General features: G+C 38.9%; 1 protein-coding gene across 3 annotated transcripts; it reads right to left on the bottom strand.

The window, feature by feature from the left end:
• Positions 1–17,529: 17,529 nt before the first annotated feature.
• Positions 17,530–69,147, bottom strand: TRUB1 (TruB pseudouridine synthase family member 1). 3 transcript variants are annotated; one of them, XM_033420971.2, is made up of 9 exons: positions 68,825–69,147; positions 65,496–65,594; positions 60,193–60,248; positions 53,708–53,789; positions 46,608–46,680; positions 45,154–45,293; positions 43,187–43,243; positions 42,185–42,385; positions 17,530–17,613 (listed from the first exon to the last, which is right to left on the bottom strand). In XM_033420971.2, coding segments are annotated over exons 1-9 (990 nt in total). In that variant the 5' UTR covers positions 69,105–69,147; the 3' UTR covers positions 17,530–17,611. The 3 variants fall into 3 exon arrangements, with proteins under 3 accessions (XP_033276862.1, XP_033276860.1, XP_004265856.1); XM_033420969.2 differs by lacking the exon at positions 17,530–17,613 and adding an exon at positions 18,437–20,912; XM_004265808.3 differs by lacking the exon at positions 17,530–17,613 and having other exon boundaries at positions 39,789–42,385; positions 68,825–69,146.
• Between the last annotated feature and the right edge of the window lie 2,942 nt (positions 69,148–72,089).

The following is a 72,089-nucleotide window of genomic DNA, read 5'->3' as shown; positions in this document are numbered from 1 at the left end:
CTAGGACAGGAGCCTCAGAATGTCACTCACAACATTTTAGGCTTTGCTCTCTCAGCTGTGGAAGTGAAGTCCCCTCCAGATGTGTGTATAGGATGTGCAGGCCCTTTGGAGAACACCAGTTAGAACCAGCATGTTAGGGATACTCCTTTCATTGGACAAATTTATTACTGAGTCAAGATTTCAGTGCTTAATAAAAGAACCAGAGCACTAATTAGTCATTTAATCCACAGTTTACCATTGTGGGCCTGCTTCCTCATTAGAGAAGCAAAGATTTGATGGTGGAGTGAACATTCGACATGGTTCCATTTCTGGCTTCCTCCAGAAGAGGGGTTGGTGAACTAGAGTTAATCCCAGCGCTTTCACAGTAAATGTCTTTATAATTAAGCTTGTTGCTGACTTTAAAATAGTTTTTTTTTTTAATTTCTAAATTCCAATTAAAATAATCAACTTTGTCTTTCTGATGTATAAGAAAGTGGGAGGTTATGAGAATTCTATTTTCTAACCCTCTTGACTTGTTCTTTATAAATCTTGGCTTGGGTTGGTTAAGGCTCTGTGATTGCTTGTCTTCCTGATCTGTTACCTCCAGTCTCGACAGTTTGCAGCAAAAATCCTGCACAGAGATTAACGAAGACCTGTGTCACACCGCCTTCAAAGCATCTGCCTGCTCTCAAAAGTCATGCACTAGCTCTCATACTAATTAGAGCAGAACAAAATGGGTGCCTTTCCTTTTCGGTAGAAAATTAAAAACCAAGAAACTGTTCCCCCCTGTTTTGATGTAACCTGACACCACTGTGCATGTGAAGCATCTCTGCTACTGAAATGAAGGATAAAGAAAACACCAAGGTGCTAATTGAATTCATATCTCCTCCTCTCCCAGAAGCCAGAAAAACAGAACTAACAAAGCAGTTTCAGTTCTCAGAATCTAAATAACCCAAGTGGACCCCTGCTCAAATTAAAAATCCTTTGAAAACATCTGAAACTGTTGCCAATCAGATTTGATGCTTAATATTGCTGTGTCCAAACTGTTTCAATGGAGGAAATTCCCCAAAAGGAAGCAAGAATATTATTTTATTAAATAATGTGTTTATCACATAACCAATGATATAAAATCTGTGAGAGCTTAAGAGCTGCCAGAAGCACTCATATCAAGTCAGAATAAATGAACAAAGATGAATTTCTTAAATGAAAACACATTTAGATCAGAGCAGAGCTTTTGAATCATTAAGAATATTTACGAGTTTTAGTTTTTAAATTTTTTTTTTTTTTTGGCGGTATGCGGGCCTCTCACTGTTGTGACCTCTCCCGTTGCGGAGCACAGGCTCCGGACGCGCAGGCTCAGCGGCCATGGCTCACGGGCCCAGCCGCTCCGCGGCATGTGGGATCTTCCCGGACCGGGGCACGAACCCGTGTCCCCTGCATGGGCAGGCGGACTCTCAACCACTGTGCCACCAGGGAAGCCCTTAAATTTTTATTTAATAATTTGTAGTACAAAACTATAACGCAAATAAATCTTCAGTAGCAGCTACTACTTAAGTACCTATTTCATATTAGACACTATTCTTGACACTTCATAAGTTTATTCCTTAATGCAAGCCATTATTATTGTCTTATATGTGGAGAAACAGAGGCTGAGAGATGCAAAGTCATTTGAGGTCATCCAATAAGTGACATTACTGGGATTTGCATCCAGGTCTAACTAAGCCTAACACCTACGCTTTACATTATAAAAGCATTTAAGATTATGAATTTGACAATAAGCACAGCTTTGACCACACCCCATAAGTTTAAAAATTCACTGTTCTCGTTATTTTCTAAATTGTTTATGACAGTTTTTGTTTCTTCCTTTTCAGACACATCTCTTGATGTCGTAAAATGTTTTTAAACGTATGGCTAGAAGTTGTTATACTATAAAATTATTAGCTTTTTGTTGTTGTTCATCAAATCTGTCTTAACTATTTCCTTCTACTTCTGAATACTGCCTATCAAAAATCTACTGTCGGGACTTCCCTAGTGGTCCAGTGGGTAAGACTCCACACTCCCAACGCAGGGGGCTCGGGTTCGATCCCTGGTCAGGGAACTAGAACCCGCATGCATGCTGCAACTAAGACCCAGCACAACCAAAATAAATAAATTAATTTAAATAAATTTTAAAAAAACTACTCTCCCTAATTAGACATTCTACCATTTTTGTCTCATTCTGGTCAGGAGAATTAATGGATGGGAATGAATAATTAAGAGATGATGAAAGGATGTGAGGTTTAAAAAGACTAAGCAGTAAGACAACAGTGGTGTTTGTATAGGTAAAGAAATGTGCAAAATAAAATAAAAGGTCTTAGAGGAAGTAGCGTGGCAAGATTTTGAGTTCCCAGGTTTCTAGTAGCTCTTAACAGCTATTTATAAAAATACCAATGCATTTAATTTATTTATTCGTGTGTTTAACTATGAAAACCAATAAATATCATACTTCTCCAATAAAATACTCAACAAGTCCCATATCAAACCCTCGAGTGAGCATCTGATTAAAAAAAGTTAATAATGTTTACCTCCATGGGCATATATATTTTTCTGTATATTTTTTTGCACTTGCCTGCTCACTTTTCTGTCTCTTTACTTCCCCTGTTAGCAACTTTGGGACAGTTACTGTGTTTACTTATCCTAGCATCCCCTGTGCCTAGCACAATGCCTAATACAGAATAGACACATGGTAAATTCTCATTGAATGAATAGAGGTATTGCCTGGAAATTCCTACTGAACACTGACTGGATTGGACCCTAAGAACTAGTACTGGTCCAGGTCTAGCACAAGTTTTCTAAGCCCTTTTGAATACCAAGTGTTACGCTGCCAGGTCCCCCCACCTGGAGATGGGTCAATTTCCCTAGCTTTGGTTTGACCTACTTCCAGCTTCCTCCTCTTCTCCATCAATGTCTTAGCAAGCCCGTGTACAAGAATACACACACTACGATACTAACTGTGCAACTGATCTGAAGACATCCTAGATGAGGGGATGCTCAAGCACTGAGGAGAGTGCAAAGTGAGAAGCATGAAGTAAAAACTGGAAATGTAGACAGGGGACACTCAATTAAAAAGAAAACTTGAACTCAAAATGGATTAACGACCTAAATGTAAGGCCAAACACTATAAAACTCTTAGAGGAAAACATAGGCAGAACACTCTATGACATAAATCACAGCAAGATCCTTTTTGACCTACCTCCTAGAGAAATGGAAGTAAAAACAAAAATAAACAAATGGGACCTAATGAAACTTCAAAGCTTTTGCAAAGGAAACCATAAACAAGACGAAAAGACAACCCTCAGAATGGGAGAAAGTATTTGCAAACGAAGCAGCTGACAAAGGATTAATCTCCAATATTTACAAGCAGCTCATGCAGCTCAATATCAAAAAAACAAACAACCCAATCCAAAAATGGGCAGAAGACCTAAACAGACATTTCTCCAAAGAAGATATACAGATTGCCAACAAACACATGAAAGGATGCCCAACATCACTAATCATTAGAGAAATGCAAATCAAAACTACAATGAGGTATCATCTCACACCAGTCAGAACGGCCATCATCAAAAAATCTACAAACGATAAATGCTGGAGAGGGTGTGGAGAAAAGGGAACCTTCTTGCACTGTTGGGGTGAATGTAAATTGATACAGCCACTATGGAGAACAGTATGGAGGTTCCTTAAAAAATAGAAGTACCATACAACCCAGCAATCCACTACTGGGCATATACACTGAGAAAACCATAATTCAAAAAGAGTCATGTACCACAATGTTCATGGCAACTCTATTTGCAATAGCCAGGACATGGACACAACCTAAGTGTCCATCGACAGATAATGGATAAAGAAGGTGTGGTGCATATATGCAATGGAATATTACTCAGCCATGAAAAGAAACGAAATTGAGTTATTTGTAGTGAGGTGGATGGACCTAGAGTCTGTCATACAGAGTGAAGTAAGTCAGAAGGAGAAAAACAAATACTGTACACTAACACATATATATGGAATCTAAAAAAAAAAAAAAGGTTCTGAAGAACCTAGGGGCAGGATAGGAATAAAGATGCAGATGGGAGAATGGACTTGAGGACATGGGAAGGGGGAAGGGTAAGCTGGGATGAAGTGAGAGAGTGGCATGGACATATATACACTACCAAAAGTAAAACTGATAGCCAGTGGGAAGCAGCCGCATAGCACAGGGAGATCATCTGGGTGCTTTGTGACCACCTAGAGGGTTGGGAAAGGGAGGGTAGGAGGGAGACGCAAGAGGGAGGGGATATGGGGATATGTATATATATATATATATATATATATATATATATGCATATAGCTGATTCACTTTGTTATACAGCAGAAACTAACACACCATTGTAAAGCAATTATACTCAATAAAGATGTTAAAAAAAGAAAGAAAACTTGAAAAATTCTTTTAAATTTGCCAATGAGATTGGAGGTCATCGGCAAATCTTTGCCATATAATTTAGGAGATGAGAAAATGGAGACAGACTTGCTAAAAACCTTTAGTGCCAAGGAAAAGAGAAATAGGATGGTTAGATAGTGGGAAAATCGGGACGGAGGAAGATTTTGTTTGTTTTTGGCTTTTGTTTTAACTACTTGGAAACAGTGCAATAGACAAAATCTGGAGCAAAGGGAAGATAGAACTCCTCACCCTCAGAACTCACACTGAAAGGAGGTCATAATAATTTAGAAAGTGATCTGAAGTCAGCCATGACATAACCTTCAAAGATTACAGGAAATCAGGAGGAGAAGAAAAGGCCTTAGAGAATGTGACTGTACAGCTAAATGTCATTTTGACAGCTTTTTTCTTGGAGGTACATTTAAGATTATTTGAGTTGTCATTTCTCTAAGAAGACTTAACTTTAATTATAAAAATATTGAATATTTTTCAAGACAAAAATGGTAAAGAATTTGCTTTCAAGTCTTTAGCCTTCAAACACTATTATGTGAAATCCTTGTTGGAGAAACAGTGAGGAATATGGAAATAAGTGCAATTCGGCCTCATAAATGAGGAACTGTGAATGTTAATGGTGCAGTTTTACCACAAACCTTTTAAAGGGCCAATGGAGAGCCTTTATTATCTCAAATATCACAGATCTGAGGGCTCCCTAAGGGAAATAGTGATAGATATTGGTAAAATGCCTATAAAGACAGCAAGGCAAAAAATAAGCCAAAAGTTTGAGTTGGCTATTTAAAAAGCCTCCTAACCTTTCATTTAATTGCCTTTTTGCAGCAAACCAGACATAAGAGTTGAACGCAAAATGTGCTGGTTACCCCGAACACGCTCCAAAATATCTGCTATAAGGGGATTTAAAGTGCAATTGCTTTGCTCTCAGCTTGAGAGCACCCAACTGGGGACAAACTGAATTTCAGTGGTGGACTGTGGCCGTGTGTCTCCTGCAGGGGTGGGGGTAGAGGGTGGAGGGGAGTCCAAAGAGATGCCATTATGTGATGGGCAGCCTGGAACAGTTGAAAGAGCAAGACATCATTTAAATGCCAGCTCTTCCCTTTTGTAGCTGAGTGAACCTGTAGAAGTTACTGAACCTGCCTGACCTTCATTTCCCTCATCTGTAAAATGGTTGCATTAACATCTAATTTAGACACCTACTGTTAGGATTGGTAGACATAATTCATTCATTCGATAAGCACTTATTGAGTACTGTGTGCCAGGCTCTGTTCTTGGCTCTGGGGCTAGAGCTGTGAACAAAACAGGCTGGCATTTTAGTGTAGGAAGACAGGCAACATAGAAGACAAGTGAATTAAATAGCTGTTAGGTGAGAAAAAGAAAGTAAAAGAGGTGTGGCTGGTTGAATTGTTCACAGGTGGCGTCAACAATATCTCCCATCCTACAGGCTCTAATTACAATGTGACTTTGACCCCTCTCCAATTAAGAGATGGGTTCTTTGTTTCCTCCCCTTGAAACTGGATGGGGTTTTGTGCCTTTTCAACCAATAGAATATGTGGCAGTGATGCCATGTGAATTCCAAGGCTACAGGCTAGATCATGAGACAATGTAGCTCCCACCTTACTTGCTGGAATGCTCACCTACAAAGCCTCCACCCCCATATAAACAGCTCACTGCCCTGAGGTCACCATGTTGCAAGGTCGTTCAAACTAGCCTAAGTGGAGAGACTGAATGGAGGGACCCTGAGTCTGTATGAAGAGACAGAGACAGAGACAGACATATGCAGATGGCCCCAGCTACTTGAACCCTGCTTTGTTCCAGTTCTAGCCACCATTTGACTACAACTATATAAGAGATCCAAAAACCAGAACCTCCCAGCTGAGCCCTTCCAGAATTCCTAACCCTCAGAAACCATGAGAATAAAATGTGTGTTGACATTTTAACCTACTAAATTTTGGGGGAGACTTGTTACATGGCAAAAGATAACTGGAGTGGTGGAGAAAGGAATAGAGTACATTTTCACTTAGGGGTGAGAGAGAAGACTTCACTGAGACATTTGATCCATGAATTGGGAGTTAGGGAATGAACTAAGATATCTGAGGGGAAGTATCCCAGGCAAAGAAAGCACGTGGTGTCTTCAAGGAACACAAAGGAGACCCAAATGTGACTGGAACAAGTAAGGGAGGGAACTAGAAAGAGCAGGTGAGGTCAAAGACCAGATAGACTAGGATCTTGCAGGCCATGGTAAAGACCAGTTTTTACTCTGAGTTGAGAAGCTACTGGATGGTTTTGAGCAGAGCAATGACAGGATGTGATTTATATTTTAATAGAAGCACTACAGGTGCTCTGCTAAAACTGGTACCTTGATTATTACTTTCATTACAGCATCTCTATAGAAAGCTAAGGTCAGTTCGGTTAGTTTAAGTAATTTATCCTGTCACTAAGCTACTAATAGCAGAGACGGGATGCAAACCCATGTTATCCTTTCAAGTCCTAAGGAATAAGTTTTACAGACACTTAACACCCTATCATAATTTTAGGGCTGGTCATTGCCATCACCTCAGTTCTTCTTGTGCTGACCCCTTTTGTAGAGGATGTAAAGCACAGTAGTCACAAGCTTGGACTCTGGAGTCAAATAGAGTTCAAATCCTGGCTTTATCCCTTACGAGCTCTGTAATTTTGGGTGAGTTATTTAACCTCTCTGTGCCTCAATTTCCTCATCTGAAAAATGAGGATAACTGTACCTGCCTCAGAGGGATCTGGCAAGGGGTAATAGACAAGCATCTCAGGCACTTAGCCCAGTAACTGGCTAATAACTGACATAAAACGGTGTCACACTGATCATAAGCACAGGCATCCAGTGACTCCTCGAATTCTGCCTTCTTCAACTCTGCTTTCAAAAAAGTACCATCCTACCTTCAACCCCCTCTCCCCGCCCCCTCCAGCTACATTCTCCTTCCTTTGGGGCTCAACAGCACCTTTCCTCGTGCTCTCCTAGTTAGAGCTTCTAATCTTATACTCTATGTCCTGAGATTTTCCCTCTCTATGTTTCTAACTCCTCTCTATGACCACTTTGTCAGTATCTCCTTAGGAGACCTCAGGGGACCTAGCTTCCCACCACCCCTTCCAGGCTGTCCTCCCACCTCTGTTTTGCAATAATGGCTGCTCTTAGGTAGCCCTCATTGTTTGCACACTCCACCCATTCTCCATTCTATTCTACGTCTGGAACACTTTCTCAGCTTCCTGGATGATTCTAGAACACGGCTCATGGTCTTTTTCTCTGCTGTTATTCTGGAAGACTTTCCAACATCCCTGCTAATCGTGTTCCCCACACGCTGGGCTCACAGCTCGTCAAACTCTTATTTTTCAGCACCTTTGTCTTGGCCTCCTCTCAGTCACATCACAGGCATGACTGGGGCATTGCTCTCGTGATTTCTCACAGTTGCTTCACCTCTGTGATTTTGTTAGTCCGCTTGGGCTGCTATAACAGGATACCATAGGCTTATAAACAACAGAAATTTATTTCTCACAGTTCTGGAAGCTCAGAAGTCTAAGATCAAAGCACCTGCAGATTTGGTGTCTGATGAGAGCCCATCCCCTGGTTCATAGACGACTAAGACCTCACAGTCCTCATGTGGCAGAAGGGGTGAAGGAACACTCTGGGGTCTCTCTTACAAAGGCCCAGATCCATTCATGATGGCTGTGCCCTCATGACCTAATCATCTCCCAAAGGCCCAGCCTCCAAATGCCATCACCCTGAGGATTAGGTTTACTGGGGGGATGCACTCAGTCTATAGCACTGAGCTATGGGGTGGAGGAAAGAGCACCGGGCTAAGAACCCAAAAGTGCTGCTAATGGACTGGGTGACTGGAGCAAGTCATTCTCTTTTTCTGAGTCTTAGTTTTCTTCACTGGGGAGACAGGAGCTCGGACATTAATCTGGGAGCTTTAGTCCTAGCTTATCTGTGTGACCTTGAGGAAACCATCTAAGCTTTCTGGGCTTTATTTAACTGTAAATTGAGGTGGCTGGAGGAGAACAGCCTTTGATGGTTCCTATAAGCATGAAAACTTTATGTTCTCTAAGACTGAAATTCTATTATTTATTTATTTATTTATTTTTGTGTGGTACGCGGGCCTCTCACTGTTGTGGCCTCTCCCATTGCGGAGCACAGGCTCCGGACGCGCAGGCCCAGCGGCCATGGCTCACGGGTTCAGCCGCTCCGCGGCATGTGGGATCTTCCTGGACCGGGGCACGAACCTGTGTCCCCTGCATCAGCAGGCAGACTCTCAACCGCTGCGCCACCAGGGAAGCCCTGAAATTCTATTTTTGATGATCCCCTCTCTTCCTTCCTGGTCTTCCACTTCCTCACTTGGTCTGGAGCCATTTCTGTTCTCACTGTGGTCCAGTCTTCACCTTGGCCTTTGTACCCTCCCAATCCCCTCACTGGCCCACCTGCAGTTTCCCAGGTATCCGTCCCCTCTGCGTCTCTGCTTTTGCTCTGGCTATGACCTCAGTGTAGAAAACCCTCACTCACTCCTCCTCCAACACAGCTCTGAGTCCTCCTTTACAACCTGGCTCAGGGTCACCTCCCTGGAAGCCTCTATGGACACCCTTGTCCCACACCTTCTATCCATCTCCGTAGCCCCCACTGTTCATCTCTAGCAGAGCCCTTATGCCATGAGATCATCTATTCAACTTTGAGACCTAGAATGGTATCAGTCATTTTCATATCCCCAGCTCCTATAACAGGGCATAGCACATGATAGTTGGTGAACTGCTACTCGGTGAGTGAAGACATCCCAGCACAACAACAAGGGTGTATGTGCCTTTGGACATGGGCTGTGGGATGTGCCTACTAAAGAAAGACCAAAATTAGAATCTCTATCCCCTCATTTTAAAAGGCATATACTTTCAGTGGGACATCTCTTTAGAGCACATAATCAGGACGTCATGCCCTGTATCCCCAGTGTTGAATTCACCTTCCCTCCCAGGTCAGCCACTTTTGTGTTCCCTATTTTTTTTTTTTTTTTTTTTGCAGTACGTGGGCCTGTCACTGTTGTGGCCTCTCCCACCGCAGAGCACAGGCTCCGGACGCGCAGGCTCAGCGGCCATGGCTCACAGGCCCAGCCGCTCCGCGGCACGTGGGATCTTCCCGGACCGGGGCAAGAACCCGCGTCCCCTGCATCGGCAGGCGGCCTCTCAACCACTGTGCCACCAGGGAAGCCCTGTGTTCCCTATTTTTAAAGAAGCTCTGTCTCCGAAAGGCTCAAACCTTGGAACCATCTTTGACTTCTGCCAATGCCCTTATCTCATTGTGTACTTACTCTTTCCTGAACTTTCTTACTGGTTTTCTAATGCGCCCCCTTGATTCTCCTCTATCATACTTGAATATACCCTACAGATTAATCTTCCAAAACTTCAATCCCAATCATGTCATTCTTCTCTTTAAAAAAGTCCTCACTTCCTGCTAAATAAGATCTAAACTCCTCTGGCTCTCATTCAAGCCTTTTATGATCTCATGCTAACCTCACTTTCCTAGATCAATGATCCATCAATGGAAGCAAAAAATACTGTCTTCAAAGTTGAGGGTCTTCAGCTGGGTTTTGGAAAAGATGGACGGAATTTAGCATGGTCTGGTGTTCAGAGCTATGAAGATGTGAAGATTCTTAATCACAGTTCTGTCACTTACCATTTGAGTGACCTGGACAGCCACTTCCCTTCTCTGAATCTTAATTTTCTTAATTAAAACAAGAGTTCTGACAATTTCCCTAGATTCTATTGGGGCAGAAAAGCAGAGGAAAGCTTCCATTTGGTATAGGAGTCCTTGCATTCATGTAGCTAATTTCTTTGACCAACCAAGTCTAATATGATACACAGCAGGGTAAAATTTACTTTGATTTTTTTCTCCCAAGAGAAATTCACTGGACAGGCAGTAAAAGAAAGTCTCCTTGGAGAGGATCTTCTTTGTCTTAATACTGAGTTTCCTGGGTGGTTCTGAGGCTTATGAAAGTGCAGGCAAGCAGGGACCTATTATCCTAGGTGAAGCTTACATAACATGGTATTTTGTTTCTTGGTATAAGAGTTGCTTTCAGCTGTGAAGAACTTTGGGAAGGGGAGGTGTATGTATTTGCAAAATAGCACAGGGGCTGTTATGGGTTGAATTGTGTCTCCCCAAAAGATATGCTGAAGTCCTAACTCCAGTACCTCAGAATGTGACCTTATTTGGAAATAGGGTCATTGCAGATGGAATTAGTTAAAATGAAGTCAAACGGGGGTAAGGCGGGGCCCTTAATCCAAAATAACTGTTGTTCTTATAAGAAGTTTAGGAGAGACACAGAGACACAGGAGGGGAGAACACCAAGAAATTCCAAGGATTGCCAGCAAACTGCCAGGCGCCAGGAAGGATCCTCCTCTACGTGTCTCAGAGGGAGCACGGCCCTGCCGACACCTTGACTTTAGACTTCTAGCCTCCACAACCGTGAGAGAATAAATGTCAGTTGTTTTAAGCCACCTAGTGGTACTTTGTTATGGCAGCCCTAGGACACTAATACGGGGGCATTCTGGAAGTAAAGGCACTCTACTCCTGCACCCCAAGAGTCTAAATAATCCCTGTGGCTGTTAAAAGTAAAAATATCCCCGAAATAAAATACCTTGAAGAAAGGGTGTCAAGAATGGTGATCCTGGGGCTTCCTTGGTGGCGCAGTGGTTGGGAGTCCACCTGCCGATGCAGGGGACATGGGTTCGTGACCCGGTCCGGGAGGATCCCACATGCCGTGGAGCGGCTGGGCCCGTGAGCCATGGCCGCTGAGCCTGCGCGTCCGGAGCCTGTGCTCCGCAACGGGAGAGGCCGCAACAGTGACAGGCCCGCGTACTGCAAAAAAAAAAAAAAAATAGAATGGTGATCTAGCTCTTCCACAGCTCTGGAGGTAGGCTGGTTCTAGTACAGCATGTGGTCCAGGCTGGAGGCGCCCCCAGATTCAGCCACTTCGGCATGGTGGGAGTTCTTGGGTGGAAAAGGGCTGACCATCTGCAGAGGAACTGAAAAGGACTGTTACCAGGACTAACAACCAGCTGGTAGTCTCTACTGCTCTACCAGCTGTGTATAGTTGATTACTCAGTACCTGCTGTAACTTACAAGTTAAACATGGAACACGATTGCAGCCTGAACAGGAAGCTGGCCTGGCCAGTGTACCATTACCAAGTGGACAAGGGTCTAAAGATCTACATAGGACCAGTCTTCCAAAGTGATACTTTGCAGATGACAATAGCTATAGTTCTTTTTTTCTCTCATATTAAGAAAGAAGACTGACCCCTTACAGACCAAGTAAGTTCCTGGACTGAGAAAAGGAAATTTTCAAGAAGATATTGGGCTTCCTGCTGATGAAGGAAAGTGGGAATTCAAGTAATTAATCAGAAAAATAAAAGAAATTTTATTCTTTATCCCAAGTTGAAAATGTAGGTCATAACGGCAAACAGAACACAGTGAACAACAAAGCTATCCACATGCTTGGCTGTGAAGGATAAAGTGTTCCAGGAATAATAGATGAAAAAGTCTATTATTGGAAGGTTCAAAAGAGATTTTCTGAAACCTATTGTCCAGTTTGTTGAACCAAATCTCTGAATGGACTTCAAATAAAATCTCTTTGCTACACAAGTGAAGCTATTACTCAAACTCAACCAAGAGCAAAAGAGCTACATCGCAGCAATGAAAATTGGTCAGCTGTTTCCATGCAGAACTGAATTCAGAAAAATTTTCTTTTTCTCAGCAACAGCTTGTCATCAGCTATAAGTTCTGCTTGGAAAAAGCGAAGTGATGCTCACCGTCCAACATTACATGGATATAACATGGATGCAATAGCCACTCCCCCATGGGCAAAATAAATAAGCCAGCAAAAAGTGATGAAAGACATCATTTGCATCCCCTGAGTACTCAAGGTCAGCATGGCGGCGCTTAGCTATTTATGCCACCTGCTTCAGCAGGGTCTTGGTGGGACCTGCTGAGAGTACAGCGCTGCGGACTTTCTGTGTTAAAGTGGGAACCGTGTGTGTACATAATGATATACAGTCAGTGTCTCAAAGAACACTGACTGGTGATGTTATTGAATGTATAAAGGAGGCTTTAAAGGGGCTGTTGTAATCCTAAGGATGGTGAGAAAAAACATGATGTTCCTATGCACAAGAAAAGATCAGAACTCTGGGGAGAGAGACGAAAGGTGAAGAGTCACAAGCTGGGAATCCAAATTCTATAACCCGCACCTGGAGGTTTATGCTTCATTTCTATGCCATGTGTCCTTGTTTAAGTCACTGATAATTTGAGCTTCCCTATCTATCTAATGAACATAGCAGCCCTTCTTATCTCCAGGGATACTGAAAACTTTAATAATTTAATGTCTCCTATGTGAATTCATCAAAACTAAGGTGAAAAAAAAGTGAACTAAATACAAAGTGAAGAAAGATTATTGCTTACCCAATTTACCTTCATGGGTGCTCCTGAATAAGAAAATATGGTTTTTCTACATATTATTCTTACTTGCCCCTCGTTTTCATGGTTCCTCATTTTCATTTCTCTTGCTCTCCTTTACACGAATACACACAAAAGACTGACTGCACAAATTTTTTTTTTTCTTTTTGACAGGATCTTTCATGGCAAGACCATAGGGAAACAGATTTGTTCATTCAACAAATGTCTATCCCTTGCTTTTGACAGATGAGGTACTATGTTAGCTACTATGGAAGACAGAAAGTTATTTAGAACATCACTTTTGCCTTCAAGGAGCCTAAAACGCTTTGAGATCATCTAAGGGCATATAAGGAATGAACTTACAAATAACAAAATCAAGTATTGTAATAAGTGCCAAAAAGATTTGTGAAACCAAGTTCAGAGACTTTCAGAAAAAGGAACACTCTTCTTGGAATTTGAGCTAGCATTTAAAAGTTAGGGTATGGGGCTTCCCTGGTGGCGCAGTGGTAGAGAGTCCGCCTGCTGATGCAGGGGACACGGGTTCGTGCCCTGGTCCGGAAAGATCCCACATGCCGCCGAGCGGCTGGGCCCGTGAGCCATGGCCGCTGAGCCTGCGCGTCTGGAGCCTGTGCTCCGCAACGGGAGAGGCCACAACAGTGAGAGGCCCGCGTACCACACACACAAAAAATTAATTAATTAATTTAAAAAATAAAATAAAAGTTAGGGTATGGAATTCAACACGGTTAGATGAGCACAGGACATTCCAGGAAAAGGTGATGGTGGAGCGAAGGCTTGAAGGGGTGGTGGATTACTTGATTTCCATAGGTGACAACCAGTAGTCTCATTTGGTTAAAAAGTGGATTGTCTGTCTGGAAAGTCATTTAGAGTTTGATTGAAGACGGCATTAAGTATTAGGCTAAGGCTAAAACAGTAGTGTTGAAAACGTTTTTTTAGCTTTTAAAGACAATTATTAAATGGGAGCAGACAGAGCTGCTGTAGCTGAAGTGCTTCCTCCCATTAATCTCACATACTTTGGTACCTTTAAGGAGCTCCACGGAACCCTTAGGACTCTGCAGAGTGCTTCTGTATTTTGCAGTAGGCAAAGGGCAGCCGTTGCATGTTTCTAAGCATGGAGATGACATAATCAGAATAGAATATTCTGAATATACACCTGGCAGTACTTTTGAATTGATTGGCAGGGGACCAAGTAGAGACAGGAAAACAAAACAAAAATGTTTGGTGTATAGTAAGCACTCAATAAATATTTGCTGAATGAATGAATGAATGAATGAATTATAATAGCAGAAAAGTATAGAAAGATTTTATCAAGGAAAAATTGATAGCAGTTGCTCATTAATTATGGGAGACAAGAGGGAAGCTGTGAAAAAATTCAAGGTTTCAATTCTGGGCTCCTGGGAGAAGTGTGGTATCACCAAGAGGAAACAGGAAAAGCTGAAGCAGAACTGATTTGGTGGGAAAGACTATCTGTTAGATATTCAGCAGGTTAAATATATTAGAGAGATATTCAATTGGAAATGTCTATGGACTTTTGTAAATGGGAAACTGGGGCTTTAGAGAAAGACGGGAGTTATTGACATAGATATAACAATGTCATAAACACGTGTGTGGACAGGATGGCCTGGGGAAGACAAAGAGGTGAGGCCAATCCTGGGAAACAATGACATCGAGGACATGAGAGGGGAAGGGAAGCTGAAAAGATAACGGCATGGTTGGAAAGGGAAAAGAAAACCTCATCACTTCATGTTCTGAAAACCAAATGAGAGACGCTCTAAAGGAGGAAATAAACAACACAGTCAGATGCTCTAAGAGCATAAGAAGGAAGAGAAGCAAGAAAAGGTGACTAGATTTGGAGCTTATGAGTCACCCTCAGGGAGAAGTTTCAAGCAGTGAAGGAGGCCTGACTATCCTGGATTAAGAAATTAAAAGATGGAAACGAAACAGAAATAATGATACAGGCCAGACTTTCAAGAATTCCAGCAATGAATGGAACAAGGGAATCAGACAGTAACTGGATACTAAGAAACTTTTTCTTTGCTTTTTAAAGCTTGGGGAATCCTGAGTGTGTTTATAAGCAAATTGGCAAAAGGGAAAGAGTTGATGGAGGGGAAGCTGATGGCGAAAATATAATTACAGTCATGTTAAATTTTCTGAGTGATTAAAACCATACTTTTCAGAGTTGAAGATATAGTCAGTGAAAATAGAATGGATGAAATGTGAACGTAAGTCTTGTAATTGGACAATTATTGCATATAAGCCTGCATTTTAAGAAATCCCAGGAAAGATACTTTACCTGGAAAAATGCTCTTGCATACCCAATCAGTCATCTAGCAGGAGACTAAGCAGCAGATTTTTCGGTTGGCACAGAAAACAGAGATGTTCACCACCTTGAAACACTGTTATGAGCCATCATAACATTAGGCTGTTTGTACAGCGCTTGAAAATATGGAGCTGTGATGCTTCAGAGGAACGGAGCTAACATCCTCATTTTCTGCCTAAGGCAGATGAAAACTCAGTCCTAGCCAAGAGGAGCCTAAGGGGCCATGGAAATCAAACGTCATGTGGATTCCTGGAAGAAAATAAGGACATTAGGTAAAAAGTAAGGAAATCTGAATGAAGGATGGACCTGAGTTAATAATAATGTATTAGTATTGGTTCATCAATCGTAACAAATGTACCATACTAACGTAAAATGGTAATAATCATGGACTCTGGGTGTGGGGTATACGGGAACTCTGTACTGTTTTCTCAATTTTTCTGTAACCCAAAGCTGTTCTAAAAAATAAAGTCTACAAGGAGAAATAAAAACAAAAGCTCAGTCTGAACCTCAGGGCCTAGAAACCACACCTGAACTCTGGCCATTTTTATTCTGTAAGACATTAGAGCATAAATGCGTGGGCCACCTGGAAAGTATCAGTGAGGTTGGTATATACACAAACACACACAGCAGGGTGTGTTCATCAAGACACTATTTCTCTGCCTTGAGATTTTTTTTTTTTTATTAAAGTGAGATCTGATCACACTTTCTGTTTTGGCTACTGGAAAACACAGAGGCAGATGTGGGGCCCACTTCTGCCAACGTTGATATTCACTTCGTGCAGCGACTGAGAACATGGATCAGAGTCAATTTCAGGTTCAAATTCTACCTCCCCCACGTGTCAGCTATGAACCTGGGCCAGTTGCTCAGTCTCTTTGGTGTGTTCCTCATCTGTAAAATGGGGATGATAATGTCTGCCTCAGAGGGCTGCTGTGTGGATGAAATGAGTTAATGGATGTCAAGTGATTAGAACAGTTACATCATAAGAGCTCAGCTATCAATTTGTGGTACTTCTGCGTGTTAGTCTTACCTTTTGCTTTCATTCAAAAGCAAGTTCATTTCCCAGCCCTCATGGTGCCTGTGCCCTAATGTCCTCATTTATTACTCTTCATTCCTTTTTTCCGTCCTTTTGGGTATATTTCATTATGCCATTTTGAGTCTTTAACCACGTTAATTTTCCCTCAGGTAATTGAGGGTTGATTGTGGAACTATTGATATTTTGCTTACTAGAAAATTTTAAAAATAATTTTAAAAATTGTAAAATACACATAACGTAAAATATACTATCTTGATGGGTTTTAAGTGTCCAGTTCAATGGTATTAAGTACATTCGTATGTTGTGCAATCATTACCACCATCCATCTTCAGAACTTTTTTCATCTTGTAAAACTGAAACTCTGTACCCATTAAACAATAATTTCCCCTTTTCCCCTCCCTGCAGCCCCGGGTGACCACCATTCACTTTCTGTCTCTTATGATTTCAACTACTCCAAGTCCCTCAAGTAAGTGGAATCATACGGTACTTGTATTTTGTGACTGGCTTATTTCACTTAGCATAATGTCCTCAAGGCTCATCCATGTGGTAGCATATATCAGAATTTCCTTACTTTTTATTTCCTGAAAAATGTTCCCTTGTACGTATAGCCACATTTTCCTTATCTATTCATCTGTCGACACTTGGATTGCTTCCACGTTTTAGCTATGATTGTGAATCATGCTGTTATGAACATGGGTATACAGATATCTCTTCAAGACTCTGTTTTCAATTCTTTTGAGTATATACCTAGATGTGGCATTGCTGGATCATATAGTAGCTCTAGTTTCAATTTTCTGAGGAATCACCACACTTTTCCACAGCAGCTGTACTATTTTACATTTTACATTCCCATCCAACAGTGCACAAGGGATGCAATTTCTCCATATCCTGGCCAACACTTGCTGTTTTCTGTCTTGTTTTGTTTTGTTTTAATTGTGTCTATCCTAATGTGCATGAGATGGCATTCCATTGTAGTTCTGATTTGCATTTCCCTTATGATTAGTGATGCTGAGCATCTTTTTCATGCACTTATTGGTCATTTGTGTGTCTTCTTTGGAGAAATGTCTATTCAAGTCCTTTGCCCATTTTTGAATTGGGTCATTTCTTTTTGTTGTTGTTGAGTTTTAGGAGTTCTTTATATATTCTGGATATTAGTTCCCTATCAAGTGTATGATTTTCAAATATTCTTTCCCATTCTGTGGGATGACTTTTTATTCTGTTGAAAGTGTATTGTTGCACAAAATTTAAAAATTTTATGAAGTCCTACTTGCCTTCTTATTTCTCCTGTTGCCTGTGCCTTTGGTATCATATCCACGAAATCATTATCAAATTCCTATGAGTAATTTCTGAAACACAAAAATACAAATTTTATATGCATCTCTGTTGTTAGGATGTAGTTCTGCGCCCTGACATTTAGGACTGAATTTTGATATGATATAATTTCTAAATGTATGTGTTTGTGTGTATGTCTTTTCTTCAAGCAGCTAAAATCAGCCTGTTGAGGAAAATAGTTAACATAAACAAAATATATTATTTTGCTAGGCTAAGCCAAGATCATGTTGATATGTTAAAAATTCCCAATATAAACTGCATCTGTTGGTTCAATAAACAAATTTAACCATAAAAGCGTCCAAGCAGGTATACTCTACTAATTTTGCTTCGTGTTAATAGATGTCAGAATTAGCTCAACTTTAACTCTGACCCTCTATGCAAAGAACTACCAATCTCCTGGTCCTTCAGGTATAACGTTTAGCTCTCACCGGGCCTAAAAAAAACTGGTCCAGTTATTTTTTAAATATTAGAGGTTCCTACATTGAATGGGAAGATTGAGTTCATCATTTGAAAAGGCAACTTCCATATTAATGCTCATTCAGCGAGTCAGTGCAGAATGTTAAAAATAAAATGCTTTTTAGGGAGAGGGAAGGAAGGAAAGGCAAGATAGGGGTAGGGGATTAAGAGATACAATTTACTATGTATAAAATAAATAAGCTACAAGGATATATTGTACAGCACAGAAAATATAGCTAATATTTTATAATAACTATAAATGGAGTATAAGCTTTAAAAATTGTGAATTACTATGTTGTATACCTGAAACCTATATAATATTGTAAATCAACTATACCTCAATAAATTTTTTAAAAAGTAAACAAACTTTTTAAATAAAATGCTTTGATAAACTGGGTCTGTTTTACAGTTCTGCATCTTTATTTGATCAGTGGCATGGTTGGTTCCAGCAGATACTCTAAAAACTATATTTTCAATGTATTTAGCACACACAGATGTCTTTTATCCATCTCCAATTCATTTAGTGTAGGGAATAAGCTTACTTCTCTCCCAGTGACAAGCCAATTACCTCAATATCAATTATTGCGTGATCAATTTTCTTCCACTGGTTCACCATGTTACCTTTATTTTATATTAAATTACTTTATGCATTTGAGTCTATTCCTGGACTTGATTTCTGCCTCACTGATCTGTTGATTGATCTGCCTCATTGATCTGCTGATTTATTCCTGCACCAATTCAGATTTAGTAACTGTTGCTTCACAGTACTTTTTGTATTTTATGTTACAGAAATTCAATTTAACACTTCCTAGGATTGGGATCCTTTGCTGTGCAACACTGGGGAGGATTTCAATGGTGGAGTTGGGTCAGGAGTACATTTTAAACCTTACAGCACCAAGATTTTCTTTCATGGAGTTGCTTTTTTCCTCTTTTGTCTGAGACACTTGTGATTTTGGAGACTGAGAAGTAAGAAATCCTGAGTGTTCTCCTGCCTCGTTCTCTCATTCTCTCTTTATAGTCTCCTTTTCTTCCGTTTTATGGAGATATAATCGACATTTAACATTGTATTCATTTAAGGTGTACAACATAATGATTCGATATTTGTATATTTTGCAAGATAATTACAACAGTAAGTTAACACCCATCACCTCACACAGTTACAAATGTTTCTTCTTGTGATGAGAACTTTTAAGATTTACTCACTTAGTGACATTCAAATATACAGTACAGTATTGTTAACTACAGTCACCATGCTGCATATTACACCCCCAGAACTTATCTTCTAACTAGAATTTTGTACCTTTTGATTACCTTCACCCATCTCTTCTGCCTTTCACACCTGCTTCTGGCAACCACTAATCCTTTCTGTTTGTATATTTCGGTTTTTTAGGTTCCACATATAAGTGAGCTCACACAGTATTTGTCTTTCTCTGTCTGACTTATTTCACTTAGCCTAATGTTCTCAGAGTCCATCCATGTTGTTGCAAAAGGCAGGATTTTCTTCTTCTTATGGCTGAATAATACTTCATTGTATACATACCACATCTTCTTTGTCCATTCACCCATCGATGGATACTTGGGTTGTTTCCATGGCTTGAATATTATAAATAATGTTGCAGTAAACATGGGGGTGCAGGTATCTCTTTGAGATAGAGATTTAATTTCCTTTGGGTACACACACCAAAGTGGGATTGCTGGATCATATGGCAGTTCTATTTTTAATTTTTTGAGGAACCTCCCTACTGTTTTCCATAGAGGCTGTACCAATTTACATTTTACAATGTACATAGTGTACAAACTTACATGTAAATACAGTTTATGTATCTTAATTACATTAAAGCTGAGTCTTAAACACTTCATAGTTTAGAGCAGATGAGTAACCATTCCAGGTAGACATAGCATGTGCTAGGGTTTTACATTTCTTTGAATCTCTTCTTAATTCTACCTGCAGCTCTCTTTACTCAGAAAGGATCAGATATGATATCTATAAATTTTACTCTATAGAAATATACATGAGTATAAACAATATCTACTTTCTCTGATGTTATTTTTCTAACAAATAGGTCATTCAGGTTATTATTTTGGTCCTCTCTTCCCTCTTTTCTTTTTTCCTTCCTGTCAGTTTTTAATTGAGTCAACTATCTTCTCATTCCTGTTAGTATACTGCCTCATTTATATTTTCATTTTTCCTATCAATTTTTACTTCTTTAACTAATTCTTCATTCAGTAAAAGGCAAGTGGCTTCCATGTCTTTCCATTTCTAACAGAGAAGAGGGAGAGGCAGACATCATAGGATAATCAGAATAGGCTCTGAAGGCATAGAGCTCAGAATAAGGAAGAAGGGACTTCCCTGGTGATGCAGTGGTTAAGAATCCGCCTGCCAATGCAGGGGACACGGGTTCAAGCCCTGGTCCAGGAAGATGCCACATGCTGCGAAGCAACAAAGCCCGCAAGCCACAACTACTGAGCCTATACGCCACAACTACTGAAGCATGTGCACCTAGAGCCCGTGCTCTGCAACAAGAGAAGCCACCACAACGAGAAGCCCCGCGCCGCAACGAAGACCCAACACAAAGACCCAAATTTTTTTTCAATTTTTGAATTTTATTTTATTTATTTTTTATACAGCAGGTTCTTATTAATTATCCATTTTATACATATTAGTGTATACATGTCAATCCCAATCTCCCAATTCATCCCACCACCACCCCGCCCCACCACTTTGGGCTGCCTGCCAGGTTGGTGTCAAATTTTTCCAGGCTGGGAATTCCCTGGCGGTCCAATGGTTAGGACACGGTGATTTCACTGCCACAGCCCAGGTTCACTCCCTGGTCGGGGAACTAAGGTCCCGAAAGCCCTGGGGTGTGGCAAAAAAAAAAAACCCAAGTAATTAAAATTTTCTGGGCTGTCAGAGAGCCTATCCACCACAGGAAGAAGAGGAAACTTGCATCCACTCTTATTCCTGCTGGGAAAGGCCCTTAGGTCTTACCCTGCAAGGAAGGGATGACTTTCTGGCACACTGTGTTCTCTAAATTCTGATTCTAAGGAAGAGAAGGAGAAAAGGAGACCCAGCAATGGAAATGTCCATGGGCTTCTGCAATCAGAAAGTGAGTGGCCCATAGGTCCTTCCAGTGAACTAGTTTCTGAGTAGGATATGGTGACAGCCCTTTCCTAGGGCCTGGTTCCATGTTAGTGTTACTACTCTGCAGAGAAGAGGACCCAGCAGACTTGTGGGTCCCTGAAGGTGGTCACACTCCAATGCCAATGAGTGGATGTGAAAAAGCAGCTCTGGGAAGTCAGAAGAACTGATCTAGAGTTTCCCCATCACCTGGCAGCTCCGAGGCTGCTCCCTATGGGAGGCCCTCCCTGACCCCTGGGCTGCACAGGGCAGCTCTGAGTTCCTCCCTGGTGTGTATCAAGCTTCATCAGGCATGACTCTTCCATCCCTCCTCTGTACTTCATGGGCACAGACTATGTCTGTTTCACCTGGGGGCCTTTCAGAGCCTAGATTCAGTGAGCCTATCATCTATGGCTCAAGCCCAGAGAGGTTCCTTTCCTTCCAATTTTTGCTATGTCCATGCTGGGTTCACATTATCTTATTGCATCATACTTTGGCATTACTCTCAGAAGAGGGAAGTAGTCAGTGTGCTCTGGGAAATATTGCAAAGAATCCTAACAGTTAAGTTTGTTACTGGCATTCAGTCAAAAGATAAGACATACTGGAAAAAAGAATCTGTTAGAAGCTCTTTATTAGATTAGCCAGTTGGATTTACAGGGTAATAAGAGAACAGAAGCTTGATGACCAGAAGTGAAAACTAGTCGATACAAATTAGACATATGCTTTAAATCCTTAGAGAAATAAACAATTTGAAAGAAATGTAATATCAGCATTATTTTTTACAGAAATATGAAAGGAACCAGAGAATTTTCCAAAGATACTCGATCATTGAAAGTTTTACTTAAATGCATTACTTCCAAAATGAATAAGATAGAAATGAAGGCTTGAGAAACAAAATACAAGATCTGAGAGAACATAATTAAATACTTCTCTGAAGAATTTCAACACTGAAGTAAGCTCTCTTTTGTCACACATGGTTAAAAATCTCCCTATACTGGGTTTTGAAGCATTTTCGTGGAGTTTGATTTGGGAGTTACACTGGATACAGTGCAATTGTTGACAAAAAGTTTTTAAGGGGTATATGTTATTCTACCAGATTCAGGTGGGAATCAAGACATAAAGGACAACCCTTTAACTATATCCATACAAGAGTTCATATTCTGCATAAAGAGTCTATTAATTTTTACATACTCATGATCTGCAGTCACAGTTTCCAGCCTCTTGCATGAGACTGTTAGGCAACACTCAACTGACACATCCCACCATCTCTCCATTCCACCGGAGAAAAGGAGGCAACTGAGATCACAGGCAATTGTCTCTTTACCCAACTGGTTGTGCCACTGAAGATGTAGATCCTGCTATGAAGCTCAAAATTTCTGTAATTTCCTATTGGAACCACTAGGCTTGAGTCTGGGCTGAGCACACTATGTTCAAGGGGCACTAAGGCCACCTCAGCTTCTATAAAATTATTCTTCCGAGAGAATTTACATGGATCCCAAGGCTTGCTGCAGCTCCTTTGTCTTTGGGTATTAGGTGATTCCCAAGAATCATTTGCTGAACTCATGAGTTGAAATCAGCAGTGTTTAGAGTCCAAGAGAAGAAATGAAGCAGGAAGGGGCTGCTAGAGCAGCCCCTGAGTTATGCTGAGCAAATAGTACCTGGCTCCTGGCACACTGGTTTCACTCTGTTGAATCCCCTATCATGATTCTGATTTGTTTCACTCGGTTTGGGAATCCGGCCAAAATTACAGTACCCTGCTCCTGGGTTGTCAGTAAGATCAAGTGAGATGACGCATCTAAAGCACTTTAATATAGAACCTAGCATATACTAAGCACCCAATGAAGAGAGAAGAATTGTGGAATATTCTGCGGCACTTAGAATCAATAGACTTGATATGCACATAGCAACAAGGATAAATCTTAAAAACCTAGTTGAGTGAAAAAAGAAAGAGAAAGATACGTAACACAGTAAGCAGCATTATGTAGGTTGATAGTACACAATTTGTAAGAATGCACACAAATAAACAAATACACAGTAAACACATTAGAGCAAATCACCTATGGGGGTAAGGGGGCGTGGTCAGTGAGAGAACAGGAATGGGGAATAAATACATGAAAGAAGAGCAGGCATTGTAAGGCATGGCAATAAAAGTGTGCCGTGAACTGAGCAGTATAACTGACTCCACTCCCTGCCTCTGAGGTTAAAAATAAAAAGATAGGGGCTTCCCTGGTGGCGCAGTGGTTAAGAATCCGCCTGCCAATGCAGGGGACACAGGTTCGAGCCCTGGTCCGGGAGGATCCCACATGCCGCGGAGCAACTAAGCCCGCGAGCCACAACTACTGAAGCCCACGTGCCTAGAGCCCACGCTCCGCAACTAGAGAAGCCACCGCAATGAGAAGCCCGCTCACCAAAATGAAGAGTAGCCCTCGCTCGCTGCAGTTAGAGAAAGCCCGCACGCAGCAACGAAGACCCAATGTAGCCAAAAATAAATAAATTTATTTAAAAAAATAAAAAGTAATAGTTATTATTAATACTCCCAGACCTTCCACACCCTTTCAACTGTAAAATGTCAGAATATCCTTCAGATAGCACCCTTCTTGCACCTGCTCAAGCAGGAAAGCATCTTCCTCCAGCTTTCTGGGTGATTTAACACATAAGGGAATAAGTATCTGAAAAGGCACGGCACTCCCATGTAGCCATTCTGGACTTCAGAGCTAAATTGCAAAGTTGGTTCTACACATGTGATTTCATCTATGAAAAGAGGGAAAGGTAGGAAACTGACACAGAAAAAAAAAATGATTTCTTAGAGTGTTGCTATCCCTTACAGTGGAGGGTCAGCTGCCTCTTTTCGTCCATTAGTTCAAGGCAAGATTGACTGAACGTGGCTGTTACCATATCCCTTCAAAAGCATGGCCTGTGAATAATGCTTCAGTAAATATGGGAGTGCACATTCACATGAGCCAAAACATGGAAACAACTCAAATGCCCATCAACAGATGAATGGAAAAACAACCACGTGGTACATATACATAACAGAATATTATTTAGTCACGAGAAGGGAGGATATCCTGCCATTTGTGACAACACGGATGGACTTTGAGTATATTATGCTAAGATAAGTCAGACAAAGACAAGTACTGTATGTCACTTATACATGGAATCTAAAAAAGTCAACCTGTAAAAAGTAGAGAGTAAAAATGCTGGTGACCAGGGAGATGGGGTGTGGATAAGATTTATGGTGTTTAAGGGTACAAATGTGTAACAAGTAGTAAATAAGCCACAGAGATCTAATGCACAGTATAATGAATACAGACAATAATATTGTACTATAATTATGTAATGTGATAAATATCGCTAAAACATATTACAATATTACAATGCATAAATGTATCAAAGTAACATACTGTATACCTTAATCTTACACAACGTTACATGTTGAATTAATTCAATAAAACAATTTTTTTAATGAAAGAAAAGACAGCCTATGGAATGGGAGAAAATAATTGCAAACCATATATTTGACAAGGGGTTAACAATGTAAATATGTAAAGAACTTCTACCAAAAAAAAAAAAAAAAGCACAGCCTGATCCGGCAGCTGCAGGAGGTGGGCCGTCCGCATCTGCATGTCCAGTGACATAGTGAGTAATCTTGGTATCTTGATGTTGCAAATGCTCGCACTTAGCTTGATCAGTGCTGGCACAGCAGAAAAGAACGGATGGAAAAATGTTTGGATTTTAAAGGTAACAGAGAGAAGTTGGAAAACAACTACTGGCTGGCCAAGACTGAGAGCTTTGCTGGAGGCTGGTACGGGATTGTATTTTTCCGCTGACAGCTGAAAATGAGCCCAGCTCCAGTGGAGCTTTTTTTCTTCCTTTCTCAAGGTTACCCGCAATTCTAGTGATCAGTACTCTCAGGAAAGCAAGAAAATGGATTGGAGGGTTTCAGCTTGTTGTTCTATTATCCATTATAGGTCTGAAAATATGTTTTCGCACCACGTTGTCTGCTTGTAAACACAATATCCATTTCCTTACACTACTGCATATGCACCAGTGTTATTACCAAGGTGAACAGATCTCAGCAGCCCCCGAAGGCACCCTGCCCTCCGCATCCAGCGGCGCTGCCATTCTCTTCTTAGATGAGAGGTCTCATCCCCTGGGCTCCACTACGAAACCCTGTCCCGGTCTCCTCTCTTGGCCTCTGACTGACCCTCTCTCAAATGGCTCATTCTGTTCAACTTTCTCCTCCCACCTGCCAAGCCAGGGCTGCTCCTGTGTGTGTGTATGTGTGTGTGTTGTCAGCCCCCGTATAGACACATATCAGAATCTGGGAGTAAGGGTTGAGTTCAAAAACAAAGTGGCGTTTTGTCCATTGCTTTGATTTCCTTCACAGTATTTAATGTGACTTGCATTATAAATAACATTACAGGAGGATATGAAGTTCTTGCGCTCATCAAAGGCGATGTGAGTTCTTCAGAGTCTAAGAAACCTGGGTCTATCCGTAGATATTTTCAAGGGTCTAATCCTCAGCTAGTGATCAGCTCACTGTCCCTGTGATTACTGGGTCTCTCTCTTCCACACACTTAAGTTCACTCTCCTCACTGATCTCATGCACAACTACAGCTTTCATTTTTACTTCTGTGTAAACAACTCCTAATTCTCTAGTCCAGAGGTGCCTCTCCCCGCCTCTCCCCGCCTCTCCCCTCTCCTCCCCTTCTCCCCCTACCCCCCACACAATCTTCTATGAGCATCAGCCTAGTAATTAAGAGCATGGGCTCTGGGGTCACAGTGCCTGGGTTCAAATCTTCGCTCTGCACTAATCAGCTGGTATAACCTTAGGCAAACTACTTAATTTCTCTGTGCCTCAGTGTTGTCATCTGTAAGATGGGGATATGGTACTTATCTTAGAGGGCTGCTGGGAGACCTCAGTGGGAATAATACAGAGCGGGGCATGCAGTAACTGCTCAGTAAGTATTGGTTGTTTTTCTGGTCATTTGGCCCAGAATAATCCAATTACAAATAATTTCAAATGGTCTCTGAACCTACTCTTTTCAAGATGACCAACAAACTCAAGTTCTCCAGGTTCGGTCAGAACTGGCTCTGACCTGACCAGTTCCCTCATTAGCACGGGCCAGTACCCCGTTCATTCTCCCCAGGCTTCCTCCTACCACATCGGCCTGATTTGGGATGACTAAGGACTCAGAAGTCATTCAGCTTCTCCATCTACACTCTGCCTAGAAGGATGACCTGATCCTAGCCCACGAACATCCGTCACACATTGAAGAATCTCAGCTCTTCAGCCTCCATCTCTCCTTTGAGACCAGCCCAACCGCAACTCCTGAATATAACACTTCTCAAGCCAGCACAGGCACTTCTCAACATCCTCTGGATTTCCACACCTGCTTCTCCCCCAGTCTCACCTTCTTCAGGTGCTCAGAGAACAAGACCTGTGCGGGGAGAGAAAGGAACCCACTGCAGAGTCCTGTCAAGAGCTGTGTGTGGCTTGGATTGGAGTTGTGCTCTGGGGAAGGTGAGTAGTGGGCATATACCAGATTGCCTTGGCAAGGGATGGGGTGAGGAGAGAGGCAGTCTTGGGGGCAGGTGCCAACACGCAGTGTATGTGAGATGGGCAAGGTTAAGAGAGAAAGACAGAGTGAACCTCACATCAAAGACTCTTAGCGGCAAACCATGGGGGATGTTCTGGGCACCCGAAAGAATGTGTGTTGTGCTGCCTACCACTGAATAGGTGTGGGAGAAAGAAGACTCTTTTCATGAGAGAGTTTTTAGGGAAGCTAAGTGACAATTAAAGGAAATGGAATGTTGCAGAAAAGGGTAGATAAACCCAACACAGATCCTCATAACCGGATGTAACTGCCCAGTTCCCTGAATTCTCCTGGTACTATATAGATATAGCGATATACAGCTTTAAAATTTTTTTAAGTGATATTTCAAACATGCAGAAAATTATAGACTTGTGTTATAAATATCCTTATACCCACCACCCCGCTGTAACGTATGTATCTTTTTAATGGCAACTGCCTCTGTAGTATTGTATTGCTATGCATTCACTTTATTTTCTTGTATTATAGAAAATGCCTTGAGGGCAGAGACTCACCCTCCTCTTTGTATCTCAGAGGCATCTAACACACGGAGTAGGTCCCCTAATATTTGCTAAGTTAAACTGCATTCTTGAAAGACCTTGAAGAGATCTTCAGGAGAAAAGAAATTGTGGCAAGCAACATATACTATTCTTACAGATTTGAGAATCCGCAGCTATTTTTAAGGTATATTAATTCAGAAGGAAGACTGTAAGTGAAAATAGGGCAGTAGCTGCATCTCATGACATGTAACAAAGAAAACGTATTTCATTTGTTGACATCCTTGGCTAATATTTCTGATTCTGGAATCAAAGCCACAGGCAACCCAAATCACAACTTTCCCCTGTAGGCTATCAATTTCTGTGCCCTCCTACAAGTGCTAAATATATTTGATTTACTAAGAAAGATGTTTAGCCAATAACAATTAACCATTAGCTATAGCAGGTTTTTCATTAGGCAGCGTTAAAGCCTTTGTCAAGTCCCAGTTGCTCTGTCTTCTGCCCTAACACGCCTTTTACCTACTAGAAATCCAGGAAAGTGTTATACTGCCTGATATATTAGAATGCCTACCATATCACTCCTTGACACAGCTACATCAATGACGTACGAGAATTCCCAGAAGAACTTGCTATATACCACGGTAAATGAGACTTTAAATAGTAGTTGCAAGTAGTTAGGGTGACAATGGCATCTGGTTGTCCTGGATAACCCCAGTTTAGACCTGCTGTGAATCAATAATGTCTCAATTATTTTAGGACTCCCATTTCACTCTCACAAGCATCGGGGTTGAGATACTAAATTATATGGTCACCCTATCAATCCCCTTACCTAACTTTTTACATCACATGACTGCCTTATGTGAATGAGACTTCCATTTTTTTATTTGTATAGTGTCCTGACAAATGAATTAAGTAAGACTCTTTGCTTTGTTTTAGGAAGCCACACTAGACATCACAAACAAGTCTCTATTTTTGGCAAGCTTTCTGAACAGAACACAAACTGAAATAAATCCATTCACCCAGATGTTACCATCACAAATTGTGCTGACACGGCACAACTGCCTTTCCACAGGGGAAGAGTAAACCATCAAAAAACAATAGGAACTAAAATTTAAATTACACAATAAAAATGTTCAACATTTTAAGTCTAGGACTGTGTTTACTGAATTTAAGTCAAAACGAGCTTAAATTTCAAGACAACAAAAATCGAGGATGGCTTTTTATTATAGATAGGATCTCTCCCTCTCTCTTTTATTTCTTCTGCATCAACTTCAGGAAAGGAAAAATAGGACTTCCCTGATGGCGCAGCGGTTAAGAACCCGCCTGCCAATGTAGGGGACTCGGGTTCGAGTCCTGCACCGGCAAGATCCCACATGCCGCGGAGCGATGAAGCCCGTGCACCACAACTACTGAGCCTGCGCTCTAGTGCCCGCGAGCCACAACTACTGAAGTCCACGCTCCTAGAGCTGGTGATCCACAAGAGAAGGCACCGCAATGAGAAGCCCGCCCACAGCAACGAAGAGTAGCCCCCACTCGCTGCAACTAGAGAAAACCCGCGTGCAGCAACGGAGACCCGACGCAGCCAAAAATAAATAAATAAAATTTTTAAAAAAGAAAGGAAAAATAAAACAACACTAGAATAACAGTAGTTATAACTATATTTTCAGCCTAGAAATTTCAGCCCAATTTTCAGCAGCAATGTTCCGTCAGAATCAAACATTTCCTATATGGTTTAAAAACACAATGAAAATCTGGCACTTTGGGAGCTTATGTGAATACAGCTTTAACTTCTTATTTTCAGAGAAAAATGAGATTTAACTTAAAAACAAAAAAACTAAGGCAATGTCCCAAAGGTCCTTATTAAAAAAAAAAAACTCAACCTGCTGTTCACATTCAATAATTCAAATCAATGATCCTTTTAAGCCCTTAGCAATGCATGAACCAATGGGGGAAAGCAATCTAACACTTCATGCATTTAGGGGATTGCATTAGAAAAACTTTTAGGCTGCTTCTGCTTTTATAAATGCAAATATATGCAGAGCAGACAGATTGGGATCTGTACAGTTTAGCAATGATCGAAACTTGTAATTTTTGAAAATGGGACAGATGTCCAGACTAGTTATATTAAGATGCTTCTTACTGAAGAAGAAACCAAACAAACAATCCAATTCCACCTCCTCCTTAAGAAGGAAACAAATAGGAGCTTTGCTGGTGGCGCAGTGGTTAAGAATCTGCCTGCCAGTGCAGGGGACACAGGTTCGAGCCTTGATCCGGGAAGATCCCACATGCCACGGAGCAACTAAGCCCATGCGCCACAACTACTGAGCCTGTGCTCTAGAGCCCGCGGGCCACAACTACTGGGCCCATGTGCTGTAACTACTGAAGCCCATGCACCTAGAGTCTGTGCTCTGCCACAAGAGAAGCCACCGCAATGAGAAGCCCACACACCGACCGCAACCAAGAGTAGCCCCCGCTCGCCACAACTAGAGAAAGCCCGCCTGCAGCAACAAAGACCCGACGCAGCCAAAAATAAATAAATAAGTATTTTAAAAAAGGAAACAAATAAACAATGTTACCACAAATTAGAATAAGCTATATATCATCCTGTTTCTTTCATAGAATCTGAAAGTTGAAAGACAGCTTAGTGTAGAGGAATAAATATTTCTAGACTGTATCATTCACTGCATTACTCATATTCCTGTCCCAACTACACCGGAAATGGGGGGAAATGCTTCCGCCTTCAAGGACCACTGATAGGCTAAAGGTTAATTGAGAGATCAGCTAGATCTCTGGTCAATAAATAAGGGCTGAATGAATGTCCTTTATTCAGGACATTTTTATTTATAAAAATGTATTTTTTAATATTTATTTTATTAAATATAAAAAATAAAATATACTTCATATTTATTTTAAAATATAAAAAATAAAATGTATTTTATTTATAAAATAAATATTTATTTTATACTTTATTCACACCCTTAAAATTGTTGAGTGTCCACTGTCTTCCTATACTTGGCATATTCTGGCTCCTAAGGCTTATCTGATGATACGGAGTGCCTAGAATGCGCCAGGCACTGGGGAAATTAGATGAAAACATAGTAATTGCCCTCAAAGAGCCCTCAGTCCTCATATCAAGTAAAGATATGATTAAAATGGGGTGCTAAGTATGGTAATGAACGTGTATACAAGGTACCATGGCAACTGAGATGAGGATGGATTGATTCTGACTGAGCCCTGATGAAAGATTTCATTACTATACACTTGGAGTCTTGAAAAATCGCTAGGTATAGGTGCTAAGAGTTTAAACAGAGGCATGACATGATCGATCAGCTGTGTTGCAGAACAGCCACGCTGGAGGCAAAGTGGAGGATAATGGCAGAGGGAAGAGGCTAGCGGTGAGGAAGTCTAAATACGGTGACTGCAATAGCCCAGATGAGAGATGATAAGGGCCTGAGCTAATCGAGTGATGTTGGGGCCGGAGGAAGGACGTCTGGACACGAGAGAGACTCAGACAAACCTGTCCACCGTTCAGCCTCTGCGACATTTCCAGACAGCTCCAGTGGCTCCCGGATCCATTCTTACACTGAGCTGGAATCCGCCTCACGTTTGCTGGCCTAGTGGTGCACTCTGGAGAAATTCAGACATGACAGGTCCTCAAATGCTGGGTCTGTATTCATGTTGGATTGCCATTAGTGAAATTCAGATAAAACATTTATACTCCTCTAACAAACAAAAGAGCAAAGTTGGGATACACATTTCAAATGTTCCCTAAATCTCTTGCCCTAAACATTCACCTGCAAGGTAAGGTGAGATCTGCCCTGAGAGGCTAAAGGAGGGACGATGGTTTTGTAAGAAGTTTTTAAAAGCTTCAGCTTCATAGATGTTTGCTGGGTTTTGAAATCATTCACTTCGTGAGTTACCCAGCTTCTTGCTTCACAAACTCTACAAACAAGGGGGCAATGTTTCTTCATTCAAGAGAATAAGATATGGCCATTCTGAAGGCACCTGGTTCTCTGCTCAATGGCCAGTACTTTCCATGAACAAGGGACAGGGGAGCAGGAGAGGTCAGTTAATGGTTCAACAACCCTGCTCTCTGCTCTTTCACTAGAAATTCAACCTCCTGAAGCTACCACTAGAGGCCTACAATTCTAAGAATTTCCTTGGATATCCCTCTACAGTTTTAGAAAGAGTCCTTCAGCCCAGCCCCATCTATCTCTCAGATTAAGGCGGTGAGCAGAGGCCCGGGTCAACCAGAAGTCTGTGTGTGGGGCCGTTAGGCTTTTCTATTCAGGGAGGTCAGCGAGTAATAAGACACTACTGAATTTTGTTCAGGAAAATTTAGATTTTTTATTATCAAAGTTTTCAAATAGACATAAAAGAGTAAAACGAACTCACATATGTCCTCCCTTCAGATTCAACATTATCAACATTCTATCACTCTTGCTTCATCTGTCCCTTTCTTTCATCCTTTTTCTTTCTCCCTCCCTCTCTTCCTTCTTTGCCTTTCCTTTTTTCTTTCTTTCTTTCCCTCCCTTCCTCCCTCCTTTCTTTTGTGTAGTAGTACTTTTAAGCAAATCTTTTACATCATGTTGTTCTACCTCTAGATTTCAGAGTAACATTAAAAAATGACATTTTCTTATATAAACACAGTATCACTATCACACCTGACCATGTAAATAATAAGTCTCTAACATCGTCTAATACCTAGCTCACAGGAAAGTTTTAGAAGTCAGAAGGCTTGCAATCTCTATTGCTTCTCTAGGGAAAGACTATGCCACAGAGCGCTTTCCTAGATTATCAGGAAATTTCTCCTTACGTTCAGCTTAAATTTACATCCTATTACTGCATATTACACCCCCCATGTATCACGCTAAATAATTAATCTACCTGTTTAATGTCTACACATTTCAGATATTTGTACATAGTTAGCTTCTCTTTCCGTAGTCTGTACCTAACTGAACTATACATATTTAATTCTTTTAATCTTCCCTTACTCATCAGTGCCCTCAGCTCCTAATCATTTTGGTGCTTTGCTTTGAACCTTGTCCAGCTGGTTTCCATAAGCCCAGCGATGAGGAGGCCAGAACCAGATGCAGTGTTCCAAGGGTAGTCGCACCCAAATTCAACTGCTCCCCATTTCTCTTCTGAATGCTCAATCCCAAACCACAAGAGCCTTGCTTTCTGTCACATTATAACAGAAACAAATGTCTTGTTATCTGCTTTTATTCCCAGTTATTTTTTGGCATTACAGCCTGTGTTTCATTCTTCCCACAAAATATCTGTGCTTCAGATCACTCTTCTCCAGATGTAATATGACAGCATTTGGGAATCAAAAGAGTACAGGCACCCAGCTCTGCCACTCTGGCGATGTGACCCTGCAAGTCCCCTAGCACTCAGAGCCACTTCAAGTCCTTCACCTAAATAACAGATAAAGACTAATTCTTCCTACTTCACTGGATTGTTGGAGGGTCAAATGAGGTGATGTAAATGAAAAAGGTTCACTAACTTTAATGGCATGTATGTTTATATGTGTGTGTGTATATATCTACATTAGTACACTAAATATACAAAAGGTGAACATCTACGTTCTCTAAAGATTTTTCTACTTGCACCAATAGCCTACTGTACCATTTAATAATCTTTGCTGTCAGGAAATTCTTTATTTCAGCTCAGTTCTTCCCACCAAAGCAATATCTTAGAAAGCCTCTTAAGACATATATACCTGGAATCCATAAGCCGTGAGAATTTCAGATTTATCCTTCACTTAAATGTAAATCAGGTATATGGCATTTGCTTCTGTTTACTATTTACTGAGGTCTAAGAAGTATGCTAACCACTTTACCTGAATGTCCTAATTTAGACTTCATAATTTCATGAAGTAGTCGCTATTAATATCCCCAATTTACATATGAGGAAACTGGGGCTCAAGAAAGTTAATTAACTTTCTTAAGGTTAATAGCTGAGTAAGCAGTAGAACTTGGAAAACCTAACAACTCCAGAGCCCATGCTTTCAACCACGGGCATGATTTATATAATATTTCAAATAATAATCAGGAACCCCTAATTACAGATTAAATTCAACAAACCTACTATAAGCCAGACACTTAGAGGAGAAGTGAAAAGGCGTAGTTCTTTTCAGGAGGCTCACTGTTTGGTCACGGAACACATAGCTATTAAAAAAGGAATAAGCAAGTGGTCATCGTTATCATAGGCAGCTGTACCAACTATCCGATGCCTAAGAAAATGCTTACTCCTATGCAAAAACTCAGATTTGTTTCTTTTAAGAAAAACTATTTGATGACTATTGCTAATCATTTTTCCTCCAATTCCCTGGCTGTCAATTATCTAATAAATCACTGAATATCATCTATTTTCCTTTAAACTGTCCATTCAAAGATCTATTATCTGAGAATACTCTAGTTCAGAGTTTTTTCATTACCTCAGTCCTGGATTACTGTACTAGATTCAGTTCCAGCTGGACTTTTCTGCCTCCTGTTCCCACCTCTTTAGTTCTTGCCATGCACCACTGCCAGATTAACCTCCTTAAAACAAAGCTTCCATATGAACTAGTCCCTCCTCTGAAGCTTTACTCAATTCTGCCTTTCAAGGCTCCGAACGATGTGATGCCAATCTGCTTTTCCAACCACATATCAGCATAAATCCTCCTCTCCACCCAGACCATTCTCCTCTTTCCTGACTGAATATGCCTTGTACACTGCCATCTTCACTGGAACTATTCTCCCCTCTGTCTGACTTTTCTCTTCTTTGAATAGTATCTATTGTTCAAGGCTCAAATCAGGTCTTCCTTCTCAATGGAGCTGTACTGAACATCCAGGTTCTCCTTCCTCTGTTCTCAGTAGGAGCTCAACAAATGTTTGCAGAAATTATTGCTCCATTAAACATCAATAGCATTTTTTGGCAATATCACTCACTGATACTTATGCATTGTCTTATGGCGCTACTTACATTCTTATATGTACATTTCTTGAGTTCCTATTTGAAGTAAAGTGAAAGCTTCTTAAAGGCCTGAACCATGTCTTCAAGACTTCTTTTGTATGCCATACATTGTTTGACTATTGACATATTTAAATAATATGGAATAAAATCACCTAGTCAACACCTTTAGATAATATAGTCAATTCTACAAGCCAAAAGAATAGTCATGACTTAAGATATCTGGTCTCTAAGTCCTATCCTTACTAATGCCTTAATCTGGAGTTGGGAAAAGTTATTTTTCTATGTCCTAATTTTCTCACCTATAATAGAAGAATTAAAAGTCAAATAATTTCAAAGCACCCTGAAGAGATGAATGCTAACTTATTAAATGCTTTGCCATTTGTCAAGGGCTTGACAGATTATTTTCTAAGGATATAAAATTAACTACAATGTAATGGTGTTGCAAGTCATTAACTTTATCTGTCTTAATCGCTCTTTGGATATGGAGAGTTTCATTTCTAGCAAAAACAAAAGATAAAATAACCTCAAAATCCTCACGACTATAAATCCTGGGGAAATTACATGTAAGCAATTTTTAAGGTTCTTCTTTCACTTAGACATAAAAAGCTTTAAGAGAATGTCAATCACACCCTAACAGCAAGAAAAAACTGCGTAACTTCTTGAGCCCACCAGGGAGCTACGGTTGGGAGGTAAAACGAGTTCAAACGGGTGACACACTCTTCAGAGGAGAGATGGGAAACGAACTGTTTCACTTTGGGCATAATACAGAAGGAAGGAGCCAGTCATCATAAAAGCAGGTGAAAACAGCTGAAATTTGAAATAAATTCTTAAAAGGCCAAGAGTGACAGTTTAGAAACTTTGGGAGCCCCACACATAAAAGAAGTCACTTCCTAGTTCTTTTCCAAGGGTTTCCACTAGTTGCTCGTAGGAAAGATTAGGGGCAGGACAGGAGACCTGAGAAAGACCCTGTAGGTGGCACCAAGTCATGAAACCCACCTGCTACATGAACCTTTCTCTTATATGAAGCAAAAGCTATAAGTGCTGGGGGAGAGGAGAGATCCAAGCAAAGATGCACTGCCTCTGGTGAAAGGGTGGAAGAAAAAACTGCCCACTACTGGAGGAAGGGGAGAAAGTAAGTTCAGCTCAGGATCCTGCACTGATACAAAGCAGTGATCTGCTACCACTGGGGAACGGGCAGAATTGCTCAGAGACTCCACCCCTGAAGTCCAGGGCTGCAGGGCCTAAGACTGAGGCTGGAGTGAGAGAACTGAGGAAACACCCCCTTGAACCTCACTATTGTAACAAGCAATAGCAGTTTACCACCGGGAGAGGTGAAAAAGCATGGGTCAGATTCCTTCCATTCCATAGGTATGATGGACTTGCTGAAATCTGAGCATGGAGAGGAACACTGCGAAAAATCCTTCCACAATCCAGACTCCCACTGAACACAAAGTAGCAGCAGACCACTCCTACAGTGACTGGAAGTCTGGTACACTGACAGTAAATATAACAACAATAAACCCAAACCTTTTTCAACTACTGACTACACTGCCCCAATCCCCACACTAATGGCCTGACAGAAGATGTGTGCCCATCTCTGAATTTATTTATTTCAATGTATATTTATACACAATATTTGGCATTCAATCAAGAAATATGAAACATACACATAAGTAATAAAAAAGACTGTATGTAACAAAGCAATCAACAGAAATAGGCATGACCCAGGTGTCAGAAATATCAAAGACTTTAAAATAACTTTGATTAATATAATGGACCTATATAGTGGAAAAGGTAGACAACATGCATGAAGAAATAGGGAATTTCAGTAGAGAGATGGAAACCGGAAAAAAACACTGAATTAAAAAACGTGATATCAGAGATGAAGAATTTTTTTAGCAAGTGTATCAGCACACTAGATATGGCTGAGAAAAGAATCAGTGAACTTGAAGACAGGTCAACAGAAATTGTCCAAACTGAAATACAAGTTTTTAAAAAAAGAGCAGAGCATCCAAGAGGTATGCACCAATATCGAAAGGTTGAACATAATAATTTGAGTCTCAGGAGAAAAGCGAGAGCAAGGAGTAGAGTAAATATTTGAAAAGATAACGGCTGAGAATTTTTCAAAATTGATGAAAATAAACTGAAAATGCAAGAAATTGAGAAGCCCTCACAAGGATAAATACAAAGGAAAACACACCTAGACACATCAGAGTCAAACAGCCAAAAACTACAGATAAAAACCTTGAACCAAAGATAAAACCTTGAAGGTAGCCAGAGAAACTAAACAAGCCAGAAGATAATTAACAACATTAAAGTGCTGAATGGAAAGAAAAAAAAAAAAAGTTAACAATCCAGATTTATATATCCAGCAAAAATATCTTTCAAAAGACAAAGGTAAAAAAAAAACACTTTTCAGACAAACAAAAGCTGAGAAAATTCATTGCTCTCAGACTTGTGTTATAAGAAATGTTAAAGGAAATTACTCAGAAAGGAGTATGATACCAGATAGAAATTTGCATCTACATTAAAAAATGAAGAACAGCAGAATGTACATAAATATAAAAGTTTTAGAAAGTCAGGGGTCAGCAAGCTACAACATGAAGGTAAATACAGTTTTATTGGAACATAACCACATCCACTCATTTATGTGTCTTGTCAAGGGCTACTTTCACAAAACAATGAAAATGTTTGCTGACCCCTGGTCTAAAGCAATAAAGTAAAAATAAAGATCATCAACAACAGAAAAAAACCAATATATTATAGAGTTTATAATATATGTAAAAGTAAAAAGTATGAAAACAGCACAAACAATAGAAGATATGGAAATATACTCTTGTAAGATTTCTACAATATACATGAGGTGGTACAGTATTATTTGAAGGTAATCTGTGATAAGTTAAAGACATGTATCATAAATTCTACAAAAAACAGTAAGAAAAAATTTTAAAGAGGTAACATTAACAAGCCAAGAGTGAGAAATAATGAGTAAGATGTAATAGAATGCTAAAAATACTCAAAATTGAAAGCTAATCAAGTGCCCATCATTCAGTAAAATGGACAAATGTAGGTATATTCACACAATGGAATACTAAACAATAATGAGAATGAATGGCCTATGAACGTGTGCAACAACATGGAAGAACCTCACTAATGTAATTTTGAGCAAAAGAAGCCGAACATGGAAAGAGTATATACTGTATGCTTTATTTATATAAAGCACAAAAGCAGACAAAATTAACAATCTATAATGTTAGATATGGTTACCCTTGGCAGTGGGGTGGGGCTGGGAGCTAGTAACTGGAGGGGAACCTCTAGAGGGCCTCTAGTGGACTAGTAATGATCTGTTGTGTTCTTTTTTATTTGGTTGTTGGTTGCACATGTTTGCTTTGTAAAAATTCAGATGATACATTTATGATATGTGCAAGTTTCTGTATAGATATTAAATATCAGTAAAAATTATATACACACACATATAAAACTTTTATTTATACTTATATATATATATATGATATATATTTAAACTAAAGCCCTGATGAAAGACAACACACACAAAAAGAAGGATTTTGAAAAAAAAGAAGTTAATGTTCTATAAACTTTAAGAAACCACAGTAGGGCTTCCCTGGTGGCGCAGAGATTGGGAATCCGCCTGCCGATGCAGGGGACGCGGGTTTGTGCCCCGGTCCGGGAGGATCCCACGTGCCGTGGAGCGGCTGGGCCTGTGAGCCATGGCCGCTGGGCCTGCGTGTCTGGAGCCTGTGCTCTGCGCGGGAGAGGCCACAACAGTGAGAGGCCCGCGTGCCGCAAAAAAAAACAAAACAAAAAAACAAAAAAAACCACAGTAATCGCTGAAACAAATACATGCATAAACAGTAAATTAAAATAGCAGAAGAATGAATTCATATCTGGGAAAAAGGTTCAAGGAAATTCCCCAAGAAGAAGCACTGAGATAAAGCACTGGAAAATATGAAAGAGTAATTAGACACAATAAAATGAGAAGACATAAATCTAACAGAAGTACTAGATGGAAAAGATGTGATATTCAAAGAGATAAGGGATGAGAATTTTCCAAAACTGATGAACGTGAAAATTCAGGCTTAAAAAGAACAAGCTCTGAACAGAATAAATACAAATCACCTACACTCACCAGCCTATTTTAGTTCTGCAAAAGTTCTTAGAGATAGACTAGTCTGTCTCCTTTGTTTTAAATATAAGAAAGCTGAGGCCTAAAAAGATTAAGTGATTTGCCTGGATCAAGAAACTGACTGTTAGCGGAGACGGAAATCATCTTAATATGTTATATTTTAAGAGTTACGAATAAGAGGAGCAAAATATAGTTTCTGACTTCAACTTTCCTACTGGTATGATTATGTAACACAGCAAGATGAACATGAACAGCAATATGAACAGCAATATTCCTGTTCAAAGAGAGAATTTTAACTCAAGTTGAAACTATGAAGGCACTACTGATTCAAGTGCTATGTAATAAGTGTTTAACAAGTGACATTTAATAAATGATTAGGCCAGGCTACAGCTGCCCACACATACCTTAAAGAAACAGCTTCAAGACAAGTCTTCTATTTCAATTTAATTACAAGACCATTACAATCATTTCAAGCCATAAAGCTTATATTTATCATATTCCTCTATTTAAATGTTTCAATATTTTAGAGTGCTTTTTGAATTATAATTTTTCTATTATATACATCATGATATGAGGTAAATTACTTTCTTCTTTTGAAATAGAACTAATTAAACCTTTAAATGTTCATTGTAAGTCTGATACAAATTTCTAACTGATCAGAGCGGCATAAAATGTACCGAAGACCTTTTAACGTACTGAAGCATTCTTTTCTTATGTAGTACAATGAATCATTTCTGATGACGGATCAGTAGCTTGTATTAATTCAAGTATTTAAGAAGAAAAGACCTAGTCAGTATAGGAAAATGTGAGTTTAGCCCTTGCAAATTTTATAATTTTGAATTATCAAAGAAAAAAATTATATTATTTTAATGCTCATGGATCTTAAAACTGTAAATAATTCTATGACCACTTTTGATGACTTTTAAGACAATATTTTCCAGAAATATAAAAAACTAAGTGTCAATATGAAGTCATTTGTATGTTCCAGGTTGAAACATTTCCAGAAATTTCTAACATGTTTTCTTACAAGTAAAACAACTTTATTATTACATAAAGAATTAGGCCTAGAAACATATAAGGCACAGCTATTTCTTTAATATTTTGATTAAAATGAAAAAAACAAAGCAGTTGGTATTCAAATACTAGACTCAAGAGAAAACTAATTTGTTTATGGATGAGTCTTAAACTTTTTAGAGAATCTTGATCAGTTACAGCTGCTTATGAAAGTTAAGAATAATATCTTTAGTTTTCAATAAATATTAACTATTCATACTCATAAATCTGGTGACTCTAAAAGGGGAAGAATTCTTAATATTAGCAAATGTGGTTAGTAAAAATGGAAAATGAAACTAAAATAAGAAAGAACAGGCCATGAAAATGCTTCTACAAGTATTTACTGCACAAATAACTCACACAAATGTATAAAGAAACCATTAAGACATTTATTTACATAAGTGAACAAAGTATGTGAAAAAGTCACACAAAGGCAAATCAGAGCAACTCTGAACCCGTATAAGTTACTAAATGAGCAACGACATATAAATCCCCCACCCAAAGCTGTCGACTTTTAGTGAACTGACATACTCAAATGATGACACTGTAAAATGTTACAACTCTTTGGGAAAGCAATAAGGCAAACTCATTAAGGAAAATTAAATTGTTCATATTATTCCACCTAATAATCCCACTCCCAGGAACTTGCCCTAATAAAATTGAAAATAACCTAAGTATTCAGCAATAGAGAAATGGTTTAAACAAACTGAAGTAATATGATTAAGATAATCATTGTCAAAACTAAATACAAATAGTAAAAGAATATGAAATTTAAAAAATAGTCAATAAAAAGTATAGGTGTCTTCAGACTGTAATTATGTGAACAAAAGAAGGGAAAAGAATAATACGAAATTAAAGTTCTGAAGTCACTGTATCAGGATGGTGAGGATTTGGTAATTTTTCCATTTGGCAACATTTTCTTCAATGTTTTCGATAAAAGAAAAAGATTGGTTACCATTTTAAAAAGTCACTTGTCTTTTCAAAAAATTTATACTCTTCTCCATTAGTAAATTATACATTTTAAATTTTAAGTTGAGAAATAGAGCAGAGAGGCCCTAGTTGTTTTATATTTGGACCTTAGCTGGCAGTGTATGAAGACATACTGTAACCTGTACCACTCCAACAGAAAGAGGCAGCCACTGCCACCTTTGGTTACACAAACTGCAGGGCACTAGATATGAATATGTAAAACTGTAAAAGCTTCAATTTACAACTTTGTGTGTTTGGTGTTTTATTTAAGGCATTATGATAATTAAATCTTCCTAATAATTTTCTGTGTCATACTAAGAATGTTTTAATATTTCCATTTCCACTTGAAAAATGTTGCCAATACGCTGAAAGTGTTCTATTGAAGCATATAACTTTTTATATTGAGTTTATATTAGGTTAACCACAAATAAGATCACGTTTGTTTACATATTTAAAATTTATAAGTTAGAGGTTGCAAAGCAACCACCTTTAAAAGAAAGACAATCCATAAAAATGTAAAAACTCTTATATGATGAAAAATTTAACAAGTCTTCCTTTTGAAACTATTTATTTGGATAAACGCAGGGGGATTTGAAAATTTCTACAGATGCTGCACTATATATTGCTTTCCTATAACAAAAATATGACGTACTCATTACATATGAAATTTACTATTTCAGAATGTGACTGTTTTCAAAACTATGGTAGAGAGGGACAGGGAACTTTCAGTAGGCTACCTGAATGAAAACGTTTGAGAATAACTGTTTTTAAACATTTAGAGCAGAAGGGATTAACTGGAAATGCAGGGCAGCAATCTCAGCATATATAAACATCACTTGAAAGAGCAAATTGAAAGCAAAGTATCATGGGAATTAATACCCTATAAAGATGTATGAACAAGTACTAAAGAATAAAGAAAAGAAGTTTTTCATTGAAGGCATTCTTTAGCTTAATTTTAATTAGGTTATTTAGTAAACTGGTACAGGGTGGTCGACTGTACTGATTAAATTACCAGGAAACTATCTCATAGCTGCCAAAACATAAGCCATAGGAGCTGTTCTGTGCTAATGGGAGAGTAGAGGTGAATTTAATTAAACATTTAGTCTTCTATTTACATTCCATTAGTGGTAGCAGCAATAATTTGGTTCTTCTACAAATATTTACGATAGAAGTTTATTAGCTTCTAAGATCTAAACAAACACAGCTATTACCAAGATAAGTGCAGCCTTATCAAAGACATGTTCTTAATAATCATAAACTCTCCAAAACATGAGTTAAATAATGGCTTTTTCAAACATAGTTAAGGAATTTCAATAACCAGAGTCACGAGGAAGCCAAAATAAAGTCAAAGAAACTAATATACATTCACTTTGTCACACCAAAGAAACATTTAGCTCATATTTTTTTTTCCTCTGATTAGAAAATGTGGTCAACTTTTTCACAGGAAAAGACTTTGATGAGAGATCAAAATCAGAAAGTTGATTTTCCTGAATCCAATCTAACAACATAATAACATCCTAGAAGAACATTCTATAGTACAGCAAGAACTGAACAACTGCAAGGCTATTTATAATGTACAGCAGATAAACTGTGCACCGTAGAAACCATAAATGATGGACATTTTTCCTCATGCAAAAAAAAAAAAGAATCGTTTGTCTTGGCACACACACAGCTTGTCATTCTGCACACAGGATGCAAATGTCAACCAGGAAATGAAGACAACCCCAAGCCAAACTTAAAATGTCTTAATCACATCATCTTCTCCCTTTATCTCATTTAGAGTTATGTACTCACAGCTCAAAACTGGCTCATTAGACTCCTCAGGTTTTGATTTTTTAAGTGCCGTCTCTGCTGGGAGAAGGGATGAGCACTGCTCAAGAGACTGTGCAATGTCGTCAATTGTCCATTTGTCTTCGGGAAGGGCGTGCTCCTCCAGTGTAAAGGGTCCCTGTTTGGTGCGGGTCAGCTCTAGCACATTGGCACAGGAAGACAGTTCTATGGCAACAAAAGGTGAAAGGAAAACAAAAGATAAATGATTCAGCATTTCATTCAAATACTGAAGCAACATAAATGATCCAGTAATTCAGTAGTTCATCGGCTATAATTTTGCAAATGACAGAACTCGATTCAGACCTCTCAAAACCACCTCAAATGTAAAACTGTAATTATCCATTATAATAGCCAAGAGCCTTGAGATTAAGAAATGATTAAGGAGCAAAATGACATTTAATAACTGACCTAATAAACTGCTTTAAAGTCTACACGGAAGTTGCACACTCTTCTTATTTAACCCATGAAGCAACCCCATGAGGTTACTATTCGTCTCACTTTGCGGATGAGGTAATGTGACCTGTCCAGAGTCACGACTGCCAGAAAATGGCAGGGCCAGAACTGCAACTTCCTGGCTGTTTCTAAGACTATGGCTTCCAGTTTTCAAAAAAAATTTGACTTGTAGCGATAAAAATAACTTTTAGAAGGCTTAATCTTTTCTTCTTATCCTTACTTTGAGTTAAAATATTTTATACTTGAAAAAAATGTTGGTCCTGAGATTCATTATTCACATCTTCATTTTCTATTCCTCTTTTTCTCCTCTCTCCCATTACAAGCATTTCACTGCAGCTGCTTACGCTGATAACTGTCTTCCATAAACCTATAACACTTCGAAGGTGGAAGGGCAGCAAGAATCCAGTTCCTAAGGCCAGTACTCAGAGACATGGAAAACGGAAAATTCCTTCTTCCCATCAAAAAGGAATATTATTCTCTAAATGATAATTCAAAATTCATCTTTATGCTTACCTTTGCCAATGTCACTGACCAAGCTTCTGATATAAAAACCTCCTCCACATTCAACATCTGGAATGTTAACAGTGACAAGGTAAATTGCTAACCGCCTGTGAAATCCACTTTACATAGAAATGATGCCCCTAAACAAATGTAAAAATGCACTATGCAAACAATCGAGTGATAAAACATTTATGCGCTAAAATATAAATTATTCATCCAGTAGCATATGTGTTTGTGAGACTGCAAAGTCAGAGTGTGGAGAAAGCAAACAGCAGAAACTCTTGAACACATTTTAAATTACATGGCAAGTCATACCACTTTAATACTTCAGCCTTGTTCATTTAATAGATTTTAAATAGTTAGAAATCTCAGCTTTGCTATTATGAGCTGCAGATTTAAAAAACTATTTTCAGATTTGTACATCTTTTTCATTTAATAGGCTTTAAATGGTTAGACATCTCAGCCTTGCTATCATGAGCTGTAGATTTTTAAAATATTTTCAGATTTGTACACTCAAAAAAACACAACAAACAAAAAAACCCTTTTCAGTGACAGGAATTATGTTTGGGGTGATATACTACATGGAGAACTCCGCATATTTAAATGTTCTCTTGGAAATATTCCTGAAAAAATCATGAAATAACTTAAAATTACACAATGTACCAGAACTGAATGCATAACTAAACATCTTCTTAACGCAGTATAATACAAGTTTATTGGTTAAGAGCAGGGCTCTGCATTATTTTTATTCATCCAGAAGACATCCTGAAAAGAACTGTATTTTCACACAAACGGACTACTTTCTGTTTCTAGCTTAGCATACAAATAAAGCTATTTGAGGGAATTTCTACATTCTTGCACTGTATTTGACTTTGGTGAAAAGAGTCAAATTTGGACTACTACAAATTCCAGTGAACAAATGCAACTGGAAAAATTTGAGGTTTTTTTACTTTCATAGATAATATCTATTGTGCCAACACAGAGGCCGCATTTTCATGGAATGGAGTGAAACATTTTTTAGTATGTTTGTTTCATTGTTTGCCTAATATTTTAGAATCAGGAAACTTAAGGAGTGACTTTTTAAGAAAATTGTACAAAACCCACAATCTACAGGAACTTAATATACACTAAATAATAATGTCAATGGGAAAAAAAGCAATGAAGTTCAGGAAAAAAGGTTTTGGGAAATTATGTCTACAAGGAATCCCATTCAGTATGCACCATGAAATTGGGAGCAGGGTCAATTTCAGGGAGCCTGAGGATTAATAAGAACTACAGCTTTTGATTCTCCACAGCTCTTATACGTTCAGGGTTTTAGCTAGGAGATCATAAAATTTCCAAACAATAGAAAAAAACTTTTTCGGTTTTAAATTTATTTCAAATATCGATTATAGATAAATTCAAATCGATAACTTGAGTTAAAATTTACCACACGTCTAGGAATACACTTCTGCCTTACCCATTACTCCTATATTTTCATGATCTTTAGCAGTGATTTATTGGTGACAAAGAAGGGGGGGTGTCACTCCACTCTTAGAATTTCTTGTCCAAAAACTGAAAATGCATCGTTTTAAAAGGACAAATTAATGTCAATAAAAAACTGAGTGTAAACTATCAGGTACTAGCCAAAATGGGGAACAAGTATCCATAAGATAATAAAATACAAAATTTTGAAAACAGGTACTCCTTACCTATTCTTCCCCATAGAGATCCAAAGTATGTTACTTCCAACTTTATAGTAAGATAATATAATATATGAAAAACTCACACTATTTAGGACATTTCTGAACCTCCATATAGCTATAGGTATTCTCATTATTTGTGCTGTCAAAAAGGTATTAACAAATTCTAACCTTCTTTAAACTCAAATTTTAAAAAATCTCCAATATCCTAGGGATCCATTAACATTACACAAAAGTAGCCAAATATAAAATAAAGGCACATGTAAATACAAATGTTCTCAAATTTCTCCATCTTACCTAATGTGAAAAATGGTGGCTGGAATTTTTGAAGGGAAAGACTGTACACGGTAACTGGCCTGGCAGGTTTTGCTTCTACTACTTCACCTCTCTTCATCAAAGTTGAAAGTCTCTGTCCATCTTTCTTTAATGCAGAATAGCTTGCAAGGTACAAGAGGGAGACAGGAAGAGAAGGAGGGAGGAAGAATAGAGAGAGATTGAGAAAGAAAGAGAGAATAATTCCAGATTACAGCATGGAAAGAAAGGATGATTAGCAGCTCTTTAAACTGAAAATCCTTCTAAGAATGAACTAATTTTTTCTTCTAATCTACTTCACAATGGTGTCACATATAGAGTTCCTAAATATCTTTGAGGCTAATACAGCTCATTCTGGCACTCAGTGAGCAATGCTGTCAATATTTCTCTTTAACCATCTTCCTGGAGATGGTCTATTCATGTCTTCACTAGTCCTCATTCTGGGTTAAGGGTCTCCAGTCACAATGATCTCAGCTATATTTCCTTGAAACAATATATTTCCATTATAATAATATTCATTTTCAAATATGTTACCAGAATGTTTACAAAGAGCAAATAAACAAATAACAGATCTTATCTTTGTGTGATTAAATTTTACTAGGCCACAAAATCCTTGGAACAATCACAGAGAAGAAAATTCTAAAACGATTCTTATAAATGTTTACTCTATCTTAACAATAATGACCCAAAATAATGTTTATTCAGATCCTGCTACAATTTTTAAGTCTTCACATTTGAGCCAAAATTATGAAGAAACATTTCTCCATAGATATTTCAGTGTTCTTGAAAAAACTTAAGATGTTTTTAAAACACAAAATATATTCTAAATTCTAAAAGAACTGTTAGTAACATATCCTGACACATCCTATAAGCCATTAAAAAAAAAAGAAGCAATTTGCTTGAAATGGTAACATACACAAAAATATGGCGAAATGGTAAATCAATATCATTATACTTTTAATAAGTTATAATTCTCATCTGTTTCATTTATTGCCGAGAATTGTGAAGTATAAGATTCTGGGTCCAAAAGGAATGGGCCCAACACCTGACAGGAAGTGCCAACTGGACTCTGAATCACAGCTCTGATGCCTGTACCAGACTGGACTGGTCCCTTCACAGCAATTCTGGGAAAAGTGACATCTCTGCTCTCCAGAACTGCCCTGATGTCTACAGATGGAATCAGAAGAACCAATAAATCCTGGAAGAGCACAGATGTCAGGCGGTGGCAATATCCAGAGACAGAGGAGACTACATCCCACTACCTCTTAGAGAGTGTCAGAAGCTCTGCATCCTGTCTGAATCAGGTTCACCTTACTTGATCAAACCTGCCTCACCATATAGTAAAAGGAAGCCCCTCCTCTTTTCTTTTTTCATTAAAGTGATGTTAGCCACTGGAAAATAAAATTAAACATTTATTCAAATTCATTAATTGAACTTACAGAGGAGGTACTTGCATTATATTCCCAGTAAATTTCTGTAGAATGCCTTCAATATCTTCCTGTGTTATTTTATCTGCCAAAAATGAACCAAAAAAGTGACACTAAAACAACCACAGAAGTACATGTGCTATTTTTACAGCACTGACAACTCTGAAAATTAAAAAAAAATTTCCAACAAAGCATTTATTACAATGTACGTTTTGCAGGTCAAATTCTACCTTGTTGAGATGGATAAAATACATGCTAATGAGATAAAAGGGGGAAAGTCTTATATCGTCCAATATTAAGACTAAATTTAATTTCCTTTGCTTCATTTTTTTCTCCATTAAAAATGATCCAATCATCTTATATGCATTTACTACATACTTACTATGGCCTTCAGAAGACCTGAGAAAAATGTTGCATAAAGCTATCGGAATGGTCCTGCAGTGATCAGAAAGTAAGTAGAAAAACACCTGTAAAGTTCATTTCTAAGGTTTTCCAGGCATCAAATATTATAAATAACTGAATAAATTATTGAAGATTATCAAGTACTAACAACATTTAAAATTTTACCTGATAGATTTCAAAACTGTTGTATGGTATGGTATACATGTTCCACACTCACATTAACTTTGTCCCTAAGTAAAGTTGTATTTATGTCTCCTTCACTGCTCTTGGAATTGCAGTCAGGAGTCTGACTTTTGCCTCAAAAATAAGCCAGTGCAAAAAGAGAATATACATAGCAAAGGTTTTATCTGTCTTAGTCAGATAAAGCTTTTCAGCTTGGATCTGATACTCTTTCAAACAAACTGATGCAATGTTAAAGTACTGTTCTATAATTTTAACAACTGAAAACTACAACACACTGAAATTCAATATTTGGGATTTTCACATATAGATAGATGACTATCCGTATTTCATATTCACTAATAAACTAAGTTACAGAAATATTCTATAACTTGTTTAGGTTATAGCAATGGAAAGAAATTACAGTCTTCTTTTTCACTTTGTAGGAAATTTACTTAAACTTTTTTATTCTGGTGTATACATGTCAAAGGATTTGATCTTATTTGAACAATATTAAACAAAAACTAACTAATGTGCTTTGAATTACTGTTCGAACACCAGAATAAAAATTAAAAGACAGCATGGAACATGTCCAGATTTCAACATCAATGCAGCAAGAGAGTCTTAACTTCAGTGTGACCTTGATCCTTACAAGCTAAACATGAACAAAAGACCAGAATCTACTAGACTCAGAGGAGAGCTACGGAACTCAAAAGAATTTCTCTAACACCTAGCTCCAAAAAGGCAGATCTGAAAAGCCTATTCTGTTAAAACTGCTTTTCAAACAGATGTATCTCATGATATGAATGGATTTTTCCATGAAAATTTTTTACTCTACTGAAACATTAAAACATAATTACTGGTGGCACCTTAGTTATGCAAAACTTCCAAATCTGGACAGCCAACATTACCACCATGCTGGCAACTGATGAAAGAAATGCCACTGTTGATAAAATTGCTATAGTTCACAATCTAGTCTGCCACACATTTTAAAAATAAGACCAAACAGCTTTCTACTTCCGCCAAATTGGTCTCTTTACTGACATTCCTGCCAACGTGTGCTCCTTTGTCCTGCTTCAGTGGCTCTCTTTTACTGATATTCCCTCCCACAAGGTGACAAGATGTACTCTTTCTCATTCTACTTCTGCCATGCATCCTAGGCATTTATGGTTTTGCTGTTCATTCTGAAATTAATCATTCACAATTTTTAACTGTTACCTACTATATATATGTAGGTATTACCTCACCAATGGAATTCTTATCTCCTTAAAGGCAAAGATAGCTTTTCCTCTTATATAATGCACACAATTAAGATGGTACTAAAGACATTCTTGCTGAATTTAATTTGCTGATGAATAACAGAATCTCAAGGTTAAAAGAGCATTTAAAAGTCACCAAGGAATCATTCATTTGATGTTCAAATCACCAGACAGAAAGCCTGTGCAGCAAGTTATTTTACAATAAAAGCAAATATAATATTTTAGATATTTTTAATATGTAGTGAAGCATGCTGGCTATATCTGAAACATGATACTAGTCTGATCCAAATAATAATAATTGTCCCTGTAAGAATAAAGACTCTACCTCCAAAGGATTTAAAAAGAAATCAAGAATAAAATCTCTAAAGCAAGTATATCCAATAACTGGCCAAAAGAAGGACCTTTGGTAGAAGATGATAGGTACGACAGAAGTACCATAGAACTTGAGTAATTATTCTTTATTTAGCAAATTAATAAATCATCAATGTGATAGTATTCATTTGAAATTAATTTTTTTAAAAGTCACTCCCATAAAATTAATATATACAAGACCATGTTACATGTTATTATTTGCTTAAAATTTATTGGCTCTTCCAGTGAACTTCCAACATGAAAGCTGGTACTTAACTGAACTATGGAGTTAAAAGCAGGATGACGGATTTAAAAACGATATTCAGGGACTCCCCTGGCAGTCCAGTGGTTGAGACTTTGCCTCCCAATGCAGGGGGTGTGGGTTCGATCCCTGGTCGGGGAACTGAGATCCCACATGCCTCATCACCAAAAAACCAGAACATAAACAACAAAAGCGATACTGTAAACAAATTCAGTAAAGACTTAAAAAAAAAAATTCACCGAGGATAGAGTTAAATGGTTACTGGACAAGCCTTGTCACCAAAAGCAGCTGTTAAACTGGAAAAAATACAGCAAACAATTGTTTTCAAACATTAGACAACACATAGCAAGGACTATCATCCCTGAGAGAAGAGGAAAAAAACAAGGTAAGGCCCACAATCACTTGCTTTTGCTTGCGGGTGCTTTCTGAACTGTACTGCAGGGAGGGGAATAACAAACAAAGCTCTGAGCAAAGATCAGAATTTGGGGAAGCGGCAGCAGCTGGAATTTGAGAGCATTACACAGAGAAAGTGATGTCTATAGGGGTCCACTTGAAACTGGCTAAATTCCAAGCTGTGCATATATATAGTGAGTCTTAACAAAGTTAAAAAAAGAGCTACTACCAAACCTCTTACAAGGCTGGAAGATGTCCAAATTCCAACCCCTCAGAATGAAGAAACTTTGCTGAATACCCCAGCACTCGATAGACACCCAAGAAAAGCCACGCCTTTGGAGTAGGGCTAATGCAGACCTGAAAAAAAAGTTTACTTTAGACCCATCCTAACAAGGAATCTATACAAAAGCGACTAGAATTAGTAAGTGAGTTTAGCAAGGCTGAAAGGCATAAGATTAATACACAAAAGTCATCTCCATCTATGTATATCTAGCAATGAACTATCAGAAATTGATATTTTAAAAATCCAATTTATAATAGCGTTAAAAAAACGAAGTACTTAGAGATTTCATATACAAAAGAAGTGAAAGATCTGTACATTGAAATCTATAAAAATATGGCTTTATTTTTGCAACTTTTCTCTAAGTTTTATATTATTTCAAAATAAAAAGAAAAATCTTAAAGGAATACAATGAACAACTTTATACCAATAACTTGGAAATTTGAGATGCAATGGACAAATTCCTACGGGAAAAATTATCTAGAATGACACAAGAAATAAAAAATATTAAGTTTGATAGCTAGTAAAGGAATCTAATCCATGATTAAAGGCTTCCTAATAAAGAAAACTCCAGAATCAGATGTCTACCAGTAAATTCTACCAAACAGTAGAAAAAGAAATAATGCCAATCTCACATAAATTCTTCCAGAGAATAAAAAAAAGAGAGAGAGAATACTCCCCATCCCATTTTATGAGGTTGGTATAACCTTGATATCAAAACCAGTCAAGGACATTAAGAGAAAGGAAAAATACAGGGTAATCTCACTCATAGACAAAAATGCAAAAATTCTAAACTAAATATTAGCAAACTAAATCCAACAATTTATGTAAAGGATAGCATATTATGATCAGGTTGGGATTATTCTGCAAATGTAAAGTTAGTTTAATATTTGACTAAGAAGGAAAATCAACAGATACAAAAAAAATTTGATAAAATTCAATGGCTGCTCATGATTAAGAAAACAAACAAATGGCAAATTAGGAATAGAAAACAATTTCTTTACTTTGATAAGAAAGCTATAAAAAAACCTATAAAAGAAAATCCATAAAAGTAAGGTAGCAGGGCCTCCCTGGGGCGCAGTGGTTAAGAATCCACCTGCCAATGCAGGGGACACGGGTTCGAGCCCTGGACCGGGAAGATACCACATGCTGCAGAGCAACTAAGCCCATGCGCCACAACTATTGAGCCTGCGCTCTAGAGCCCGTGAGCCACAGCTACTGAGCCCGTGTCCCACAACTACTGAAGCCCAAGCACCTAGAGCCCGTGATCCACAATAAGAGAAGCCACTGCAATGAGGAGCCCGCGCACCGCAACAAGAGCAGCCCCCGCTCACCAAACTAGAGGAAGTCTGCACGCAGCAATGAAGACCCAACGCAGCCAAAAATAAATAAATAAATAGAAAAGGTAGGAAAACTTGCTCTTTCAGATAACAAGACTCATTCTAAAACTATAGCAATTAAGATAGTTTGGTATTAGCACAAAGACTGATTTTTAATAAATGGTGAAAAACACTGTTTAGGAATAACAGAAGGTGTCAGGATAGAGAATAAAAGAAAGGGCCCTATTAATATGGTTTGAACGTTGCGTCTACTGGGCTACAGACTCATTTTCTATGGCTAAAAATATTATTTGTCTAGATAGGATAAAATGACCTAAGATCATTCACTTGCCATTTACTGCATACTGCCTTACTTTAACCAGATGTCAGTTGTTCTCAACAGGTTAATTAAGAACCGTACTTTTGATTGTTATAATGATTGGGTAGGGTGGCGACATCAGCAGCACTTAATAGGCGAGGACCAGGGATGCTGGATTTCCTGCAATGTGCAGTGGTACAGCACAGTGAAGAACTGTCCTATGCCCTTCATGACTTCTGGAGGTCTGCCAGATGTTCATGTGGGTGAAAGTCTGTTTATAATTACCTTAGGCTAGAACATAACTATTTCCCATTTAAACGCAGAATTTTTTGTACAGTCTTACATATACTGAACTTTCCAGTACTGAGTCATCAATACCACATTCCTGTCAGTCCGCATTTGACTTGTGGCATTCACAGTGATTTATGTATAAGTATCTGTTATATATAATATATATATGACTACTTCATGAAGACTTTGCATGTAGTAATATCTGTGTATTTACATAATGATATGTCTGTTTTACTATAAATTACCTTTATTTCTTCTTTATAGTCCACTTACTGTATTAACATTGATTTTTTTTTTTAACGTGTAGGTAGTGGAGAATACCTCTGACTTTTATTTCAGGATAATAAAGAAGCCATTAGAAAATATAAATTATAGGTCTTAGTATTAGTTCACAGAGGGTTGAGAACATAGGTCCTAGTTCTCTATATGACACAAGTTCCTTAAGGAAACAGGGTAGGTCTTATATTTATCTTCCCCCTGGTACCCTGCTGTACAGCTTAAACAGATGACACACATTTACTGATTTACAGAAATCATACAGAAAAATCATGTCAATCAGCAAAATTCTCTGAGCTCTCATTTTCTGGGCCTACAAATACTATTCAATAAACTATAGGGAGCTCTCCCTTTCAGGGCCTAAAGAAAGTTGCTTTTCAAGATTATAATGAGACGATTTTAACAAACTAATATGCTTTCTTTAAGGTAAGTAAGTAAGGTTATAAATGATACAATACAAAGTAGAGTTTGTAAGAATTCTAAAATGCTTAAGGGCAGGAAGGAAGAGTATGTTTAAGTAGTTTCATCACCCTGGTCCTCTTTTAATATCACCTACTCAACGAACTGCACCATCATGTAACCAGTTTTACAACCCAGAAACCTAGGTTGTGGTTAACAACCTCCTCTCTGTCATTACCCCATCCAACCAAGTCTCACCAATTTCACTTCCTCACCATTCTTCTAATTATATGTGTACTGACATATACTGTAGGATACTCTGGAAATCGCTGACATCCTCCTAGGCCGCCTGAATCTTAAAAGCATTCTGGCTGAATATTGCAGTTGGGTTTCCATTAAGTGAGCATCTGCTATTATTCCATAATAATAATAATTTCAAGGCTAATTCAACATCTATTTTTTAAAAGATTAGAAATAAATCAGTGATTTTTCTTTTCATTTTGGTGCTTGATTGATCATGCAAGATACTAAGCCACATATAAATGTTAACAGGATAAGTGAAGCTATTATGAACAAGAAGGTTGGTCTCACTACTAGGGTAATATGTAATATATATTAAGACCACTCAACACAAAAACATAGGGAAGCAGATGCTAGACTGCCTATAGGTACATTAAAAAAAAGATAACATTAAGCCCAGGCAGAAAAGAAACCCAGGAAGCTTACAAATAATTCACAATTGATGACACAATAATGTGGGTGAACTGACTGTACAAAAACCACAACTGCTGCATTATAAATAGCATAAGCACTATGAGAATTGCTAGGAAACCATTTATCTATCCTTTCTTAAAGTAGTGCAAGAAGGAATGGTAGAAAAATTAAGGTGGGCCCCAATGAGTTCTGCTTTACTGCTAGAGAAACAGCTTTCCTTTTGTCTTATCTTTTTACATACTCCAAAAGCATAGAAATATGATCAATTTTAAAGTACTAAACCTAGTACATTTATTTCAACAGCTAAGAGATAATTACAAAAAACAAAAACAAAACAACAACAATGGCAAGATGCAGGTAAAATCTAGCAAGAGAGTTTCTCTGCTTTGTTTCACATTCATTAGGAAAAATGTCCTAAATCCTAGCTATAAATGGTTTTTGGCAAGGGAGTTATTTGGAAGAATTCTGCACATTAAAGAAAAACTGATTATAGGAAAAGAGGTAATTATTATAAATCTTTATTAACAGACATACCAAATAAGCAACTATGTTTTTCCAACTTTCTTAACCCAAAGAAATGTACTGACAATTAAAATCACTGGGAATATGAGATTTATTTTAAATTCTGAATTCAGAGAAACTTTCTCTAAATATTAAAAACAAGGACTACCTAAGATGAACTTCATACCGTAAGGTTTTTCTTCTGTTACTTTCCCCGTAGAATCTAGCGTGTCAGTAGCTTTCCCCAGTTCACCAGTGGCAATATACCTCTAGAGGAAGAGAAACAAGGGAGAGAAATAGGCCATAAGGTAAAGAAGAACTGTTATGCATGTCTTAAAGTTTATACAGAACCTTACTAATACTACCTGATACAAAATAAAGGCAAAAATCAATAGACTGTAATTGCTTTGTTAGTTTTTTTATAAATTTATTTATTTATCTATTTATTTTTGGCTGCATTGGGTCTCCGTACGTGCTTTTTTCTCTAGTTGCAGTGAGTGGGCTTCTCATTGTGGTGGATTCTTTTGTTGGGAGCACGGGCTCTAGGCGGGCAGGCTTCAGTAGTGGTGGCACACGGGCTCAGTAGTTGTGGCTCGTGGGCTCTAGAGCGCAGGATCTGCAGTTGTGGTGCACAGGCTTAGTTGCTCCGCGACATGTGGGATCTTCCCGGACCAGGGCTCGAACCCGTGTCTCCTGCGTTGGCAGGCGGGTTCTTAACCACTGCGCCACCAGGGAAGCCCCGCTTTGTTAGTTTCAGATATGTGGGAAGATTGTACAGATTGAGGAACATTCACAAACTTCCCACACCAGCCAACATGACAAGGAAAAGCCTGATTTTATTGATAATCATGGCTTATAAATATACTGTTACTGTAAAAAAAAATTTTTTAAACCAGTTTTCTACTGGGCAGTTTTGATTTTGAAGGAAAATTTTCAAATACACCTATGAGTAGAGAGAATGGTACAATAATCCCCTACCTAGTCATCTCAAGATTCAATGATTTTACCATACTTAAAAGTAAAATTAATTTTTAATTAATCAATTTATTACTTCTTACATGAAATACCAAGAGTAATCTTAGTAACTTGTTTATGCATTTAAACAAAAGCTAAATATGTAGAAAATAAGGCAAAACTAGTATAGCATAAGTAATGTACATATGTGTTTCTTAATAAAGAGAAAATCTACTTCTTAAGCTCTCTGAAAGGATAAAAGTCACTTCTCAGAACTGCTCATTATTCACAAATGAAGAAGTAGATCACTGAGTTAACTGAGGATTGTTCTGCTTCCCATCTCAGGCCACACTTATACTACATATTCTTTGTATTCCTCTCTTTTGATCAAATTCAAATTTTATTTGGAGGTTCACATGAAGTAGTGAGAAAAATGCAAGGAATATAATTCCCACTGAAAAGAATATGTAGTTACGCTGAGCAATTTAAGCTGGAGAACTTTGCAGAATTATGTTTATTAATGATAAGCTTATTACGCTACCACACCGAAAACATGTGGTTTTGAATATCTTCATTAAAAAGCAATAGCTCTATACAGTTCATAAATGTAAGTCCTTCAAAATTTTCAATATAGTACTTATGAAATGTATGAATATTAATAGAGTGTAAAGAAAAGGTACAAATTAGACTACCTCTGGAGAAAGTAGATTAGAGATGCTCTAATCTCCGAGAGTTGCCAAGTTTCAGAGGAACATTATTCAAGTCACACTTCAGAATTGACATTGACTGGTTAACCTAAAAATGCTACTGTATACCTGGGGGAAATTACTGCCCTCTGAAATATCCCAGGGGAAAAGTTTGTATATCCCAATGATAACACTTGTTCAAGGGTTGGAGGGGGATACAAAGCGGCTTTCTGACGAAATGCTGGCTTTGCCTACAGGTGCTATTATGGTTTATCTCTACATATATATATATATATATATATATATATATACACCTTATATACCTGTAAAATGCTAGTTAAGAGTCTTTATATGGCATCAATGATTTCCTAATAGAACATCAACCCTTCCATCGCTCACTGGTTTCAAAAGCACATGTAAGTAACCAACTTTTAATCAGCAATATAGAAAGCTAATAAAGATAATACTCCAAAACCTCATCAAAGTCTGTTACTTCAAAGTACATCTGCCATCCAGATTCTGCTGAATGACTGGTTCAAAGAAAGTATAATTTAGGGAAGAGAGTAAAGGGACTATGCATCTATTGCCTTCTTCTAGGTAATCTATATTCCTAATTAGATCAAGTTAGGTCAAAGGGATGTATTAGCCTAACCCCCTTAGAATCCTTTTACCAAAGTTATATTTCATGCAGATCCACTTCTTCACCTGTTGTAAACTATTTTGAGATCTACTATCTGTCACTCAATATTCCTTACTGTAAGAAATTTCTTTCTGACTATAATGCCCAGGGTAAAGTCTCTTCATTAAAAAACTGGCATGCTTTCTCTTTCTAATGAATGTCATATTTTTGCCTAGGCCACCAAAAATCACAGATAGAAATAAAAGCAACGAAATTAACTGTATTCAAGATTTCCAACAGAAATTGCTTGAATAAAATTAATGTCTATGGAACATGTAGCCAGAGGGACCCAAGAGGCCTGAAACTCAGGAGAGAGAGATTTGGGGATAGTGAAACACTTGAGAATAGTAATAACAGTATTTATTGAGCAACTTTTGTTTAACAGGCACTGTACAGAAAACCTATATGCTTTATGCACACATTACACTCATAATCCCAAAGGAGAATGCAGTGAGAAAAAAATGACTCAAGAGAAAGTTGATCATTGGCAGAGCAAGGCTTACCATATGACAAAAGAGAAAGCTAATGACGAAGACAAGGAAGGGCTCTTTTCTTAAATCTTACTCCAATCTGATTGGGAAGGAATGCATGAAAGGAGTGGGGTGGTCTAAATAATCTGTGGTCTTCACAAAATGGAGGCAAATTAATCTCATGGCCTACAGATTTTAGGTAAAGGTCAGCACTCCACCCATTAATTGATAGTGTTGTATGAACTGGTATTTATTACATTGAACAGGATTCTAAGGATATTTCTTGGTTCAGCGGAAAAGAGTGTTAGGCCACATTCAATCAACAATGTCTCTCCTTAGGACTGGATGGTGAGGCAACGGTGTATTACGATATGGCTATAACATGAACAGCGAGTATCTGCCATCCTAGAACTAAGTATTTCTACTCTTGAGGTAACCCCACTCTACACATACTAAAAGGCTAATTTTTCTAGTAGCACTGTGATGCAAATAAAAATTCATCTGTAGGGCTTCCCTGGTGGCGCAGTGGTTGAGAGTCCGCCTGCCGATGCAGCGGACACAGGTTCGTGCCCCGCTCCGGGAAGATCCCACATGCCGCGGAGCAGCTGGGCCCGTGAGCCATGGCCGCTGAGTCTGCGCGTCTGGAGCCTGTGCTCCGCAACGGGAGAGGCCACAACAGTGAGAGGCCCGCGTACCGCAAAAAAAAAAAAAAAAAAATTCATCTGTAAAAGTGGAAAAAGTAAATATGAGGTCAAACAGCAGGTCTGTGCCCCATTAGAAGGCTGCAGACAATTTTTTAAATGAAAGAAAGATATCAAGAGTACACTGTACATAGGGTTAAAGTTGTTTGATAAAATTTTTGGTTCTTATACATGAATGGATATATAGAGTCATGTGTAAAATGAAATTCTTATTATGAGTCTTCCTCAAAAAATTTTTGTAAGTCACTGCATAAGATCTCCAAGATTACAGCCAGTGCTAAAAACAAAATCTATTTTTAAAAATTCATTAACAGGGCTTCCCTAGTGGCACAGTGGTTGGGAATCCACCAGCCAATGCAGGGGGCACGGGTTCGATCCCTGGTCCGGGAAGATCCCACATGCAGAGCAACTCAGCCCATGTGCCACAACTACTGAGCCTGCACTCTAGAGTTCGTAAGCCACAACTACTGAGCCCACGTGCTGTAACTACTGAAGCCCGCGCACCTAGAGCCCGTGCTCCGCAACAAGAGAAGCCACCGCAGTGAGAAGCCCGCACACTGGAACGAAGAGCAGCGCCCGCTCGCCGCAACGAGAGAAAGCCCAAGCGCAGCAACGAAGACCCAACACAGCCAAAAATAAATAAAATAAATAAATTTAAAAAAAATTCATTAACAGCTTTTAACTACTTTTGATAAAAGTGTAATGTCCAACATACTTAAAGGTAAAATTTTAAAGATTTAATTTTTCAACAAGTACATAATCTAAAATTAAAAGTATAAGAAACACAAATAGCTAACAAGATAATAACGCTTATTTTTTACTTACTTTGCGGTACGCGGGCCTCTCACTGTTGTGGCTTCTCCCGTTGCGGAGCACAGGCTCCGGACACGCAGGCTCAGCGGCCATGGCTCACGGGCCCAGCCGCTCCGCGGCATGTGGGATCTTCCCGGGGCGGGGCACGAACCCGTGTCCCCTGCATTAGCAGGCGAACTCTCTACCACTGCGCCACCAGGGAAGCCCAATAATGCTTAATTTTTGAAACATGAAACACCCAAGAACTAGGTCTCTATAATAAGATGCACCTGGGATTTTCTATTTACTTTACAGTCATCTGAGGATCGGTGATTTCACTGTATGACATTCAGCTTTCCTAGCTGAATACCAAAATGGATTGTGATAAATAAACTTAAGCCAGAGCCAATGATGTATTTATATTTCCAGTCATCATATTTCTGGAAATAGGCCTGGAATTTACATGTAAAACCTTTCAACAACATATAGTGTGTTACATGTACTTGTGGTTTTGGAGGGGAGGGCTGGATAATGAATATTCCAGTGAACTTCATGTATTTTATCTTGGGAGGAAAAAGAAAACAAACACATTCCTTAACGTAAATATATCTTTTTGCTATTATTATAAAAGTGACTTTTCATTGTAAAGATTTTGCAGAACACCAAATAATGTGAAAAAAGAAAATAAAAGCATCCATAATCCTGTATCAAGGTAACCATTGTTTATATTTTAGAATTAAGAAACATATATCAAGCAACTGGCAAATCCTGTAACAGAAACAGATTCTAAACTCCGTGGGTCAGTACAGTGTTCAAATTTACTGTAAAACTGTCAAACTCCTCCACTCTAACACAATTTTTATACTCTGTGATTTTTCAACACCAATATTTTGAAGACTGCAGAGCAAGCTGCATGGAAATTTTTCCATTTATCTAAGGTATTAAGATCCTTCCCAACTGAAAGACACAGGTTTTTATGCCAGTTAATAATTAAAATGGGATGTCAAAGGCAACAGGCTCTCCAGGGCTTTTTATTTTAAGAAAAGCTTACTTAGACCCCTGGCACTCAGAGTATGGCCCAAGGGCCGGTATCCACCATGAGATAAGTTCAGAAAATGAAGGTGCTTAGAAACTTCTTTAGCAATTTGACATTGCCATAACAGTTTAACTGTATTTTATAAAAGTCATCAATCAGTCTGCAATGAAATGGGAAGTTTTTTAAATGGTCTTTGACCACTTTTTTTTTTTTTTAAAGAAACAATTTAGACAAAACCACTTTATCCAAACTATTTATATCCTGCTTGGAGCAAGGGTTTTAAAACAAATAAAAAGTTTAGTCCAGGAAATTGCTGAAATTCTTCCCTAACTAGCGGCATATTAATCTTCCTTCCACAGGCATTTTCACTGGCCCCTGGCCCCAACTATCATAACCAGCACCTAGTTGCTAATTAGAATACAGATATTATTATCTCTTTTAATGCTAGAAGAGACCCTTGAGAGAATCAAAACCATTTGTCCTAAGGAAAAACTGAGAGGCCCGGAGAGGTCAAATACTGACATCTAGACTTGTCTTAGGGCTCCCCTGCTATTTCGATGAGGGTTCTCACTCAACAGGTTTAGAGCCTCTCCTGCCTCTTCCTAACCCCTCCTCCCTCTCCTAGCAAATACCAGGAAAGATGCTTTCGGATTTAGTCAAGGAATGATGTAACATCATCTTAAAGAGGCCCCATTCTTTTATTTAGTAAACATTTTATAACCATTGAAAAAAGCATATCTTTTGTTGGAAATTGCATGGTTTACAAAATGGTATTGCTTCTACAAAAATTCCAAGGTTTAAAAAAATCTTCTGGTCGGGCTTCCCTGGTGGCACAGTGGTTGAGAGTCCGCCTGCCGATGCAGCGGACACGGGTTCGTGCCCCGGTCCGGGAGGATCCCACATGCCGCGGAGTGGCTGGGCCCGTGAGCCATGGCCACTGAGCCTGCGCATCTGGAGCCTGTGCTCCACAACGGGAGAGGCCACGGGAGTGAGAAGGCTGCGCACCACAAAAAAAAAAAAAAAATCTTCTGGTAGAATTTATGATCTGTAAGTTCCCTTTCACTTAAGAAATACGATTATACAAAACAAAAAAACCCAAAAGAACCTAAATACATATATGTTTAAATTATGGGCATCACAAAAGTTTTGCTTCTATGAGTCAAATTTGTTTTTAAATCACTAATTTATAGTCTCAATATTTTGAATCTCAGATATCATGATTATAGACATTGTGTTTAATACTCAGTGTTGACATTCATGCAATTTATACAGCTTATTTTTGAATTGATAAAATCCAACACATAGGTCATTAAGAAAACATTGAAGAAAAACAGAACCATTCCAGTATTCTTACCTTGGACCCTGACAACATACTGGTCAACAGTTTTGTTCCCCTTCCAATTCCAACCACTACAAATCAAAGAAAGAAATATCATGACACTCTATTGTAAACCTAGGTTTTAAAAATGTTTTATGACATACATTGGTCATAATTTCTTGGCATATGTAATGTAAAGTTGGAAAACCATTTATTTAGCATAATGTGAGGGCTCCTATTACTCCAATCGGTTGAACTTGTCCTGCAAGTAAGAAATTCTGAAGTGCAGGTGGGAGACTTTTCTTCCTTTTCCGAAGTGTGAAACATACCAGAAACCTCAATCCAGACAATTAGATAACAAAAAGTTTTGGAAAAACCTCAAAGGACTCACTGGAATTTTATATGGGCATCAGTGAAAATACATGGTACAATTAATCTTGGTATGATAAAATATTTGACAAAGCAAAAGCCATCATCATAACTAATGAACCATTTAAAGATGATTAGTGCCCAGTAGCATACAATCAAGAAAATAAAAACACAAATCAACCCAACACAAAAAAGAATACAGGGTAAAATGAGAGCCTGGAGAGTGTATGTTCGTGTAGGCCGTACACAAAGTACAATAGCTCACGTCTCCTCAATTTCAAACATTATCCTTATGACAACACATTTCACCAGCCAAGGATGAGAGGACATAATCATTTCTTCACCTAATAGCATGCAAATTTTTGTAAGAATTGAAGTATTTTTCATTAATGGATACAATTTTGTAAAAGAACACAATATAACCACCACAATTCAGAATTATAAGCAACAAGGAGAAACGATTGGCAAGCTAAAAGAATTATCATGAATATTTATAGCAGATTCACTGAGTTTACTATGAATCAAATTCTACTCTAGATGTTTTCCATTCATTAGTTCATTTAATCCTTATAACAACCCTGAAAGATAATACAATTATCCCTATTTGATAGGTGAGGAAACTGAGGCATAGAGAGACTAAGAACTTTGCCCAGCATCTCACAACTAGTAAATGGTGGAGTTAAAGTTCAAACCAGACTAACAGCAGACCCCCTTCCTCTCATCCTCCCTGCCACCTTACTCATCTAGGCATTCTTCCCACTGCCGCCAGCCTAAAGCAGCCTATATACTGTAAACCTAGCTATTCTACATCTTATCCCTTCCGCTCCCAATTCACACCATTTCTGAAAACCTATACTGCACAAAGCCCCCAAACAATCCTCAATAGGGTCCCAATGCCTACAGTACCAACTTCTTAGTAAAGTATTCAAAGTCCATCCTTTGCAACACAGCTCACATCCCAACTCCTTCATCAAGTCCATCCCAAACCCCCACCCCTCTCAGCTTCTCTGACAGGCATATTGGTTCAAGGACCAACATAGAAACTGTCTGCCTTCAGGATCCTCTGTTGAGCATAGCACCCTTCAAATAACAGCAGCTGCTGCTGAGGCAAAAACTTTGTACAATAATAAAAGATTCAATTCAATTTTATTCCATTCAAGAATCCCCAATCAATATTTTGCAAGGAGCTACCATGCACTCAATGCCAAGAAGAACACTTTTAATGGAACAGCACATTTCCTGACTTTGAAAGAGCTTATAATCTCATGGGGAAAATACAATACAGATAAGGGAAACTGCAAGTGCTCAAAAACCTGTTGCCTGAATTAATGAGTGAATAACTCTAAATAACAATACAACGGTATATGATTGTGTCAAAATGAACACAGAGAGAATAACTGCTGTAGGAGGTCAAAGGAGGGAGCACTCTAAATGGCTACAGAGGCCAGAGAATGCTTCATTCAAACATTTAGTGTGAGTTAGGGATTAAAGGATGTACAGGATATGAAGATGCAGACAAGAGAGAAGCATGTTCTAAAGAAGGAACAAACTGACAAATTCTCAGATACAAGGATGAGCACAGTGGGTTTCTCAACCAGAGTGCAGGGCGTCTTAAGAGCAGGCTGATGTGTTTGATTCTATCATGGTTTAAATGCTGGACTGATGATGATTTCTCTGCTAGTTCAGTGATCCAGAATGAAACAACAAGGCATCTTAGAGTTACCCAGCTTAACGCTCTCATTTTATACCCAAGAAGACCAAGGTCCATTGAAGTTAGGTGATTAGTGAAAGCAGAATTTTAGGAAGACTAATACAGAAGTGGTATATAGAAAAATTAACTGGAGTTGAGACCTAGCCAACCAGCAGCTTTTCATTCAAGGGACAGTTTATGGGACAGAATTTTTATTCAGCTTTTTCCCATTCAACCATTCAAAATTTTGTTGTATAGGTACAGAAATAAATAAGACCTTGTTTTAGCCCTCAGTGAGTTAACAAAAACAAAGAATACCGTGAAGTTTTACATTGGCAATATAAAAAAGCAAGTGGGCAGGATTCACATGTAGGAGACAGCATTTTAACCAAATCAGGAAAGGTTAGTAGGATTTCTACAACTAAAGAAGACAGAGATGAGCAGTTTATCTGAGAGGAAAAGCATAAGCAAATACACAACAGTTTGAAAAAGTGTAAAGAATTAGAAGAATGAATGAAAACCAGGATTTTCCAAGTACTGTCTCACAATTACTACTCTATCATCTCCCAAGTTTTCTGTGCTCAGATGTTTCTCTATAAAAAAATAAAGCCACTGTCTCCAAACCTATACAAATGTCCTAATACTCTATTCTCAAATCATTGAACTTATTTATGATGAGAGTCACTTTAGGGCCGGCAAGTCTATTACACATGTAATTCCAAAGCATTTTGCAGTTGGAAGTTTCTACTGCCATTTATCTAACTCTCCAAGACCCTTGCAATCACTTGAAAAGACCAGTATCTTTCCACTTCCAGGAATCTATCTTAATAATCCAAAACAAAGAGGAAGTTTTATTCATAAAGATGATCCTTACAAAATCAGTCCTACTAACAAAACTGGTAATAACCTCCAATGACCTCAAATAAGGAAATGGTTAAATCAATATGACATCACATGATATTGCCATTAAAAATAATGTTTATTATAGGGGAGAATCTTTCTCTGGAGCCTTCTTAGAGGAGTTTTCTTGCCTTTTCCAGCTTCTAGAAGCTGTTCATCTTCCTTGGTTCATGGCCCCCTTCCTCATCAAGGCCAGCAAATCTCATCACTACAAACTCTGCTTCCATTGCCACATCTTTTTTGACACTCTTCTGCCTCCTCTTCCACTTTTAAAGACCCTTCTGATTATGCTGGATCCACCAGGATATTTCAGGATATCTCTTAAAGTCAACTAATGAACAACATTAATTCCACGTGCAACTTTAATGCCCCCTCGTCACATAACCTAACATACTCATAGGTTCTGGAGATTAGGACACGGACATCTTCAGGGGGGCCATTATTCTGCCTATCACAGCAGCACATTTTATCCTGTTTCTTCTTGGATTTATGGTGCTGTGCCTTAGAAAACAGAAGGTTATAATAAATAGGCTTCAACTCTAGAAGAGCTGAACTGATAAGAATCCTGAAGCCACTTCTAGAACCAATGGCAAAGAATGCTGTGATTGATTGGTAATTTCTGCTATGGAAATGGAGAGCAGGGAACAAAGGCAGGAGTGCCAGGTATTTGCCATCCCAGGTTAGGACAGAGACTTTAAAACTGAGCAGGTCCAGGTTCAGCTCCTGACCTTGCCACTAACCATGGGACGGACCTCACATACAATAAGTGCTCAATAATGATTATTATTAGTTATGGTAAGAAACAGTAATTAAGGTATCAGAATTTGCCTATTCAAGTTCTCTCATTCAGGAAAATGAATTTCCATGTGTTTTTTTTCTATTTTAACCTCAGGTAAAGATGTTTTGGTCAACATGCATCAAATAAAATCTGTAATTTCAGAAAATGCAAAATCATAAACTGCTTCTAATTTTCTTGAAAAATACAATTTTATTCACCAATTTTATCCTTTTCTTCTAAGTAAGCATTCATTTCCTTTGGCTAGCTTAGATCAGGTTTGTTTTTATTTGTATCTAATTTTAGCTCTAATAAAATGGATTGGATCATGTAGCACAGTATTTTTTAAAGCATGAGTCACAATCCATTAGGGCAGCATGAAATCAATTTACTGGATTATGATCAACATTTTTAAAAAATGGAATACAATAAAATATAAAACACCAGGGCATGTAAAAAGGTAAGTATTGTTCCATCAAAGTTTTTTTCTAGTATGTGGGGAAGGGGGAGATAGGGAGAATCCCAACATATGTATTTCTGTGACTGTGGATACAGTTACAAAAAAGTTTCTAAGAACATACCCTGTCCTGTGGATACACACTTTAGCAGTCTATAAAGATAGACTTCAGAACCTCTACTAGATGCAAAAAAAAAAAAAAAAGGATGGAAGAGAAAAGGATAAATCACTCCTCTCCCCTCAATCAATTCTATCAACTTTCCTCCACATGCAATAAGACATTCAACTAATGTCCCCAAGACAGAGTGACTGCCTCTGAAGAACTATAAGGTTCGCCTTCTCAAGAGAGCTAATGTCAGAGTTAGATTCGATATAGGCAGAACAGGAGCCCCCAAGACTATCCCACCCTGGAAGATTCATCCATGGCTAAGATTTACCTACCGTGACATCCTAAGGTTACACAGCTGTATCCTAAGGGTAAAGACACTGGAGAAAATCCATGCTCAGGTTCCTTATTCTCTCTCCCTCTTATAAGGGGGGACACTTGAGCACATTCCTTCCTCCAACAATCCAACAAGGAATAACATGTGTACAATGTTCCTGCTCAAGGGAGCCCATTAGAAACTCAGCACCCAAAGTTTTTATTGGAGGGGACGAGAGGAATGGTCACCCAGACACCCTCTGCCTGCATGGTGGGACAAAATCCCAGATTCCAAGATAGAAAGCAGGCGTTTAGCATAAACCACACTGTTCACACAAACAGTCAAGGGACAGTAAACCCATCCTTATTGGATGGGGAAGGGTGGGAACACAACCAAATCCAAGTCCCCAGATGCAAGCAGGCCTTTCTAAAGACAGTGATTTCAGGCCTGTTGTGTTAACTCTTTTCTGCACAGATACAAACCCTTTCTCAAAGTCCATCCAGACATAAAAGTGGCTATTTCTAACAGCCTTCGATACCTCGTGCCAAATGATACAAGGGCTTCTTGAGAAGATGGCACTATAAATCCATCCTAAGGTTGGATATTTTGAAATATTCCAAAGTAGACTGAAAATGGCATGGCCTTAGTTAATTTTATCTGTTCTTAATCAATATTTCTTTCTGATGTAAGTGGCAGTTACATCAAACTTCCATTCGTATCTCTTACCCAGGACTCCTCGGGCTGCACTGTCTAGAGTCCCTCCATGCCCAATTTTCAAAGTCTGCTTTTTCCTCTTGGTCCATTCTGGAGAAGGCATTCCAGCTTCTGTAAGAGTAATTGGGATGAAAAAAAGGTAAGTACTGAGACAAATGAAGTAGAATCTAAATACGGGATGAGGCAGTGTGGATGGAGTACTCAAGACAAATAGAAAGTACTGTACAAACTTAATATGTTAAGATTAGGACGATATTACTAACAAAGAACAGACTTTAAAATGTACAGACGCTCCCTAAATTACAAAGAAACAGTATTCCCAAATTAGTTGTCTAGAAACTAGAATTCATTTTCCAAGGGAAAAAAATTGTTTTTTAAAGTGGGTCAATATCCACACGAACCCACAGAGATCTAGTAAATTCCTGGTAGCAGTGGGCTGGGAGACAGAGAATGATGAGAAGAAGTTGGTTTTTACATAGGCAGCTAGTTTTCAAAGTCCTCAATTTCATTTCTAAAATCTCTTTTGTTCCCTGGTGCTCTTTGCTGGTCTCTCCAGCTACCTAAATGTTGGGAGTACATCTCATACAGGGTTACTTCTGAGAACACTAAGTACCCAAACTATCTGTAGGTCTGTCCTCCTCTCCTAATCAAAACTCTCAATTCCTTAAAGAAGCTAATCTCAACAAAAGGTTATGTGGGAAGAGGGTAACAGTTTAAGTTGCCACTTATACTCCAAAGCATTTAGATATTAAAAAAGAAAGAAAAAAAAAAGCCAACCTGGCCTATCTCATATTCCTATTGTAAAAAAATAAAATGAAATAATGCGATCTGAATGTGCTTTGGAAACTCAAAGCACTATAACAATATGCTGTTATCATCATCATCCTCATCATCATGGCATATAACATTATAATGAGAGAATATTGGCTACTAGGCTTCAAATGAGAAAGGAGAGAACAGCAGGAAGAGCTCTATTGATCTGTACCCCTCCAAACCCATCAAACCTTCCTTATTACCACTGACACAGAGAAGATGGAAAATAGAGTAAAAGAAAATGAAAAGAGAGGACAGAGACAGGAAAGGAGGGAAGGCAGAGTAACAGTGAAGAAGCCAGGTTAAATGGCCCAAAGGATAAGTTGGGTTGTAATTACCATCTTACTGAGTCAGAACTCAGTCTGGAACACAGTCCTATTGTCACTCTGTGATTACAACATCACCCTGCTTGGAAGGACATGACCATATGCTTTAACATAAATCTGTGAGGCGAGGCCTAGGCTTCAAACCCTTCACTTTCACTTGCAACCCATTATGGATCTCGTCCTGTATTCATAGAAATATTCTGGGGAACTCTTTGTATTTTTAACTTGATGGTCCTGGGAGTGTGGAGGCCCTAAAATTTACTGTCTTCCCTTTGTGTCCAAATTTACTTCTTTCAAGTCTGAAGACACACCGTCTCTACTATATTGGAATTTGGTTCACCCCATTGGTACCATTCATGGATGAATATTTATTAAGACCTTTTCTAGCTATAAAATTCTGATATGTTTTAGTCCTTGAAGGATTCAAAAAGACGGAAGAGCAGAGATATTAGTACGACATGAATCAATGTAAGGAAAGGCAAGGAATGTTAGTAGAGAGCATGACAACTGACTGTGGCCTAAATCAGCGGTTGTCAAAGCTGGCTGGCATTAGAATGTCTTGCCCTGGAATCTGTAACTTTAAGAGAACCTTCCCAGACAATTCTGCCAGCCAGTTAGAATGGCATTTGGGAAGCCCTGGTCTGGCTAACATAAATATAGAATAGGCCAATCACAAGCAATATAGAAATGGAGAGTAATGAGAATGTCTACTTCTGAGTGAGTGGCTTCCAGAAGATGGTCCAGCAATAGCCTTGAAACAATCAATTTTAACTAAGTTTCAAGAGGAATTTCAGTTCTTGATAGGCAGATTAACCAGAAGGCCAGGATATGGCTTTAATCCTATCAGAAACTTGTCTGAAAGAAAGAATGATAATCGTTACCTTGAGGCTCAAAAAAGCCTTAGCTTAGCTAACAAATCAGGCCAAATGAAAGCAATTCTATGAAGGAAACAACTCCATGATGACACCACAAAGCTTGTCCTTGATGTAATTCCTTCCTTCAGCATTCCGTATATGACCCATCCTTACAGGTAACAAAGTATAATGAAAGTATAACAAAAGAATAAGCAGATATAACATAGGTATTAAACATCTTCAGGAATGTACCTTTGCCAATAAACATTTGAATCTGTATTGTGTCAGTTTTAATTAACAAATTCCTACCAGAATATTTGCTTTTGCAGTAAAAAGGGCGGGGGAGGTGGTAACATTTGCCAGGGGACACTAAACAAAGAAGAAATTTCCTGTACTGATTTCATGGAAAAATAAGCCAGGGCCAAACTCTGGAGGGCCTTGAAAACCCAGTTAAATAGTTTTATCACCAAAGTTTGCAGAAATTACTGCTATGAGCTTAGCAAGACACAGTGTCTTTCACCCTCACCTCTCCACAGGTTAGCACAGGTCTGGCTTATTGCAAGATCCAAAAAAATCCAAGGTTCCTTGATTCCATTGTCTGAAAAGATCTACTGGACTGATGAACTGAGAGATCCTTCAGGCTTTTCTAATATTCTCCCAGTGTATATGAGGAAACAAACAAACAAACAAAAAGAGTGTTCTTAGAAGTGACCAAGTTATATTTAGTGCTCGTCAAAATGTGGTCCATTAACTACTTACACCAGAATCACCCGGAGCAACAGTTTAAAAATGCAGTTTCCTAAAAATACCCCCATATCCTCAGAATCACAGTCTCTGAGGGGGGCAAGGATTAGGAATCTGCATTTGTACAAGGGACTCTTGCCCACTCTATGAAAACCACTGTGTTGAGTCTTGGTTAACTAAGTAACATCCGCATTTCCAACATATTTTTAGGGATGCAACTTTGGGGTGTAGAAAGCCAGTGATTCCGTTGGGTAGAGTTTATCTACGTGAGCCAAACAAAAGGCTTCTGAGGGATCAGATTGTAGAAAACTCGTCTGCAGGCCCAAGAGCAGAGGTTTATTATGTGGACGTGTGGGTTTTGCTTTTCGTTTTTTTTCCCTTGAGAACGACAACTGCCAACTAGGCTACAGGAGTTCACGTGAGGACAAGTCCAAGCCGGAGATGCCCCAGATTTCTGTCCGGAGCTTACACTGTGGCCGTTCTCCCTTTCCCTTCCTCTTATCTCTTGAGCCACGAGAGCGCGAAAAGCCCAGTGTGCTCTGTGCGGCTTCCGCTCTCACGGCGACCGCCTCGCCTCGGCCTGGTCCCCACCCGGCTGCAGTACCTGCCAGCAGCTTCTCCTTCAGCCGATTCAGCAGCTCGGCTGAAGTGGGCCCTTTGGGCTTGTGCACGGCGAACACGCCGCTCAGGGACAGCAGCTTAGTAGCCAACGCGGGCTTGGAGACCCTGGCTTCGGATCCGGTCCTGGCCGCAACCGCCGCGGCTGCAGCCATCGCTGAGGATGTGGCGGCCGTGGCTGCAGCCATTCCTGCACTTTCGGGGACTGGGGTTGTATCTGGTTTCAAGGATGACGACGATACCACCGCCGCCTCAGCAGCTGCCATACTTTTGCAGCCCAGACCTGTTTTGTTTCGTGGAGTCGCACGCTAATGACGCAAAAGGAGTGCACCCAACAACCCCCAGTCTTTCCCCTTGCTTCGAAGCTGCCCGGGCGGGGTGGGATCGCAAGGGCTTGTGGGGATTGTAGTCCATGGCTTTCCCGTGCTGGCCGAGAGTCGCTGAGTCTTCCGAGGGCTCTGACGGAGTAGTTTTTCCCGTATAATACTGCCTGCTTCTTAGGTGGGGTTAGTTCGGTGCCGCAGGTGTAATTTGGGGTTGCCGAACCCAAACACCAAGTCTGTGTATATTTTCGGCGAGAAATCTCTTCACATCTCTCCCCCCGCCCCCTTCAAGAATTAAGCAGAAGTCAGCAACCAAGACTAGAAAACTTAAGATGCTGACTTCCGCTGCAGCTTGTGAAGAACCACGGCTCCCGTGGTTCACTGCTTTATTCAATTTATTGTGCTCTTGGTTTCATGGTTCAGAATTAAAATACACCTGAATGTAATCTCAGAGCAAAGAACGTGTTTACCTTGTTCACTGCTGTATTCCAGTGCCTCACACATAGCAGGCACTTAAATATTTGGGAACAGATAAACGGATACGAGTTCTTCAAATGCCTGAAAGAAACCTCTAGGCCAAGCCAGTGCTAAATCACGTAGGCTTATTTTGATGCCCTTCATGCACTCCTTTCCACCCCCCCAAACCCCACAACTCACATGTAATTCTTAAGGATTCTAAGATATTTAATACTAACTCTTCTGTGGATTGCATCCTTTAGTAACACATTGCTTAGGCATTATTGCAGTTCATAAAATTAAACTTTACTTTAGATTTGAGACCTCTCTGGAAGTTATTCACTGCCCAACAAAATTCAGGAACACTGTTCTGATCCTGGCACAAGGCAAAGTGGAGAAAAATTCTTCATCTTACTTCTGCATCAGATATATTAAATGGTATTACAAGGGTTGTGAGACAGATAAAGTTTGTCTTTATTGTTCCTACAAATTTCCTTACAGCCACCCTTTCTCCTCATCATCCTTTTCCACATTTATATCTATTATCCTAATGATGCCTCTTAGCTACTCACAATCACCAATTATGGGATCCCATTTGAACTTGCCCCATGCATTCAAGAAAAACGAAAAAACGTTTTAAATACAATAATTATTTCTTCCTATATTTCCACCCTTCTCTGCCTCAGTCAGATCACCGGACTCTTATGAAATCTATGGGGTGCACAACAATGTAAATGTACTTAATGCAACATAACTGTACACTTTAAAATGGTTAAAATTTTATGTGATGTATAATATACCACAAAAAGAAAGAAAAACAAAAAACCCAGCATCTGTGGAGGAGTGAGAAAGGGAGGGAGAGTTTTTGTAGGGTGGAAAGCTGAAATTCCTAGAAGCAGTTTACTTACTCTTGAGGTCTATTATAAAAACCTAAGCTAACTGAAAACATTATGCACAGGATGCCTTGGAGGCCAGAAGAGAAGAGAATTGTTTTGAGAATCAGGAGAGAGAAACTGAAAGATTGACAGGTCCCATGATTAGTGAATACCTGAGCCTGCTTCAGGATTTTCCCTTCTCCAGGAAGGTGGCTCGGCTTCAGAGGGGATGGCTACACCCTAGGGAGCAAAGCGTCCATTAGCCTCGGTAAGATTTCTGTGCTCTCCTCTTGGCAGAGAAAGTTTAAAGCAGGCTTGAACAGTGATGACTTGGAAATTAGAGAGCCTTTTCCCAGTTGTCCAGACATCAGTAAGCTTCCCTAATTCTGCTGTGACTCCGATGGGGGGAGTGGAGGGAGGGCATAACTAGGGGTGAAAAAATAACGCTTTCATTTGAATTCTCCACAAGCCCATTGCAGAATCAGAGCTCATCTGATTAATGGAAAACAAAGAAATAAGTATTTCTTCTACATTTTATTTCCTGGATGCTAGGGAACAGCAAAATTAATTCAACTCTGCTATCAAATCTATATTATTGGCATCAGAAGCATCAAGTTCTAATTTTCTGAGGTAACCAACATCTCCCACATTGGGCAAGCCTTGCATTTATAAGTTATCTTAATATCTGTGTGAGTTAGGATTCTTTGGTTGGGAGTGACCGAAACTGATTCATATCAGCTTAGAATTTATCAGAAGGATTCTTTTTAAAAAGGGTTTATCAGAAGTGTACTGGAATATTATGCAGAACCTGGGAAGTTCTCTCTTTCTCTCCCTCTCTCCCCACATTCTCCTTTCATGCTACTCTCTTGTGTCTTTTTCATTCTTCTCTTTTGCTTCTAACAGGCTTTTTTTCTACCTACTCCTTACTCCACATTCTTGGTTTAGACCATCCTGTTTTGATCCAATTCCAAAAATATCCTGGATGAAGCCACTCCTGGCCACCTACTGAACATAGCACTTCACTAGTTTCATTCCTCAACCACAGCACCTTCCTTGATTATTTTCCTGCTTGATTTTTCTCCATAGCGTGTTTCACGTGACATACCAAATATTTACTTATTTTGCTTAATGTCTTATTTCCTCCATCAGAATGTAAGCTCTGTGAGGAACTTTTGTATGCTTTAGTCGCTGCTATATCTCCAGGACCTGGAATAGTGTCAGATATAGCACTCAATAAATAGTAGTTGAATAAAGGAATGAATAAACATGGCAGCTCCAGCAGAAACCACGTAGATAGAGGGGAATAGCGCCAGTTCCCAGAAAAGTAGAGTGCTGGACACGTAAAATATGTATATTCCCAGTGTAGCTTATCTCATGTGGCCTCAAATGTTTTTATCTCCATTTTATTTGTATGGAACTGAAGCAAAGAAAAAATAAGACTACCTACTGCTATGTAAAACTTCAGCTTTCTAGACTAGCTTCCATGCTGTCCTCAACTACCCATGTGCCTCCAAAGATTGTTAATTAATGGGAATCAAAAATTGATAAGACTTTCAGGTTTTATTCCAAATCTGTCACTGGCTCCCCCATGGTTGTA

This window comes from Orcinus orca, chromosome 14, assembly GCF_937001465.1.
Source record: "Orcinus orca chromosome 14, mOrcOrc1.1, whole genome shotgun sequence".
Taxonomy (NCBI): domain Eukaryota; kingdom Metazoa; phylum Chordata; class Mammalia; order Artiodactyla; family Delphinidae; genus Orcinus; species Orcinus orca.
Note: the sequence above shows the minus strand (reverse complement) of the source record. Positions and strands in the feature narration are given on the sequence as shown.

Coding starts and splice junctions, on each gene's coding strand:
- TRUB1 (XM_004265808.3), bottom strand. CDS start 69,104: ATGGCAGCTGCTGAGGCGGCGGTGGTATCGTCGTCATCCTTGAAACCA. Junction 60,249..65,495: donor TGCAGCCCGAGGAGTCCTGG/GTAAGAGATACG, acceptor TTTGATTTGTAG/TGGTTGGAATTGGAAGGGGA. Junction 42,386..43,186: donor GGTCAGTGACATTGGCAAAG/GTAAGCATAAAG, acceptor TTGTTGCCATAG/AACTGTCTTCCTGTGCCAAT.